Below are 72,089 nucleotides of genomic sequence, written 5' to 3'. Positions count from 1 at the left end.
ATCTTTCGTTTCAAAGATTGTAGTGATGAAGCTACTTTCTACACTAACGGGAAAGTCAACTGGCACAGTGTCCGTATATGGGGCACTGATAATCCGCGGGAAACAATCTAGCATGAACGTGACTCACTTAAGGTGAACGTTTTCTGTGCAATTCAGCCAATAAAGCTTTTGGTCCCTTTTTCTTCGAAGGTGCTACTATAACTGGACTACAGTATCTGGAGATGTTGGAGAATTGGCCTGTTCCCTCAGCTCGAACAAGAAGAATAACAATTCATATTTCAGCAGGATGGAGCGCCACCACATTGGTACTTCCGTGACTACCTAAACGTCAACTACCCGAGCCGATGGATCGGCCACCAGGCAGAACGCTACAGAGCACTTCATCACTGGCCTCCAAGAAGACATGACCTTACTCCCGTAAGTTGAGGCAGTTGGAAGATGTTGGTTTATCAAAACGTTTATTAAATATTGAAGCTACCCCAGTAGTTGAATGACGAGTGAGAGGAGAAGCTCATCTGCAAAATCCACTGTTTTGTCTTCCTGAAACTGATCTATTACATTGGACACTTATTACATTATTACACTAATGTTTCTATTTGCTAAAAATCAGTCCCGATTAGTTCTTTTCCTACAACTTCCTTATCGTTATTTAAAGCCTTTTTTTTAACGAAATCAGCGATTATTCCTTCTTATTAATGTTATTGATAGATTTTGATCATATATACAATACATAGGTATTATGTTATAAATACTGTTTATTTAAATTAAAATTATATGTCGGACTAGACTTTTATTTTAGTTCAATTACTTGTTTTCTGAACTATAATCAATTAATGTGTTAACTAAAATTATTTAAAAGACTGGGCTAATAACACAGGTGATATTTTAATTATGCTCAGGTGAAAGGATGTTATATCAATACAATTAATTTTTCAAGAAATGGATATGGCTGATAATACTGTACTAGTATTATAAATATTTGTTTTTATAGAGTATGTTTGGACTTCATCACGATAAAAGTTTTGAATTGATTGTGTTGAAAAGTGAAATAAATCTATTGGAATACCGTCTCATATTTGTTATAACAGATTTATAATAATCATGAACACGTTCATAAATCTGAATACATTTGTTAAAACAATTGTTGGGTGAGGAGTCTAGAATAGAATGATTATAATAGAGATTTTTTTTAGCATAGTTAGTTAGAGCAAGTTTACAAATTATGTCAGACAAATAATTATAGCTGAAGGGTTCTTTACTGAAGCATCTGAAATTCATTGATAATTCCAATGTTGATGTTATTAGATTAGACTAATAACAAGTATTTATGTGAAGTTGATAATGTCATATTGGATTTAAGGTTAATTTAAAACATATTTTGTTGTTTAATATGCACTTCTTTTACTTTTGATAAACCAATATCTGTCACAAGGATAAGTTTTTGGTTTTATAATAGATTTTATTTTTACTTACCATTAAAAAATAAACCAACAATGTTTACAAAAAGCACCAATTTAGCCTATACTTTACATTATCTGAAGTCTTTTATATACAGAATTGTGATGGTTTACTATATACTTTGTTTTTTACAGTGTCACTCGAGCTTTTGGCTTTAGCCTTAAAAGATTCGGTGCTGATTGAGTTCAGTTGTTAAAGCTTCAAAAGAGAATAATACAAAATAACAATTCAAAAGTAGCCTAATATTTAAGAGCTTGAGAAATTGACCACCCGCAGGAAGTAACTTACATCTTAACAATCATATTACACCTACAAACCAATATATTAACTTTGATTTATTCTGAAAATCACTATTATTTAATTACACATTTAACTTGCTATTTTGTATCAGTTATTTGATATACCACATATATAACATATACTATACAACATTGAAATGTGTTTTTATTTGTCTTTATGGATTTGGTGTGACAACTGATTTTGGTACATGTGCATGACATCCGGTTGCAAGTTTTAATCTTTCAGTTAACATTTGAAATTATGTATCCTATATTAATAACTTCAAAAGTACAAACCGACAAATCTAATCTGTATATATTTATAAGTATGCAGTGTTTAAATTTAAACAGATTTTTTTTGTTACTGATATGTATAGCTAATTTGCCTATTTATTTTTAATAAAAATCCATTGTCCAAGTATTTATGAAGCAGCTAACATAATATGCCAATCCCAGCCAACAGTAGGCTATATGGTTATTGTTTTTAAAATTGTTCTGATCTTTTTTGTCAAAATGGATTGGTGTAACATTTATCTTGTTCAGGATAAAATTTGAAACAATATGTGTATTTTGGAATTTTCATTACTAACTGCATTTTTAAAGACATGTATACCTCATCAATTAGAAGAATTGGTTTTGCTCTACTAGTCAGCAAGACCATTTCTACAAGCAAAGTATTTAGGCTTTTCTTTATCTTATAGAACATGCTTTTCTGAAAAAAATATGATATATGATGATGCATTTTATATTTAAAACTTATTTTAGAAAACCATATTAAATAAATGGAAATGGTCCAGCATGTTTAAGTGATACAATTAGCACTTGAATGGTCAAAACAACACTCCTTCTATCCGATAGCTCATCTGACAACCTAGCTATTAAATCGTATAAAGCAATGAATATGGCATATTAATACTGCCATGAAAATTAGTTAATTGTCAATAAGTTAAAAACAAACAAACTGGGTTTTGGGAGAAGGAAAAATGAAATTCCTAGTCTACTTGATGTTGGAATGAGACATGAAGTGCAACTTCTAGGAATAAGCTGATAATGACTTATTATGGACTGGACGTGTAGACTTGCTATGCAAAACACCAAACACCTGCCTCTTTCTACTAAAACACATTACTCATATTTCTGACATTACTACAGTAAAACTGATACATCACTCACTCTTTGAGTCACATCTAAGGTACGGAATTGCTACGTGGGGAAGCACCTCAGCAGGTAACATCCTAAGAATCTTGATTAAACGAAAAAAGGTATACAAATGTTTGGAAACCTTGGCCCGAGAGATAGCTGCAGGGAGACATTAAAAAACCAAGAATCCTGACAATAGTATACATCTTAGAAGTGGTGCTATATGCTGATAGTAAAGAATCGACCCGCCACCATGATCTGCACGGCTGACACCCGGCTTAGATTGCAGTACACCCTTCCTGCACCTTTCGCTATATGAAAAGAATCCACCCTACATTGGCCCAAAATTGTCAAACAGGTTACCAGCTGAAATAAGAAACCTCACAGAGAAGAGAAAGCTTGACAACTAGCTATCACAGAGACCTTAATACTCACTGCACGAGCATCTACATCATGAAGACAACTAAAATAATTGACTTAAATATAAATATTGTTAGTATTATGACACCATCTCTGGATGTTTTGTGAATAACGAATAAAGATCAATAAAGTTACTGTTTTTGTCTTCTTGTTTAGCAAACATTTGTTGAAAAAATGTCCCCTTACTAATGTACCTTTCATGATCTCTGATATCCTAAATAAATGAAATAACTAGCCCAACATCAACAAAAACAATTATCCTTTATAAATTATCTTTTACAGAACAAATTACGGAACTTGTGCGTTATACTAAACCTCACTTATTTGTTTTAATTTTTCTAAAAATAAATAAACTGGTATAAAAATAACTTTCCCACATCCGTATTAACCTACCCAACCTATATCTTAACTTTTATATTCGTATTTTAACCGATCCTACTTGGGGCATTATATTGGTCTCTTGGAGCGGTTGGCCTCAGGTGGAGTAAACTGAATAACATGCATTACAGTCAGATAAGGTAAGTTTTTTGTTGTTGTCTAGAATTGTATAAGAAACAGGTATGACACGCTAAAATGTGGATAGAATAGGTTAATACACATGCAGTGTATGATATAGTTGGCCTAAAATTGCTGCTAAGTAAATTGACATGAGATATCAACTTATATAAATTGAACCAACACCTCAAAAAAGCAACAAGGAAATGTTTATTCATGCTTAATGGGTGTTTCTCTAAAATTCATATTGAAAACATACTAAAACTAAGCATGGTTAGTATAATGTATAAGTACCCAAATTATTCTATTAAAGATTAACTTTTATATTAAATTCCAACTTATTCCTACTAAATGCCTAGCCACAACTAGAACGTCTTGGGTAGATTTCATTTTGTTATTGAATGCTGCTCAGATTTTACTGCTTTAATAAAAATTAAATATATCTCGCTTTATAGAAAAAATAAAACAGAAAGTAACGAATAGGCATACTATCCTTAGAGATTAAATTATTAACAATAAATGAACTGGAAATCTATGAAGAAAATGTTAAGAGAGAAATACTACACCAGCAGACTACACTATATGGCAGTTACTTATACTTTTAGTTTTGTTATACTACAAAAAAAGTAACAATCTGAGAACAATGTTTATTTGTTATTTCAAAGAATTTACAGATGAATGTTTTTATAAGACGTCATTAAAATTAACATGTATGTAAAACGATTTTACCTTGTAACAATACAACTAATTAAACTTATCAGTACTGTATTTTATATCTAAGGCAGTACATTAACTTTAAATTTTTAATCAATACTAACAGTACATGAAACAACAATATAACAAAATGAGAAACAATATATATTTTGTGATAAGCTTAGTCAAAGAATTTGGAAAAATAATGGTTTTGAACAACAAAATTAACAGTACAGCAACTTCAACTCACAACCTAAACTAATAAGATTAATTAGTATCAAAAGTTAAATAGTACTGTAAATGTTGAAAAAGCAAATTAATTTATTTAAAATGGCAGTGTATTAATTTAATATTATATAAAAAACCAATATAACAAACTGAGAACAATGATTATTTTCTTTAAAGAATTTGGAAATGAATGTTTCCGTGCTACGCCATAAAATGTACAAGTAAAGTAAATGTACTTCATAGCAACACAACTAAATAGACTAATTAATATTGAAAGTTTCCTGAAAAATTGCACAAAACAGGCACATGTCATAAAACAGTTAACAAGAGAAAGGTTTTTTAAAATTTAGCCTATTAGCTAGGGCAGTCTGAGCATTGAAGCAAAACAGCTCTTGTTATACAAAATGAACATAAATTATATTTAGTAGTTTACTAAAAATCCTTTTAAGTACAACACAATAAACACAGAAATAAAATATAAATCATTCAGTCTATCCCTCTTAAAACACTTCCTTATATTAAACTGTATCTACTGGTATATTTATCTTACAGACAGCAGAGGGATTTGAGAGGAATGTACGAATGTTATTCTCAAATTTTTCCCTAATAAAGCTAAATTCCATAATGTTTGGCTTTGACTGAAGCCAAAATCTGTCAAACTCATAGAACAAGTAACAATAAAATTGGTGAAAAATTCTAATACTAGGTAAGCTCTTTGTAGCATTGTACACATGTGTCTTGGCAGCACCATCTTTAAACAAATGATATGCCATGCTGGTCAAATTTATTCCAACAATAGCAAAGTCATAACCATACTTTGGATGTAAGGAATGTGAAAGAACATGACCAGCTGGTCCAGGATACTCTTCAGCAAAATAAATGAGATTGTCAAGACCTAGAATCCCCATCCCTCGAAAATCAGTCTTTGGATCATCACCTTGAAATCCTATTTCTCGCCACTGCTTCGAAGTTCTTGAAGTCAATGGTTCGTCTGGTTTCAGCTTATTCCACAGTTTCATGAGTTTTTCTTCATGGCTTTCATCTTCAGAATCAAACTGAGTCAATCTCAAGCTTTCAATTTCTTGCAGGAGTTGTCGATATCCCCATACATGTTCAACACACCTTCCAAAGGACTTTAAAAACTGGCGATGAATGGTTGGGTTTATTTTCTTTGCTAACACTACAACATGCACAGACTTCTCAAGTGCAGCCTTGTACATAGGACCACTTAGTTTCTTCTCATCACTCAATTTATTTAAGTACGTAATTAAGTCTTTTATGTACTCATTTCTTGACAGGTTTAAAGACTCTTCCACTCCGTGAGATCTAGGATAACCTACTGGCTCACCATAGCAGATTCTTTGTAACTCACAAAGTTTGGTGGTTTTCCTCAAAAACCATTTAATACAGGGCCGAAAAAACCAATACAAATAAGTATATATTGAGTGAAAAGTTATCATAATGAAATTCAACTGATTAAAAACATTAAAATAGTTCACTAATTTCACTTCTAGGTTATAAACAATACGTCAATTAGTTCCTGCCTTCAACACCTTAGAGATGCCCAGTAACCACAGCAGACGCCAAACAAAAAAATTGTGTAAACATTTTAAGTGATGCCAATCCAGTGTTGACAACAGTCGATTAAAATGTCTCTACGCGCAAAGAAATATTCATAACCGCGATTTCATTTTTCCTACTAGTTAAAGGACAAATAACCAAATTAGCTATGTTCTCAGAATATTTTAATGTCATTATATAGCTTGAGTATATGCCATCTCAATGAGAGGAAACCGAAATAGTTATCCGGAAACTTGACAAACCACCTCATCAGATTTCTTCATACACACTGATTAGCCTCATATTCTTTCTAAGTTTTTTAAACGTTTAAATTAATTGATTATTGAGCTTAATTTGTTTCCAAATCATCAATTTGAATCAAACGTCAACATTCAATAACTGGACATGTGCATACGGAAGTAAATGAAACTAAGCAATTGGAAGAAAGGTAAGTTCTGTTGTTTAGCGTTTTCTTTTTTATATAAGTCAGGCATTCGACAAAGTCTGGCATGATTGCATTTTGTTTAAGATAAAACCACGTCTTCCTCACACTTTTTATAATGTTATTAAATGTCTATCTGAAAGATACTTTGGAATTAAATTTCAAAACTATTTATTGTTCAGGCCTGAAAAAGACTGAATCTAGAGTTCCACAGGGAAGTGTAAGTATTGGTTTCTCTGTTGTATTCACTCTTTACAGCATATATAACAATGAATCAAATGACGTTGAACTGCAACCTTTGCAGATGACGCTGCAATTTAGCCCCTCATCAAAAGTCATTTATAGCTTCGCAGATGTATGAATGACAAGTTTAGCTCCAATTCACCTTCTGTGTTGCAAGATGTTTCGAATTCAATAATGAATTTGCTCAGTCACTAAAGAATAACAGTAAATAAAATAAATCTATGCTTTTGATATTTACTCTTCTTAAAGTGAGACATTTTTGACATGATTTTCTTAATATGTAACGTTTAACTAACTCAACAAAATTATGTCATATACTCGTATTTTGGAATCCACCTCTATAATTAACATAGCGTATTTAGAACAATCTACTTACTACACCTAAATACAAAGTTGTAGTAATATTTATTTATTTATTATTTTTTTTTTAACCAAATCACATCTCTCTCTTATAATAATTTGTTACTCTGCAAAGTTGTTTGAAACCCGTCTGACCACATGGGATTAAAACGGTTGGCCACTGTATCCTTGTCTAATCTGAATATAATTCAACGTTTCCAATCCAAAGTGTTAAGACCAATACTGCAAGCTCCATGGTTAATTACAAATGTGGTGATTCACAGAGATACTGGAATTGCATAAGTAGAAGAAGAGATATCAAAGTTTAGTTTATGCTTCCCAACTAAGATTGAAAGACCTCAAAACCATCTTGCTTTGAATTTATTGGAACATGCTCACTATAGTCCAGTGTTCCAGAGCGGTCGTCATAAGAAGACAGTGTTTTAGCTATTACGTAAAGCAAAATCCACCTACATGCAATACAAAAAGCTCACTTCATATCAAAACGAACTTTGCAGAAAGCTAAACAACATGCTGGGCATACAATGTGTGAAAGTCTTTATTACAATAATAATTTTCAAATATAGCATAAGATAAATTGAGCGAGACAAATTAATTATGTGTGTTTCAAAAGGTTATGGTAATAATTTATGTAATAATGAAATTTGCTATACATTTTTTCAAACAATCATCAAGGCTTCTTACGAATAAAATCCAAAATTGTAAAAAAATGATATCTTTGTATGTTTACAAGAGTTGTTACTCTGCACCCCATCAGCTATAGAATTGGAAGACACCATCTGGACTCCAGTCAACAGCCCCTGGATTAGATGTCATTCACTATCTGATAATACAAATTTTATCTTCCTGAGCAATGATGTTACTTCTGGAATAGGGGATAGTATCATTGAATCTTGAAATAATACTAAGCTATCGCGGATTTGAAAACCAAATAAAGACAAAGCAGATGAATGGTCTTACAGACCAATCTCTCTAATCTCCTGTGTAATAAACACGTTTAATTTAATGGTTAAGTATAGATTAAAATTGTTTATTAACAAATATAAATTAATTTCATTTAGTCAGTTTGAATTTAAAGTGAAGAGTATGTGCAACGATGGTTTATTGACAATGGCAGCCAAGATAAAGAACTTTACAATCGATAGAACAACAGTTGTAGCTTCCCTGGATTTGAGCAGTGCCTATGACTCTGTTTCTACCAACTCTTCTTAGTAAGGTGCGCACCCTAGGAATGCCTCCAAGATTATTTTAGCACATCTATGAATGTTTCAGTAATGGGATGTTGACCTATATTAGCAACCGGGGTAAAATTTCCCCGTCTGCTCATAGAACACTTCCTAAAGTTTGTATGTTTAACCCTATTATGTAATTACTAAAAGGAAACATTAACAAGCAACTTCCAATACAAGTCCAGCCTTGTTACACCCGGACGGTATAACTGTAGTCTGTAGCGATAAAGAGCTCAACGTTAGTGAAGTTTGAATGCAAGAGACATTGGTGGAACTTGTACAGCATCTGAACAGGTTTTGTCTAGATACAAGCGCAAGCAAATGCAAAATTATTACGTTCGTAAGAAAAAGATGGTGCAGACATTGTTTTGATAGTTGATAGCCAAAATATACCTATATCTAGCAACGATAAGAATATGGGTATAAACATTTCATCATAAAGTAAGCTTACAAGCACACTCAGTTACAGGTTAATAAATCCCATAAGGACATTGACATTCTGAGGTCTCTAGCCTACGGAAGGCAAGGATTCCACCCCATAAACAGTCATGCATTGCTTACAGACCTCAAAATAGATTTTGAACCTGAAATTTACAGAAAATCCATGAAAAACTACAACTCTCACCAAATGTCATAAGGTCACTTAACCATAAGTATGCAGACTATTTAAGGATTTATACCTATGGTTTTCAAAAAAAGGACGGTACAGGCTCTGTTATATACATGCAGAACCTAAAGGTTATGAATGTAAATTGCCATGCAAAGCAACCAGTTTTACAGCTAAACTATATTTCACTAAAAAGGCTGTGTGTTTGTAACATTTTGAAACATGGCAAAGATTTTACTTTACAGAGGGTTCCAAGTCACATTGAGACCTATCTCATGGGGTTCAAAGGCCTACCCCCCTGAGCCATTAGAAAGAGTAAGTTTCTAAAAAAAAACTGTAATGAAGCCCATATTAAAATATAATAAATTAACATTATTACTTATTTAAGTCATGTAATATGTGTCTAGAAACATACATGTTCCCATCCATGTGATCTAACAATCAATGTCTTTGTGTGACCAAGGTCCTGTTCCTTTATGGAGTAGTAAGTCGAAGTACTCCATATATATATATATATATATATATATACACACACATGCTGTTACATCTGATTAACGTTTGGGTTTTGAATTATAACACTTATCCCAAAGTAATTAAACTCAAAACAGTCGCTAGAAAATAAAACAATTATGGCAAAAATTGAACCACCGTATGAGAGAAATAGTTTGTAAAATCGAATTCAATAAACAGAGTGTTAACGATAAAATAGATAATATTTTGTTTGTTTTACCAAATTTTACTCATCTGGATTGTTTGTGTAAATGTTATCAAAGTTTCATGCACAAAGTAGGTTTAACCTGCTGAATCCAGCAATCAAGAAAGAAGATAGAATGCAGTGATCAAGCCAAAAGAGTATTAATTCTTCAATAGAAAGTAATTTGTAAAATTTGTAATGTTCCACCTAGAACACAATTCATGCAAGAATCTTTCTGTTTTTCTGACTATTGTCTTTGTCTTGTCTACATCTATTGTTCTTTGTTCTAAAACTGTATTATTATTCGTTAAATTAAATTTGTCATCTCTTTCAAGTTTCGCTGATGTGCAAGTAAATTTCAATAGAAATAGATAAAATAAAAATATTTAATAATAAATATTGTAAATTTGTAAATTTATTGTCAAATGTCAATTGGCAAGTAAAAATACTCTAGTAATGAACGCAATTTAAACATCAGGGTATTGAAATGTTCAATGTATGTCATATTGCAAGTGAGAATGTTGCTATTTGAGAGACTTCAAAGTATGTCTGATAATATTTCTAAACAAAGATTGTTCATACTTATTAAAGAAGTTGCTCAATGTTATCAATATATAGATCTTAAGTTAATCTTCGTATTTTTTAAATTTCATCTCATTAACAATTGTTCGTATTTATCTTTATGCCTTTTGACAATACAATATTCTTTAGTTTTTATTGTAAGCTTCTCTCTTATATTAAAACACTGGTTTACTACACTCATCTTTCCTGGAATGTCCTTTACAAGACAGAAAGATTGAAAAGTTGGAGCATTGCCCCTTAAACCAATCTTGCGTATAATTGATGGTAGCTTATGAACGACTATGCTCCGAATTCTTCAATAGCTCGAGTCGAATTTTTCTCCAGGTCTTATAAAATGTAGCAACGCTGATGGAATCTGCTTTAATTAAAATCCTCTATCAGTGCATCCTCTGAGATAGTTCCATTACTCAAACCGGAACGAAAACCACAACTTTAACTAACCGTATACAAACACAACAGTAAATAAGCGTTATAATGTATATAAATAGGCACGATATGTTTATGTACTTGAATATAAGGTCTACATAGTTAGTTTTACGCTATTTTGTGTAGCTAATTTTAATTGTCACCAATGCTGTAGCTGGCTTTTTTATATTTCTTGCAGTTGAAATTTGAAACCTTAATGTGGTTTATGTTGTATGTTGCTATTCTTTTTGCAAGCTTCCTCTATTGTTTATCTTTTTTTTAGTACTTTTCAAATTCTTAAATAATATACATAGTTTTAATTTTATAGAACATGTAGCAATTATAGATTCTCTCGATGCAAACACGTATAACTATACAGATAAAAAATGAAAATGTATTCAGCTGTTTTGTTGTTTCCATTGTTTCTAACCTGAAACCTCCTCGTCGTAGTCCTAGTCCTAATATTAATTTAGTGAAGTAAATAAAATGAAGCAATTCCTATGAAGCACTAGCCACGAGTTTAAGAATATTCTCAATTTGGTGTGAATAAACAAGTGCTTGACTCGTGAAGCAATTGCTCAATGAATGGAGAAGATTCCGGATAATTCTTGAGCAATTGCTTTACATACGTATTGCTTGCTTCTCAATTTTGAAGCAATTGCTTCAATCCGACACCGATGGAAGACCGATTCGGGACTTGTTGCGACCTGTCTTTCTCCCTCCCTCCCCCCTTCTACACCTCCACTTCAATTTTAGTCCAGCTCGTCTACTTTTCAGAGTTGCTCAATTTATCACAGTTTCTGATTTGTTATCGTTTGTTTTTTTAACATATATATGATGTCTTCAAGTGAGGATGAAGTGGAAGAAGAGCCTGTAGACAAGAAATTTGATAGGTCTCTTTTTGTAAGAATTTTGAAAGATTATCCAGAGGTGATGGAGAAGTCGAAAATACCCTCTTCAATTGCTAAAAAAGAGAAATCTTGGGAGTTTTTTTCGTCTTCTTTTAGGCTATGCCTTTTTATCCATGCAGCCTCGTAGTTCACTTTTGTGGTTGCTTCACCCTTAGATTGAATTGTTGATTGTGATGATCTAAAATTAGATACAAACAAACATAAGTTAGTGTTACATAATGGTTATTGACTTAGGATTTTTTTGTTAATCAGTGGTCAATAGGTTGACTTTTAACATACATGTATCACTCAACATAATTCCTAGTGTTTTTTTGTCTTTGTAGTTTTGTAAAAGATCAGGATATCTAAGATAAGAAGGGTTTTCAGTATGAAAAAGGTGGGTCACTTTTCTTTGGTAGGTGCCCATCAAGCTTTCATATCCCAGAAATAGGGAGGTAGGCCGCGGATGAAGAATCCCAGGAATGTATACCACATTTATGTGTTAGTGTTGGAGTGAGTTTGTGTGTAACTTTAAAATTACATTTTTCTTTTGATTTGTCTAAGGAAATTAGTTATTTCGTTATGTATTTCAATTTGGTTTGATATAAGAGCTTGGTTTAGATTGTGTTGGTATTTTTTTAATGTTTCTTTCAGATGCTGGTTTCTGAAAGTATAATAATGTGGGCATTCAAATATCAAATGTTCTAGCGTTTCGTCTTGATTTAGTGTGCATTGTAAACATAAAGGTGTAAAGTATTGATTTTTAGTATGTAATATTTTGTTAACTCTAGTCTTATTCTACAAATTGTAATTGTGTCCTGTCTGTTCAGAGTTATTTGTGAAAACCAGGGTTTTTGGGAATGTCAGGCTGTATTTTGTTGTGCCATCTGCCTTTTGGGGACTCTTTTATTTCCATATTATATTTTCTAGTTATGTCTTTCTTTCTCCCTCGCATGTAGTCTTCTATGGGGATTGTTATGTCCTTTACAATATCTCCACTAGTTGAGGCATCTTTGGCAAATCTGTCTACTGCTTCATTGTGTGTTATTTCAACGTGTGACGGTATTCAATAAAAAATTAATCGCTTTTTACTATTAATTGTCTCAATGAGAATTCTATTGAGCAAATCATTGTCTTGTTTTTTTTTTTATTTCCATAGTATTTTAGAGCATTTATCGCTGATTGTGAGTCTGTGAATATTACTATATCTTTGTTCTGTATTTCCCTACAATATAATGTACTTTTGTAAATGGCGTATAATTCAGCTGAATAATTTGATATAATGCTGGGTAATGTGTATTTGGCTATGAAATGTAGATGTGGTATATAGAAGGCAGCCCCTGTCCCTTCCTCTGACTTTTTGATCCATCAGTGTAAACAAACAAGTTATTTTTATAGGTTATGTTTACTGTCAGATTATGAATCTGTCTAAATCCTATATCGTTAATTTGGTTTTTCTTTTCTTGTACATTTTCATAGTTTGTTAGACATTCAAATTGATTTTTTTGCCATTATGATAGGGACATTTGTTTTCCATTCGTTGGTTCTTTCAGGGATATGGTTCTGTTTTAGGCCAAGGTATAAATTTGATATGTTACTCACTGATTCCAAATATAAAGGAGTCTTTTTCTTTTGCCAGTATTGAAAATTGCTTTTAGTAAAGTGAAGAAACAATAAGGCATTGTTTGCTGGGTGTTCCAAGTCTGTCATAACCTTATAAATTAATTTCTCGGTAAGTAGCAACCTCCTTTTATGTAAAGGAAGAATCACAGTTTCAGAATTTAGGGCTATGATTGGTGTAGTTTTATATCCTCCTTTGGCAGTTCTTAGTGATAGGTTTTGTACCATGTCTAGTTTAATTAAACTTCTTTTAGAAACGTGTCCAAATAAAAAACTCGCGTAGTCAAGTTTGGGTCTAATTAATCCTTTATAGATTCTAAGGATAAATTCTGGATGAGCCCCATTTTGCCCACTGGACATTATTTTTAAGATATTTATGTCCTTGAAACATTGTTTTTGAACAGAAATAATATGTTCATTGAAGTTGAGTTTGTTGTCTGTTACTACTAGATTTGCCATATGTACCGGTTTGGCCGGGACAGTCCCGGTTTTACAAGCTTGTCCCGGTGTCCCGCCCGTTGCCTGCTTGTCCCGATCACGTCAGAGGAGCCGAATGTTTAAAACAATTGAGCTAGGCCTAGTTGTAGTTTAGTCTAGAGGTTTACAACTACACAACACTCTATCGGTTCAGCGTGGTCCCGAAATAAGAGAGTTTTCAGTTCAGTTGAGAGAGTTTTCTCCATGATGAACATTGCCTGGAGTGATGATCGAGGATTAATGTACAAATCCACAGTTCGAAATTTAATGTTATGCAAAGTTAACTTTGCAGTTAGCTGCACTGATTTTATGAAAAAAATAAAAAGCAAAAAAGACTTATTTAGAAAGATTTGCTCTAGTGAAAAATACGAATGATATAAAAAATAAGCCTTGCTTTTACATTTTATAGCTGTCAATGTTTTTAAGGTATAACCTGAAGTAAGCTTGTATTGTTTAATGGTTTACATTTATTTAATGAAAGCCGTGTAAAAATATAACACAAACTGTATTTTTATTGTTATAAGATATAATCACTTTTATACTATTTAGAAATTAAATTAAATTCATACAATTATACACAAAGTTTTTTGGTTTTTATGTTTAATTTGACTTCATATTTATCCCCCCCCACGCATTTCGAACAGAGGCGTCCCGGTTGGCCGGTGAAAAATTATGGCAAGCCTAGTTATTACTCATAGTAGTTTAATTTTATCAACATTTGGGATGAGCAGTCCACCAAGAGAGAGGGTTATATTATTTAGATCAAATCTCTTTTTTCTGGTAAAGCAAATAGTCTTACTCTTTTTAGGGTTAAACTCCAGGCTATTTTTGTGTGAGTATGTTTCTAGGTTACTAAGAGTTTCTTGTATCTTTGTATGAACTATTTCGTAGTTTTTATGTGAACTATAAATTATTATGTCATCTGCGTATTGTAGTGAGTTAACCTGAATAGGGAGTTCCAGAACTATGTCAGAAATATATATAGAGAAAAGTAGGGGACTTAAGACACTGCCTTGAGGTAAGCCTCTGTGTTGGTTATTCTACTACAGTGCATGCTAGGGTGTTTCAGTGTTACTTGTCGTCCAGTTAGCCATTTATGGCAATGTTGAACAATGTATATCATATTTTAACATTTTTCTGAGAAGGGAAGTAATGTCTACCTTATCATATGCTTTGGTAAGGTCAAGTGATACAGCAAGTGAATATTCGTTGTATGTCATTGCAGTGTTGATTTCCGTAATGAGGTGAAGAAGATAATCACCGCATCCTTTATTCCTCCTAAATCCATATTGAGTGTTCGGTATTATGTTATTTTTTTCCACAAACCATTGAAGTAGTTTTTTAATTAAGGAATTGAAAATCTTCATTAGACATGAGATAAGTGATATCGGTCGGTAAGATTCTTCATTGTTTTTATCAGTGTTAGGTTTGAGGATAAATTTAAAATAGGTGTGTTTCCATTCCTTCGGCATAGGTATTCTATTGTTCCAAACTTCATTTATTATATTTAAAATGATCAATTTTCCATTGTGGGGAAGATTATTTATCATGTTATAAGTTATGTTGTCAAAGTCTGGGGCAGTATCCTTCTTTTTAGACGAAATTACTTCCTCTAATTCGGTTATTGTAAAGTTGTTTTCCAGTACGTGAGTAGGCCTATTTTCTGGTATTGATTTAGGAAAGTTGATCTCTGTAAGTGTTGCAACATAGTCTGGTATAATTTGTTTCATGACCTTGTCACACAAATCTGTATTATATATAAGAGGGTCTGAGTAGTCAGGGTTCTTGTTTTTAATTTTTTTAACGACTTCCATGCATATTGTGAACATTTTTTGTCACTTATTTCAGCACAAAAGTTTTCCCATGCTATTTTTTTTTGCATGTTTTATGATTTCTTTCGCTTTTAGTTGTGCTCTTTGATAATTATTGTAATTATAGGCTGTCATGTTAGTTTTAAATAATAATCTGTGGTGAGCAACTGCTTTAGAGCAGTTTGGAGTCCACCATTTTTCTGTCGTAATGTCGTTAGTGTGTTTAATTGTTCTTTTAAATGGTATATATTTTTCTGCTGCTTCATTAAGAATGTTGTATAAGTTTTCTGCATTACAATTTTTATTTTCCGAGAAAGGCCTATTATTGTCAAGACTTATTTCGTTGGATATTTTTTGTTCTATGAAATTTTTATAGTCTGTCCATTTAGCTTTAGTATAATTTCTATGCTTTTTGTTGTCTCCGTTCAGTATTTGGTCATCCACATTTTTATCCATGGTAAAGTTTAAGATAATTGGAAGATGATCACTTCCCATTGGGTCGCTATAGATTTTCCATTTTTGTAAGTTTAAGTACATGTTTGGTGTTATACATGTAAGGTCTATGGTCGTTGGTCTCCTATATAGAGTAGGAACTGTTTTATGTACATTGTCATTGGCTAATATGAATTGAGAATTATTGTATGCATCAAATATGTCCTTGCCTTTCCGGTCAGCATACGAACAATTCCAAAATGGATGGTGTCCGTTGAAATCACCGCTTAAGATTTTGTATCCTTGATCATCTTCAAAGAGCTTATTCCAAAATGTCGGAGCAATTTGTTTTTCGGGGCAGTATATGTTATATATGGTTATTGGTGCTTTATATTTTTTTATTTTAGTTATTGATATCTGTATAGGTTCCTGAGTAATAAAATCTATTTCTTGGTATGGAATGTCTTTATTGACCAAAAATGCAATTCCCCCATAACCGTCTTGCCTGTCTTGTCTGATGACATTGTAGTTTTGGTGTGTAATTTTAATTTCTTTATTGAGCCAGGTTTCTTGGAGAATTGCTACGTGGATTTTTTGTTCTTGTAAAAAATGGGTGAATTCAAGCCACTTTGGTTGAATTGATGTAGAGTTCCATTGAACTATATTTAGTTGCCCTATTTGGGATTGTTGAAAAATATTCATTTAGCGAGTGGAGGTAGTTGGGGATTGATTTAACAGGTTATTGTTTCCTGCGAGGTCTATATTATCACTAGTATCTAAGTTTTCCTTGGCTGAGAATACTGGGTCATTTAAATAGTAATCAAATAATTCATCTAATTCACTTTGGGTAGTGTTTTCCTGTATGCTGTTTCTAAGCTCTTCTATTTTTGCTTTTACCCATCTTACCAGCCATTCCCTATCGTTGGGTGGAATTATTATTGTGGAGGGTTTTTGATAGGGTTTCTGATTACTATTCTTTTGGCTATGGTAAGTGTGGTCTTATAGGTTCTTATTGGGTAGATTTTTATTTTGTCTGTTAGCCTGCCTAATGGGTCTTTGGTAGGAGAAAGTTGATTCTGTTTCAATGTGATTATTGTCTTTTTCAAGGCTATTAAGTGTTTCAAATTTATTTTTCAGTGGGATTCGGTTTTGCTCTGCTGGGGATTTTACTGCTTCGGAGTATTTTTTTGGTTGAACTGGGATGAAGTTAGGTTGATGAGTTTTTTTGTATTCAATAGGGAAGAACTGGCTCGCTGTAAAATAAGATTCTTTATGTAGGCTCATGCGGTTCTTAATGTTTTTTTGCCAGATGAATTCTGGGCAGTTTCTGGAATTACTGCTGTGTTCTCCGCTGCAGTAAACACATTTCAGTATTTTGTTACAATCTCCGTCATGGAACAGCTCTTCACAGTTTCGACATAATCTTTTGTTGTTACAAGGGGAATTTGCTACGTGCCCGTAGGAGAAGCATCGGTAGCATTGCCTACCGGTATTTGGTAAGGTTCTACCCTCATCAATACGTGATTAAGTTTTATTTCTTTTGGTAGTACGTCAGAGTCAAAGGTTATTTTCATGTAGTGTGTGTCTACTAGTAAGCTTTTTTTAGTGCCATTTTCGTTTACCTAGATTTTTTTTCTTAAGTCTATACGCATTTAGAATTAGGTTTTCACTAATTGCTTCATTAGTGACTTCGGACTCTGTTACCTCCGGATCTATGAAAACTACTCTTACAGATTGTACCCGCAAAGTGGATATAAATACTTTGTAACTCACCAAATCTTGTCTGCTTATTAAATTACTAGCGGATACATAGTCTGAGCATGTTATAGTTATGTTTTTTCCAGATCTCTTAATAAATTCAATACCGTTGCATTTTTTAAGTATTTTTCCAATTTGGAAGGGGCTTATTTTCTGTTTATCTTTGCTTTGAACAACTACTTCAAAGGGGCCTCGGTTATTAGGGCTATATTTAGGGAATAACTGATTTTTTTATTATCAGGTGATCTCATATCGTTATTACCTTTAGTCTCATTTGGATCGATAGAAAGTTGTCTTTTTAGGGATTGTGAATTGCTTTGTTCAATATTTGTAGAATTAATATTTTCATTTTCAGGAACTTCCATTACTGAATCATTTTTTACCATTATAGATTCAACAGCCTTTTCAGTTTCGCTTGGACCAGACATGGCTAAACCTGCCCTGACAGGTCCAGCCGACGAGCCTACTTAGTGGACTGTTTTGAGTTTGTGTTAATTTTATGCTAAAATCAAGTGTTTAATAAAGCTAAAAGGTTATTTTGATCTAATCTAGTGTATTAACATATAATTACATACTAACATGCAATTAATTACATTACTACACATAAATCGGGTTAGGACAGAGATCAGCAACCACGATAGGATATTTCACGTCCACACTGTAGTATAGCTAACTCAAGAATGGACTACCTACTCTCACGAGTGCCAAAGAAGTCTCTGATTGTCTGGAAGTCTTGGAAGTCTGTAGCAGAAAAATATATAGTTGGCAGGAGGGGCCCCTCCATCCCCACTCTTTCACTCCGCCAGTCTTGATCACCCCATTTCTCTGCTGCATGAGAAGCTCGTGAAAAATATGTAAGACATCAGCTGGTCACAAATTGACATATTGTGTTCAATTGAAAAAATGTTGTACAATTAAAGCATAAAATGATAGCATAAAACAAAATAAGTTGTCACACGCAGTGTTCATCAGTACGGTACAGCTAAGGTAAGAAACTATTCAGAAAAAGAAAATTAGAAAGTAAATACTGATAAGATATTAACCTAAAAAATACTAGCGAATATTTAAGTATGTATAGAACCTCTCATAATAATCTTCAGTCAGTTTCAGTTATTCCATTTGGTTGATTTAGTGAGATAAGAGTTAATAGCAATTCTGTAGGTGAGGGGGATATGGGGATAAAGCGCTTACATCGGAATTGGCAACCAAAAATTGCCAACTCCGATTGCCGACGCTAGTTGCCGAAGGAAGTTTACAATTTGTATCTGCAACCATGAACACATTTTGCTTAATTTTTACTGCAACTTGCAACCAAAACATTAGACAGTATATAGAATGTCGAGTGCGGAAGAGGTTGTACTTGTTGCGGCAGCGTGTGTTCTAGGTAAATTGAGAAGACGGAGAAGATTCTGGGTTCGACCTTCATTGCAGAGCAAGGTATAGTGGCAGCGATGTATTGAATGACTTTTTTTTTTTTTTTTTTTTTTTTTTTTTTTTTTTTTTTTTTTTTCCCCTTCTGAGGGAAGAGGACACTTTGTCCCCGCACTTAGTCCTAAAAGGACCTTTGCGCCTCCCTTACTTTTATTTGTGCCCTCAAAAACCGAGGCTTTTGCAAAAAACCAATCAAATTTAAGGGCTCCTGTTCTCTGATGTCCTTGGGGCTGAGGAGATATGCTCCCAAGTATCTTTTCCTAGTCTCTACGATGGCAGGACAATCCAACCAAATGTGCTCTGCTGACTCCTCCTCCTCTCCACAGAGTCTACATTCGCTGCTCCTACTAAGGCCTACCTTCACAAGGTGCTTCCTCAGAGGGCCATGTCCTGTCAACATTCCTAATATCAGTCTTATATCCTCCTTATTCTGGTCTAGGAGAGCTGTCCACCCTTTTGCATAAGGAGAGATAAACATTTTCGATATATTCTTAAACCCGAGGCTCTGCTCCAATTCTTGTATCTTGTCCTCTTTTCCCAATCTTTAACCAGAGCTTTAATGCTGGAGAAGGATATTCCACAACCTGGCTCAGGCCCCACCAATATGGATTCTGCTCCCTTTTTTGGCGAGGATGTCCGCTTTTTCGTTTCCATGAATTCCTTCATGACCGGCACCCATCCGAGTGTTACTCTGTTATTTGTTGCTAGCTCTGCTAGGGCCTTCCTGCATTCCCAGACCGCTTTCGAATTAATCGAACAGGTATCCAGTGCCTTCAGTGCAGCCTGACTATCAGAGAGTATAAGGTATGATAATCCTTTTGTCCCCAACTGTGTGAGTCTTCTAGAACATGAATCTATTGCCATGACCTCCGCCTGAAAAAACTGAGGCATGTCTTCCTAGGGGCACAGCCATGTCAACTCCAGGTCCATGTATTCCATATCCTGCCCTTGAGTCTAGGAGTGAAACCATCGGTGTAAAACTTCAGGACTCCTTTTTTAGGGTAGGCCTCCCTTTTAATCCATTCCTCCCTACTTCCGATAGAGACCGTGTATGGTTTTTCAAAGGAGTATTTCTTAACCATAGTATCAGATACTTTGGTTAGCATTTCAGCCTCAGGGAAATTTTCCAATATCTTCATGTGGCCTTCTAGGGAGGTAGCATTTATTACCTTTGTTCCTAGAAGCTTCATTGCGCTCATCGCAGCTGTTCTCATCACTTCCTGGCCAAGAGGAGTATAACCCAGAACCGCTTCCATTGCTAGTGTTGGGCAGGAGCTCATTGCTCCCGTGATGCTTAAGCAAGCTAACCTCTGAAGACTCTGTAGCCTTTTTGCAGCTGTTGTTTGTTCGACCTTCGGCCACCACACTAAAGCAGCATATGTGACCATTGGCCACTGAATGACTTAAATAGAGATGATACAGATCCTTTGACGGGAGAATTGAGATGCGATGGCAGTATAAAAAACTTTTTAAGAATGTCGAGCATCAATTTTGAATGTTTAATTGTTGGTATTGGACACATAATTAGCAAAAAGGATACTAACTACAGAAAAGGAGTTCCAGTGCATGAAAGGTAGCTATAACTTTGCGATTTTTGGCAACTGGCAACTTATACAAGCATCAGTTATTTGTTTAAAGTTTCAAAAAGTGCGATATCTCTCTTTGTGCCAGATGTTTGTGAGGCTTTGATGTTTCTTGAAGGATAACATACAGGTGAATAAATGTTAAATACCTATCGACCACTTGGAGCCGATAGGTGGGAGGGGTAGCGGGGTTAGTTGCAGACTCAAGTCGCCGCTCAATTTGGCACTGCAACCGACCGAGGTTGGCAACCGCCTTTGATCTTTACCGACTTCAGTCGGAAAAACCAAATTTTGGTTGCCGACTCGTAAAATCGGACTGCAACTACAGTTGGCAATGCGAGTTGCAGTTGTTTTAAGGCGTTAGACTAAAATTGCCGATAAAAGTCTGCAATCATTGGTTGCCAACTCCGGTGTAAACGCGGCTTTAAACTCTTACTGTAGGAGGAAGTAAACCATTTGTTCAATGAGATCCACCTCCGTTAACTGACCAACAGGAATATGTATAACGGAGAATAGTTTTGATGTAAGTGGTTCTGGTAGAGACTGATAAAGATCGGATGACCGTACTTAACGTCCGGAGTGGCAAATACAAGTTTCGCATTATTAATTTATTGCTATTGTCCTCCTGAATAAAATAATATAAGGTTTAAATGGGTGGAAATTATAAATAACGAGGTTATATAACATTAAAAGTGAAACTACTTTTCTCGTGCAGAGTAATATTTCATTGTTCTATAGGTGTCACGTTGTCTTGTTATAATCGTAAGTCAACCTCCTTTTGGTTGCTGCTGACATCAGCCGTTACGCCATCTTTAAATACGTAAAATAACAATAATGCTGAAATCAGCAAAATTCAACCCAAATATGACACTTTTGTTAATCTAGACCTTCTAAGAATAAAAGTTCATATGAGTCTGACACAAGTGCCTCCGGCCATAAGCATGGGCTGTGGTTGCTGCCCATGCTGATGGTGACATGTAAAACATCCCTTGAGGTAGTACTTGATAGATAAGTACAAAATAACATTTTAAAGGTTTGATCATGAATTCCTCCCAACTATTACTGCTTTAATAGGAAACACAACTTGAAAAAACAAACAAATATTATAAATTCATCTTCTATAATTTCTTCTACAATTTTGCAAGAAAAGTAGTTTCACTATTTATGTTCATTATTTGTCATTTTCATACCATAAAACCTTACATTGCTATGTTCAGTAAGATGGTAGCAATTGGTTGATAACACGAATCTCATTTCTGGTGTGGATAAAAATAAATTTGAAAATAATGCATGCAAATTGAATAAAACTTTCAACAAACCAATAAATAGTGTACCAAACAAATATAAGTTAATAAATAAGTAAAACTAAGTGACCACTTCATATTTACATATGGACCATGTGGTAACTTCCGTTCACATAAAAGTAATTTTCTTGATTTAAAAATAACACACAATCACACATCGAACATATACTTTTACTATGAAAAATCATAACCAATTAGAAAAGAATAAATTAATTTCCTAATATTTTAACTGCTCATGTAATCTACAATAAAACACGTTAATAACTTTCAAAACTAATTAACTAGCCTATATTAGTGTTAACACACCGCGATTGAGTAATAGATGCCATTGTTGTTGAAGAGACTGCACGAGACGATTTATGGTCCCTAACTTAGCTGTTCTGACCACAGAACACTCAGATAAGCTATCTGGAACAGATAACGCTGAAAATCAGATAACAAGTAGCACAGTACACAAATATAACCACAAATGTACATTCCCATTTAAATTATTAAAAAACAAAGTTATTTGTGATTTTCATCCCCTTAAACCATATACATATATTTGTTCTAGAAAATTAACAAAATATGTTAATAACATTGAAATTTTGATTGGCTACTCCGGCCGTTAACCACACTAATTAATATATGAATGGACAGTTATAGAAAACACTTATCATTACTGTATTGACGGGTAGAGTTTAGCACCAGCAACAAAAAAAAAGTGGTGGAGCCTTTTATTTGGGTGGTGGTATTTAACTTTGAAAAGGAATTCTGCCAAGTGCCAGACGAAATGCACACTATAACAAGGTATACTTGCCTTCACTTAGAGTAAGTGTCTCTCAATAGTGTTGGTATAGGCACCGGTATCTGGATCAACGAAAATTATGGCATGGTTGACGGATAGGTGTCTAAATCCCTCCTCACCGAGACAGTTGTGCCCTACTATTGTTGAACCTGGCAGAACCTATTCCCTTGTAATCTGTAGCAGGGTGTCCCTAAAAGGTTTTTTTTACAGGGACAAGAAATGATTCCCTACTCTGCCTTTTGATACCCCCGAAAACCCACTGTTCCTAGATTCTCCTGCCATGATTGTATTTCCCTCTCCCAAATTTGGTCTTATCAATTTCAACAACTGTGAGAGGACCACCAATTTTCTTAAACAATGTTAAAATATGGTGGAAATAAAGTTAGCGGCAGAAAGAATTCCAGTCCACCACTGAATGTCCTGACTCTTCGAACTCCAACGAAATATACCTTTGTCGCTTTGGTTTCAAATGTAATAAAGTGGTCACCAAACCAAAATATGTCTCAATGTCCAGTCGTGTCCTTTAAAAAAAAATGATCCTTCACAGGCAGATTTTATAAATTGCACCATTTAAAACTCTTGTTTCTACTACTTTTATGAAATTTCCTATCAAAACTGAACATCAAAATATTCCGGTTTACAAACAACACACACCCACACTGTGAACAAACACATTTGTTAAAAAAAAATACCATGTTCAATTAAAAATTCAGTTGTTTTGTTTCAGTTACTTGCTTACCCAAAGGGAGTGATGTTGGCAAGAAGGAGACCATTCTGTCCTTATCTACTATTTTTTATAAATGCTATTATAAGGAGGTAAATAAATACATACGTACATATTATAAATATAAAAAGTTAACAAGCGCTTATGTGATTTGACCTTGAATTTGGGGACTATCTCAAATGATTTTTCTTTTTTCACCAGAAGTGTAAGAAGTTTTTCTTCTTTCACACTGATGACCAGAGGCATTTCCGATCAGTACTTTTCTGATATCAGATCGGCGACCAAGTCGGACAATATCAACGTACCAATAATAATCGCATTGTAGGGGATATTAGTATTGTTAGCTGTAAATCTTCATGATTGAGACTAATTCACTTTTGGCTTTCATTAATTAATCAAACTTTAAAAGGCTGCCATTTCAAATGAATTAGTGGCATTGTGTTTCCCCTGAGAAAGACATTTAAAATGAGGTATACAACCTGACAATGTAACTTCAAAATCAAACTAACTCACTCAGTGTAGTATGATTAAGGAAATATTTATTCATATTAACTACCTCAAGCAAATAGTGTGGAATCGAAATTGGAATTTTGTACTTTCTTAGGGTCTCCCCTATGTTGAGTAGTGTCCAGTGATGAAATTTGGAAATTTAAAACTTTCAAAACAGGTTTTTTATGATGATGGACTACCTGAAATAACTTTATATATAGGCTGCATTTGCTTTGTAGGCTTATTTGTTAATTAATTCACAGTAATTTGCAACATTCATATGATATAAGAGGTAAGTCTTTTTTTGTATTATGGAAGTAGTTTGTTTATATTTACAACAGAGTTAAAAAGATTATTTTTTACAATAGTTTACTTTTTACCTTTGTATAGCGGGAGACCAGTTTAGTGTATTGACATAAAACAAAGTGCTTTCAGAATAAATTGCCCATGGGGAGTCAATTGAAATTATGTTTAGGATCAATCTATTTCAAATCACCCAATAAAAATAAAATTTGTTGCTCAACATTTTTAATTTGCCTAATTTTTTTATTATGAGTTCCCTATGGGTAGACAATCACAAAACACTATTTGAAAAAATTTTACAAGCCATAGTTTTTTCCTGGCGGCCATTTTTTAAATGGCGGTTTTGCAGATTTTAGTAAAATACGCGGTTCGCGAAAAGTTTAATTGCCAAGCTATTTTTAAAGATATCAGAATAATCCAAAAACCAGTGTGTTCAGCATAAAATGAACTTCAATTTGACATTATAATAATGTTTCTTTTGTGCAAGAAAGTCAGTCAAACTTGTTCTGCAAAATCTCGGAAGAAAATCATCAATTGTTACTTTTTAAGACCATAAAAGTTTAAGAAGGAAAAGAGACTCACTACTAATATTTTATTTCTTTGTTGAAAACTTATATAACTACCTACTGAAAAAGTTTTAGCCCTGAGAATGCTCTCCTTTTTTTTCTAGAGCTTTTCAAAAATGGCCGAAAGCCTAATAATGTCAATTTTCTAGGGTTAATAACTAAAAAGGGACTGAATGAAAATAAATGAAAATTTTACAGAATGTTCTTTATACAAATAGGAATATCTCATAAAAAAATTATGACTGATACTTAACTGCATTTAGAGATATACAGCATTGAATTTCAGTTAAAAGCGCTACCCTTTTTCTCGCTTGTGCAATACCAAGTTAGCAAACAAGGGCTTGTTTAAATCATTATGTTAACAATAAACTTATATTTAATGCTCAAAACATTATATTTCTTATTTAAACAAACCTATAAATAAACAATACTCATAACCACAAAATAGCACTTGCGCACTTTAGGAAAAATAATTTGCTTAGATCTATTATACTGTCAAAATGTATATCATAATCTATGTACAGGGTGTTCAAAATTAAGAATCGAGTGTTCGAATCTAAAATTTTTTAACTATAAACATAGGGCAAATCATACATAATTTTAAAGGTTTTGTTACTAGGAACTCATTGGGGAAAACAGAATTCACTTATCTAAATCTGTTTCAAAAATGGCCACTGTTTTTTTTTTTTTTTTTTTTTTTTTTCAAAAAATGTTGAAATTTATGGTACATCCTTTATTTTTAACCCGTTTGAGTTTTATTTATTTTGATTCCGATTTCTTGATCACAAGAAACTCGGATTCATTCTGGTATGCTACATGAGTACTTTTAAAAGTAGTCACCCAGTATATTGGAACAGCTAGTGATCATGCTAGAAACAGATTGATGGCATTTTTCAAATTAGCCTCAAGAATCCATAAATATGTTTATTTCTAATAATAATCAATTTATTGATAATGACATTAATTAACAGTATAAAGAATTATATGTGTACACTCGTGATACCTCTAACAAATGAGAGAGTTATAATGAGCTGTGTGAAGCTGGCGGCAACCATTAACCAAAATATGCCAAAAACTAGTGGTTAAAAAACAAATGATTCGACTAGTGTTTGGTTAATGGGTGTCGCTAGCGATCTAGTGTCGCCCACTTTGTTTTTGGAATATTTCACATAAGAATGCCAAACAAACACCGAAAATAGCTAAACAAACGATTCCAGTATTTTTTGGCATATTTTCGTTAATGGGTGCAGCTATAGATCTGCCTTTGTATTTTGAATATTTCGCATATTAATGCCAAACAAATGCTAAAAAGCGCTAAACAAACGATTCAACTAGTTTTTGGCGTATTTTGGTTAATGGGTGCCGCCAGCTTCACACAGCTGTCACAATGGCCAGTGGCATAAGGGTCATCGTCCCCCAAGTGTGTTGTTGTAATGAAACATTGGTTTCTGGCATTTCTGTGTAAGTATATATTTCAAATATAGCTACAAAATTGATTTTTGTAGGGCAGCATTTCATGTTTTATAACCTATCTGTGTTTATTTAAAAATGTTAGCTATAACAATATAAATTTTAAATTTACTACATTTTTATAACAAATAATCTGTTATAGTAATTATTTTGAGTTATAGACAATAGACAATATTCTTTATTCAAAAAACGTTGAGTTTAGAATTTTTGTTAATACAATAAAGAACATACAGAACATAAAGTTTAAAATATCAGTTCATGATGCAATTGATTTCCAGTTCATAAACTCTTGAATAGTGTAGAAGGGTCGCTGGAGAAACCAACTTTTGAGTGAGTTCTTCAGGTGTTTGATTGGTGTTTTCTTCAGAGAGTCCGGTAAAATGTTGAAATAGATTGCTCCTTTGTATGATGGTTTTCTCTTATATAAACTTAGGTGGTGTGTTTCAAGAGCAAAGTGGTGTCTATTTCTTGTGTTTTAGCAGTGATGGTCTCCAGTTCTAGTCTGTTCAGTTGTTACGGAGTGCAAAATAGTATCAATTATGTAAATAGCTACTACTGTTAAAACCTCAGTTCTCTGAAGGCTTCCCTGTAGCTGTCTCGTGGTCTTAGTCCAGTAAGAACTCTGATGGTTCTCTTTTGTATTACTAATACTCTTTGTAAATTTGTTGCTGTTGTACTTCCCCATACAATTAATCCATATCTAAGATGGGACTCAAAGGGAGAATGGTAGGCTGATTTACACATATCTATATTGCTAATTTGTTTAATTCATCGTACTACATAAAGGCATTAGCTAAGTTTTTTGCAGAGTTTATCCACATGAGGCTCCCAGGATAGTTTGTTGTCTAGAGTCAGACCTAGGTATTTTGTTGATGTTTTAACCTCTAGCTCTGGGAGACCCCTGTGATGGTTTCGGGAGGCAGTGAAAATCAGCTGCTGTGTTTTCTTCTCATTTAGTACCAGATCATTGATATGGCAGTATTGCTTTGCCATATCAAAAGCTATATACGAATTGATGTCAAGTTGTTCTTTGTCTTTCTCAGTAAGGCAGTGTCATCACAACCTTACAGTATTTCTCCAGATATTGTGGGAAGCCATTTGTCAAAAGAGTGTAAAGCACTGATCCCTGAAGTACACCTCTTGTTACTGGTAACAGTTCCGACTTTATTTTGTGAATTATTCCGTTGCTTGATGATGTAAGCTCTACCAGTTGTTACCTGTTGCTCAAGTAGCTTTTGAACCAGTTTGCCTCTTTGTCTTCAATTCCTAATGATCTGAGTTTTTTTAATTACTAAGCCATGCTCTAGGCAGTCAAAGGCCTTACTGAAGCCTAGGAAGATACTTGTGGCTATACATCATTCTTCTAGTTTGTCGATGATAGATTCAACTAGCTGAATTATTGCTGTGGTTGTTGATTTATTCTTCTTGAAGTCCTGCTGTCTTGGAGTAAGAAGTTCATTTTGATTCAGGTGGCCTAGAAGTCTTTTCAGGATGACACGTTCTAGAATCTTTGAGAAGGTGGATATTAGTGAAATGGGGAGGTAGTTGCATGGTTCATTCGTTTGGCCGTCTATATATTTAGGGTATATTTTTGAAGTTTTTAAACAATTTGGAAATATTCCTTGGGAGATAGATTTATTAATTCAATTTGTTAGTGGGATGAGAATTTCATTTTTGCAATATTTAACCAGTTTTCATGAAAAATCATCTTCTGCTGAAGACTTTTGTTTTAGTCCATTGATAATTTTGCCAATTTCATCACAGTTTGTTTTATAGAAGTACAAATTGGATTTTGAGGTGTCTTGGGTTATTGTTTTCATGTGCTTGTTACTCTGCGTACTGTTCATGAGTGTTCTTTCAGCTGTGGTTGCAAAAAATTCATTGAGATGGTTTGCTATTTCTGTTGGTGAAGAGATGGTTTGAGGTACAAGACTTTCTTTTAATTATATTCCATAAAACTTTGGTCTTGTTGTCTGCTTCCTCAAATCTGTTTGCGATCTCTTCTTTCCTAAGTGTTTCAGATCATAGGCTTTCTTCTTTTGTGCTGCTTCCATCTTATCCCCTGGTTTCCCTGTGAGAATTGCTCGGTTTATGGCTTCTAGGTAATTGTCCTTGAGCTCATTGCTTTCTGCATCCCATATTTTTTTGAGGTTGTTCTTTTTTAGTTTCATAGTAGAGAGAGGACAGGAGATGTCTAATGCTTGTTGAAGTGTTTTGTGGAACATTTCAAGTGCGTCATCAACATTGCTTGTTTGTAATACCTTACTCCAGTCCTTTACTTCCAGTAAAAGTCTTAAGTCCTCCATTGTATGTTTGTTTATTTTTCTTGTCAGTGTCTGTGCTGGGATGGGTCTTTTGTCTGTATTGATGTTACAAAACTGGGCACAGTGGTCGGATATGCCTGTGTCGAGGACTTGGATAGATATGTCAGCTTCACTCATGTTTGTACATATAAAGTCGATGGAGGTTTGGCTACTATGTGTTATTCTTGTGGGGGGCAATTTAAGTCTTCTCAAGTCATATCCTAGGAGTGCTTCTTCCAGTTTCAGTGTGTTTTCATTCACTGTCATAGCATCTACATTTATATCACCCATTACAATCGTAGGGGTATTTGTTGTAAGAGCGTTGTCTAGTTGAGCCATGAGTACTTCATTGGCTTGGTCAAGATTACTGCTAGGTTTAACAATTACTCTAATTTAGGACAGTTGTAACATTTCTTACATGACCCTTGTTTAAAATATATTAACCCGAGATCTATTGCATAACATTTGACACAAAATCATTGTATTTTATTGTCGATGTATTTTTTTCACAATATTATTCATTTTTTTAATTGAACGTTTTCTTATTTCAATACTAATTAATCAGAGAGGTTACATAGATTAACACAATAAGAATTTACAAACCTGGAGATTATGTAATGTTTTTGAGGTAACTGAATAAAATAAAAGAAGAAAAGTTTTTATGTTAAAATTTTTTTTTACAGTAAGTTCAAGACTTGACATAGGCAAACTATGTAATGTGACAACAAAGCCGAGAACAAGGACGAGGTGGGGTAGTACATCGAGGACTCGATGCCCAACTTGTGTTCTTCGAAGGCAAGGCAGAGGAAGAGGAAGAACATAGTCATATTGCTCCTTCAACAGAGCAATATCTCTTCCTGCCTCTCCTGTTCCTGCTCTTCCTGCTTCACCTGCTCATCCTCCCTTCTAGTCCCTCCTGCTCTTCTCTCCTGCACCTCCCTCCTGCACGGGTAACGTTTCTAACCATGCACAATTTTTTTTTTTAATAAAAGGAGAAGCCGATCCCCTTTTTAAGCCTTATTCTGCCCGTCCTCATGGGCCACTGGCCTGTGCGAGGATCTTATCAAACAGAATAAAGGGGAAAGTCGATACAGTGCAAGGTCAATGGTATTGATAAAAAGTGCAAGGGTCACAGACAGGATTCGAACCTGCGCTATCTCTAACTCAGACTCAAAGTTCGACGTCTTAGACCGCTCTGCCATCGGCACTCCCAACAACAAAACACAATGTCAACAAACAATGAGCGACAATGTCCTGGTCGCTCGCTTCTACATTATACACCCACAGTACAGTAGAACCCCTCATATCCGGCCACCACGGGACCGAGCCCCTGGCCGGATAACGATTCGGCCGGATAAACCAACCTACAGTACACAGCACTTGACGAAACAAAACAATTGTACTGTACTGTACTAACCGCACTGGAAATAATCAACGAACTGTTTACAGGTTAAACCTATTAGCTCAACTGAGGACAACACAGGAAAATGTAAACAAATAGATACACCAAAATAATGCAAGAGTCGTGGGAGACTAGTGCGTGCAACTGCGCGTCTGCAAGCCGTGGTAAATAAATTTAGATTTTGGGAAGGGGCCGGATAAACCGAGGTGCGGTAAAACCGAGGCCGGATATGAGGGGTTCTACTGTAGCAAGGGATAAAGAGACACCGCACTTTTCCTGCCCCCCTCCCCTTATACTACTTCCTCCATAACGCATCCCTTTCCACAACATTGCCCGCCATGTCCTAACAATATAAACCCCACATACACATTCCTCCCTCCCTCCAGCACCATGTCCATCCTCATCTTTTTCGGGGTGGGAATCCCTTCCCCCAATAAAATATTGTAATATTTTTAGTATGGGTTAGTATTCTTAATTCAAGATTTTTACTATTATTATTTTTAGTGTTAATTCTTTAGTGTACCTTATATGTATATATTTCAAACCTGTCCTTGAAGGAGACAGTCATGCCACATTACTTGACTCAGCATTATAGGGAACTAAAAGTTAACAAGTGACTTGAAGAACAAGTTATTGATGGTGGGCTAAAAATTGTTCCTTTTATTAAATAAAATATTGTATTTGTTTAGTACTTTTTTAAGAATATCTAATATTATTAATTTTAATAGTTTTAGTGCTAAATTTGTAGTATTACCTTGTATGTAATTTTGTAATAAATTTGATTGTTCTTAAATTGCCTATTATTTCACATCATAAAAATCAGAGCAAATAAAAGTGGGTATAAAAATTAAATTAATTTTTGGTGTATGTAATCTACTAACAAGTACTACATGTGTGCAATTTTGAAGCCATTATTATTTTAAAGAACAAAGAACGTTATTTGCATTGACAAAATAAATTTTAAATGGCTAATTCATCGGTAATATAAAAAATTTTCTTTGTGCATAAAACCGGAATTTATGTGTATAAATATATAGTGTAACTTACATTGTATACTTTCATGTCAGATATATGTCTCGCTGGATCCATTTTATATTTTTGAGAAAAAAAGTAATGTTCTTACAGTCAACTTGCAAATCTAAGTACTCATTGGTAACCTAATAAAAAAAAAACTATTTTGTACTGGCTTGAGATTTTGTACTGTGAGACTGTACTGCTGACCTCTAAGTTTCACTGTTACTTTTCTTTCATAAAGAACTTTGAAAACAATATGTAACATGATGGGGGTTTGTATTTAAAATTTTTAAGTTGGGTCCAATATTTGGTATTCAGGGCAAATTTTGTGATACTAATCGAAAAGTACAGTTTTGTACCCTACACGGGTATACTGAGCTTGGTTCTTCTAGGTGCAATTGTTACAAAGTTAATATGGGGTATGTATACTCCATCTCTAGTTATCTCTAAAAATAAAAATTTAGCCATAAAAAAAGCTTACAACTGGCCATATTGATTGTAGATTTTTGTCACTGTTACTGTTTGATCACCTCTGTCTATGCGGTATACAGGGTATTTCAGACCACCCATTTCAAATGTCTGGTGGTGAAAATGGATAATTGCAGAAATTAGTTTAGTTTAAACGGATTCCCACTAAATTAACCCTAAAGAACTTCAGAGGATGTCATTTTTGAATCTTAAAACTTACAAACACATGTCATTTTTGACATAATTTTATATATCATTGCATCCTAAACATGGTGAAGAAGCAATGTAATTATCTCTATTATTTCAAAATGGTGGTCTAAAGTGTATAGAAAACATACTTCTTTTGTTTTTTATTGTCACCCCTTGTAATACGAACCACAACAAATTTATGAAATTTCAAATAATACCATGCATGGCTGTATTTTCCAAAATTGTTACTATTATATAATTTACTTTTTTGAAAATGTAAAAATGCTCATAACCGAAAAATTGTAAATGATAAGTAAGCTAACCATTACAAAACTGTGACAAATATACTGTATTTATGGGTACCAATTGGAAGTTTACATTGTCTCTTTATAAGTAGTTAGATAATTATGAGGCCAAAAAATAAAATATTTAAAAAGCTGTATTCACTACTGTAATAAATATCACTTCAGCTATGTGCTCAAGCCTAGCTGCATTCTTAGCTACATAAAAGTGTTATTAGTTGTTATTAGTCTAGATTATCAGATATAATTGTCTACCATGACCCAAAGCACTTTATGCATGTTCTTAGAACGTCTGGTTAACAGGATTTTGGCTGTGTAAGGGTTAATTTATTTATGTTAGTTATGGGATAAGTCAATAAAAGTAATTTATTTTTATTTTGTTGTTTATTTGGGTTTAAATAATTAAAAATGAACCATAATCTCATGCATGTACCAACAATCTAACAACCAGTACCTTCATATATACAAATGTGTTGCTGGTGTGGTTACGTAAATTTTATTTAATCCCCTAACCACCACACTTGGTCTATATCATGCAGTACTAAACACACATGTTTGAGTTGCCTCATTTCCAAGATACCACTTCTTTTGATTTTGTAATAACAGTGTGTATATTATGTTATTTACTTCGTTATTTGGGTGGCCCTATTAGATCGGGTACAAGTAGGATATTGCTGTCTGTTTGGTGTTGCAATCTTGTGGACATTAAGCAAACTACTTGGTGCCTTGTGTATTAAACTGTGTTGTATGCGTGTTCAGGAGGCTATGTGTTGTTTTACCTAATGTTTCATAGTGTTTTTTTAATGTTTATTTGGTGACAGTTGTGCAAATAAATTCACTATTGAATTATACATTTATATTTTCAACCCCTAATTGGAATGTAATATAATTAAATATTTTTGCCTTATTGTTTGCTCTAAGCAATATAATAAGTAAGTTGTTCAACAGTATGTCAAAAACCATTAAAAACAAAAAGTACAATTGGGACTCAGGTGTTGCCGAGAACTGGTCTTGCGGAGGTTAAAGGGTTGAGTCCTGATAAACGATTACTGTTTATTTGGGTTTAAAAATGAAAACTGAACCTAACCAAAACCATCATACACATTTCCCAATGTAATCTATTAGTAGCATTATATACACATGTGGTACAGGTATAGTTAGGTAAATTGTATTAGTATAAAATAGTTTTTTTAGTGTTCAGCTCTTTTAATGCCAATGCATTAGTGGTACCGAGTATGGTCATAGTTTGGGGGCATCATCATATAGTACAGTAGGTTATAAGGTCTTCATAACATCATCAAAAATGAGAAAAACACACAAAGAGCATAGAACACAACAATAAAGGCTACAAAACAAAACACTTTGCCGACCTACTTAAACCGATTGGAGGCATGTTTTAGATTGTGTGGCGACCTATACGCACTGTTGATGCAGCGGTTGACATGCAAGGATAGGCATTCTTGGTATAATAGAAAACAATTATAATTTTACTCCAATAACTAGTTTATTTCAAGAACTTTATTATTGTTACTCATCATCTAAATATTGTAAGGATGTGCATTTTGTTTTTCTACAAAGACTTAGGGAAGATCGTTAACACAGCAAGTTGTAAATAATAAGGTGATGTATGTTCATCTCACCTGAAGTTGTAAATAATTGTGTATTTCTGCAATCTGTCCTTTTAGGGAACAGTCATGTCATATTAAACATAGCTCAGCAGTAGAGGGAACTGAAAGTAAATAAGTGACTTGAAAAGAACAAGCTGTTTATTAAGGACTAAAAGTTGTTACTTTTTTGGTGCATTAATTTAGAGCAATATCGTTTTACAAGTGCAGTCCTTTTTTAGTGGACAATCCCAAGCTCCTCAGTACGAATATCAGTAGCTATATCAGTATGAAGTACTTTTTACTGTTATTATAAGAATATAGCTAAGAAGGATTAATCAACAGTTTTTTCATTCTGGAAGCATAAAAAGACATAACAAAATGATATTTGCCCATAATACATTGTCTTAAAAAGTGGCAAGCTAACCTTTTGTAAATAGAAATGTCTTTTAATAAACTAAATGACTAATGGTGATTTACATTTACTCCTATTGAAAAGTTCCTACTAATACTTTTAAAAAGAACATTTATATTTCGGGAAATAATCATCATGTTTTTATTGCAGTAATGTACAAAATATTTAAAATTTTTCTTGTTTTACACCTATGTAGCAACATAATGGGAAAACTATTCAGGGAACAAAGACAACATTACTGCAAATAGATTGTTTTGTGAGAAGTTCAGAAAAGTGCTGCATGATAGCAGCATAAAGTAGAGAGGTGATGATAAAGCAGATCAAAATGTTTGCCCGGGAGAGGTTAACACGTTAAACGCACTGTGGCAAATTACCATTAAGACAAATTTGTGTTAATATTTACTTTGTTTGGGGAAAGTATGGTGGGAGCATCCATGTTATCTTCATTTATAAACTATACTTCTGACTTTGGGTGAAACCAGTCTGCAGTAGTTTTCGGTAATTAATTGATAATTAAGTTCATGTGAGAACATTTCAATAACGGGTATGGGAGGGCAGACTGTGGTTTTTTTACTGATATGAGTAATTTGCTAAGTGGCATTTATTTACTTATTTATTTGTTTACTTGCAATTCTTTTTATCAACAATATGTGTACTTAGCTAGTGTTATAGTGGCAGAAGAATAAGTCATTGGCAAATTGCTAATGTTGCTTGTAGTAGCGGTATTTTCAATGTTGAAGGAAACATATATTTCTTTTTATTCTGGAAAATGATTTCCATCTTAAAATTTGTATGCGATAAAGGTAGTGAAATTACAGAGAAACTTGCTCTCGTTATGGAAGATTTACTCAATTTTTATTGTTTGTATAGCTGTTTATACAAGATGTGAACAAACTACTGCAGTGGGTGTACTCGAAGGCAAACAGAGAGGCTTGTAATGACATGTTAATAGTGTGCAATGATTGAATACGATTTTACAATAAAGTGAATGATGTATTCAGTGATTTACATTCTTATTTAAACGCTATAATAAAAAAATCAGTAGTTTAAAATTTTTTTTGAAGAATAACAGATTCTGTCAAGAATTAATTTTTATATGAGGTAGATCTATATCAGTAATAAATTTAATAGAGGAACAATATAAGGCAATTTTGTTATAGTTTGTTGTTGAAAATTCGTATAGATCAACTACTTCTATGTCAGACAATATGAGGCTCTTAAACATAATATTTTAAATGAAAGTAAGCACAGAGCAGACAAGATTTATCTAGTGCATAAGCTGAACAAGGAGGACTTTTGACGTAGAATAGATTTTTGTGATGGAATTATGATTAAATTGGTGGTTTGAAGAAATTACTATATGATTGTTGTTTCAGTGATAAAGCAACTTTGTTTCTGAACAGGGAAATTAATATTATATAATATTTATATATTTAGATAATATTTTCCAAAATACTGTATAAGTAGACATGGTTATGTTGAATCATCTGTTAGATCATACAGTTTTTTACTACTAGACTACTTACTTTATATGAGTTTATGTTTAAAGAGAGAGTTTACAAAACAAAATCACTTTTTGTAACATGTAACAATGACATGTCCACAATCCTGTTATCCTATCAAACCTTCCATCGTCAATAACAAACTTTAAACAAAGAAGTACAGAATACAGAAATCTTTATTCGTATACATGGAGTACAGAATTGTGTCAATATAATTTAGTTGTACAATCAGGTATTTAAAAATTCTTCTAGGGTGTAATATGGTTTCTGCAGCAGCCAGGCCTTAAGTGCTGTCTTGAAGTACTTCTCATCTCTGCGTCTCTTGAGGTCCTCTGGAAGTTGATTGAAAAGTTTTCTCCCCATGTATGTAGGTTTTCTTTTCAAATAGGGTCAGGTGGTGTGTGGGGAGGGCATAGTCATAGGCGTTTCTGGTGTCATAGCTGTGTGTGTCACCTAGCTGGTCAGGTTTCTGAGCTATTGTGAAGCAGATGGTCTCGCAGATGTAGAGTGAGACAGCTGTCAAGATCGCTAGTTCTCCAAATGCCTGACGGCATGAGTCTTGAGGAGTCAGTCCCGCAAGAATTCGAATTGCTTTCTTTTGTAGAACCAGAACCCGCTCCCTGTTTCTTACTGAGGAGTTGCCCCACACGAGTAGAGTCCGTACCTCAGATGAGGTTCAAAAAGAGAGAAGTATGCTGTCCTGGTAGTATCATTGTTACAAGTACTTTTTATTCTTTTAAGGGCATAGATACTAGAGTTGAGCTTGCTGCAAAGACCATCAATGTGTGAGTTCCAAGAGAGATTGTCATCTATTGTTATGCCGAGATACTTGGCTTCATTATCTTGGATTATTTCAGGTAAGCCATAGTAGTCATTGGTTCTTCGGCCTTTCCATATTAATTGTTGTGTTTTGCTCTCATTAAGAACTAGGTCATTATGTTGGCAGTATTGCTTTGTCATATTCAGGGCTATAAATGAATTTATTTCAAGAGATTCTGTCTTTTTTTGCAATAAGAAGAGCGGTGTCATCTGCATATAACATAGCTTGGGCCCAGTCAAGAAGATAGCTTGGTAGGTCATTTGTCAGCAATATGAAGAGCACTGGTCCAAGTATAGATCCCTGAGGTACACCTCTAGTGATTGGGAGTAAGGTTGATCTTGCTTTATGGGATGTGTTGTTTCTGGTATAATTTACTTCCACTAGTTGCTGTCGATCTTTCAGGTAGCTAGCAAGCCAGTCATGTGATGCTCCCCTAATTCCCATATTCCCTACTTTTTGGAGCAGTAGAGAGTGGTTTAGGCAATCAAAAGCCTTGCTGAAGTCTAGTAGCATGGCGGTTACTGTTGTACCTTCTTCCAGGATTACAAAACATGGCTGCCAAGTAAATATCAGGAGCTAGTGAGTTCAGTGAAAAGTGAGTTTTTAGCTAGGAAAAAGATTATTAGAAATAACAAAATGCTCACCTCAAGTTAACATGGAGACCGTGAGTTCAACTAGCAATAAGACTTTATAATATACTCACTCAATCTTTAAAGAACTCAAATTAAAAAATTAAGCACTGTCACTCACTAAGCTGGCATTCCAACTGCCCTATTAAACATATTTTACTCTTTAAAAAAAAACTTCATTTTTGAGTTACTTGCAACTTAATAAATGAAGTATGACAACATTAAAGATAAAATAATAAAAGCACTTGCAAGTAATCATACACACGTATGCCACTGCCATACTGTAGAAATAGCTGACACTTCGGCAGTAAGGTCATTGGCATTACACCTCTGTAGCTGAGCTGTTCGTCCGTAGTCGTCACTCAGTGAAACAACACAACGTATTCATTGCCCCTGCATTTTCACATATGCAATATTGATACAGCTGTGCAAGTAGCACATTCTCAAGGCAGTATTGTATACATGCGTAGAAAAAACTGTGACAATTTGATCTTTCTTTGCACTTTGTATTGTCTATTGTTATCTGTCTTGGCATTTCTGACAAGAAACTATGTATGCACTAAAAGATACAGTCTTTGTCAAATTAAGAGGTCATCCAGCCTGGCCTGCATTTATAGACAAAATAGAAAAACTAAAAACTCGATTGAGATTTCACATAGTTTTCTATGGCACTCATCAAACAGCTGTCTGTAGTGAAAAAGAAATTTATCCATTTTATGACTTTCTTAAAAATGAAATTCCAAACATTCAAATTTTAAAACCTGACCTCCAAAAGGCACTAGACGAAGCAAATAGGGCATTGCTAACAGACCAAAAATCTGGTTCATCCTCCAAACATTCTAAAGTAATTTATGAATGCAGTGAACAAGAACTCGAGGAAAAAATTCTAAACCTAACTTCAAATGAAATCCAGGAACTGGAAACATCCCTTACTCTTGCTGCAGAAGCAGGAAATTTATTGCTTTTTTAGAATAATAAATTGAAACAACAGATTTTTGACCTTAGCCATAAGAATTCAGGTTTAGAAGATAAACTAAAAGCTGCAGAAGACCAAGTAGAAACCCTTACTCAGCTACTTTGTAGTGAAAAAATGACCATAGTATAGAAAAAGCCTATCTTCTTAGGAAAATTAATGATAAAGAACAAATGCTAAAAGATGTTGAGGAACAATCAGAAAAAGACCAAAACATGCTTGAAAGGAAGATAAAAGACCTTCAAGATGCCATTAACAAAAGTAAGCTTGACCATTCCTCTTTTAAGAAAACTGAAGAGGATTACCATAAGGCAACAAAAACCAATGAAATAATGATAAAAATGCAAACAGACATTACTGAAAAATTAAAGAAAGAAATAGATACCCTAAGAGATACAGTAAAATCGTTAAGGGAAGAAAAGGAGTTTAATATCAACCAATTTCAGCTTGTAAAAGATAACCTGGAAACTTGTAATACTGAACTGGAGGCAAGAATTCCACACCAAGCCAAACAAGAATGAAGCTAGCAATAATGAAAACCACATTAACATACTTAATAGTGTACCTTCCACCTACCATTCATGTTGCTTTCCTCCAGATGAAGATGTTTCATGTACAAGCCAAGGACTTTTAAAAGAAATACCTGGTGAGAAGTTTGATAAAACTCTACAAAAACCTGATAACCAACCTAAAACCTTATCTCCACTTTTAGCTGACAATGAGGACATCAACAGTGTGTCATTGAAAGAAATTGAAGACCGAATTAACTCTCAGACCTCTGTCTCCGAGAAGATTATTATAGTTGAGCCCATGATACACCGCTACTTTGATGGATCCTACCCAGTGCTCAGGGACAAGAAACAGGGGGGAAACTTCTTAGAAGATAACCATAAAGCAATAACCGCGGACATATACGAAATTGAGGAAACTCGGGCTGAAGAAGTAATGGAACTCCGCAAAATAAAAACCTACCATCCAAAAACCATAAATGCAGAACAAAATCTTAAACCCCATAGAGAAGGACAAAAAATGCAGAAATCAAGAATCTTTTTAAACTCTGCATACCACAAACGTAATAAGCAAACACCACAGGAATTGGACCAGCATTGCACACCCACAGCAGAGAAATATGTTATTGAACCAACACTAAATTGTGCATTCAACTCCTTCGGTACATCTCAGCTCCAGCCCCCTTGCACAGCCTACAAATTGGACAAAGATGAAACTTTCATCGACTTCTTTAATAATAACATAAAAGACTACTTAAAAAACTTAAGTAAGGCTTCTTTTTCCAACAGTTATTATGGAAATGATATAGGGAGAGTCAGCCAAACTCCCTTTAACAAAAAACTGAACCACGATATTTTACCTCAAGATGGACAAATACCCAACCAAGACATAGGGAGAGTCAGCCAAACTCCCTTTAGCAAAAAACTGAACTACAACATTTTATTACAAAATGGACAAATACCCGACCAAGACATAGGGAGAGTCAACCAAACTCCCTTTACCAAAAAACTGAACCACAACTCTCTATCCTACGCAACAGAAAATGAGCTACAAGAGCCCATTAACATAATACGTGGTAATGGTGCAAATCAAAGTTTTTTAGACCTCTGCCAAAAGATAAAAGTAAAACTAAAAACAAAATAGTCTCTGTGCACAGAAACACAGGGGAGAAATTTAATGACACAAGTAAACTGACTATATTACATCAGAACATCAACTCCATGTCAAATAAAGTGAACAGACTAAACCACTTGTTAGACGAATTCCTCCCTAGCTAACGGAGCACAGACTAAAACATGATGCTCTTGAAAATACCAAAATTCCTAACTATGAACTGGTAGGAAGTTTCTCTAGGATGCATCATCAAAAAGGAGGTGTAGCCATATATAAACACTTAAATCTGGGAAATAAAGTGGACAGGATTGATACAATTCCAGCACTAGAGATGATATGTGACCCAACTTATCAAAATCAAAGAAGGTCAAAAGAGCATCTATGTGTTGGGTGTTTATAGACCACCATCTGGCAATCGATCACTTAACAGAGATCTTGAACACAATCCCCTTTCAACAAAGCATTATAATTGGCGACATCAACATGGACAACCTAGTTCAAGACAGTCCCTGTTTGAAACTTAATGACGCTCTTGCACAATATGGTGTTAGGAGATTATCACTGCCACCTACCAGAATAAACAGCATTACATCAACATCAATTGACTGTGTCTGCTCCAACATCCCTTTACCAGAAGTCACAGTAGATGTCTTGACCACAGGGCTTTCGGATCACAACGCACAGCTGTGTTCAACAAATCTGAAGAAATCACCTGTTCCCACAACTTATTCAATTAGAAGACATCTTAATAAAAATAACCTTGACAGCCTGAGTGACTACTTAAAGGGACTTAACTGGGGATTAGTGCTTAATGCACCAGCTGTGGACACTGCTTTTAGAAATTTTAGCCAAATACTTAACTCTGCAATGAACCTAACATGTCCTTATAAAAAAACCAAAGCAAAGCGTAATGCAAGAGCTTGTCACTTTAATGATCCAGAAGCTCAAAGACTGAAGACCGAGTTTTTAGAAGCCTTAAATAGAGAAGAAACCACAGGTTGCGTAGCTGCTAAAACCCAAACAGCAGAAAAGAAAAAAGCCTATGATATGAGACTGAAATATCTAAAAAAGCAAGCAATAGTAGACCGCATAAGCAACTCAGAAAACAGGTCAAAAGCAGTCTGGGACACAATTAATAATGAACGCCATAAGAAGAAACAGGACACTCCACTTGAATTGACAGTCAATGGCAACAAATTAAACAATCCATTCGAAATAGCTGAGCACCTAAATACTTATTTTACAACTATAGCTGAGATAACACTAAAAGAAGCAGGTCAAACTTCAGATATCTCAAGGAAGCCTCAATGCACCACCAATGCACCTGAATTTGTTATTCATAGCACTACACAGGCAGAAGTTAAGAAAACCATCATGGCAATGAAATCAAAGCCATCAGCAGGCATAGATGATGTCTCATCTATCTTACTTAAGCACTGTGTTGATGAAATTACACTGCCTCTGACTGATATTATGAACAAGTCCTTAGCTCAGTGTATTTTTCCAGCTGACCTCAAGATTGCCAAAATAATCCCTATTAAGAAACAACCACAAAGCACAGAAGCTGGCCACTTTAGACCAATATCTCTTGTATCAACCATCTCCAAGATATTTGAAAAAATCGTTTTAAACAAGATTAATAACCCACCTCATGGACAATAATTTGCTCAGTAAACATCAGCACGGATTTTTATCCTCTAAATCTACAACCACAGCTATCACTGACTTCTTTGAGAATGTAATTGACCAAATTGAAACTGGAAAAATAGCATCTGCTATTTTCTTGGATCTAAGTAAAGCTTTCGACACACTGGGACATAATTTACTTCTTACTAAGCTGATGACTTTAGGAATCCAAGGCAATGCAATAAACTGGTTTAATAGTTATTTGAAGAACAGGACTCAACTAGTAGAGCTGAAATATACAGCTAATAACACAGTTTACCATGCTAGGTCAAAACCCCTCAATATAACAAGAGGGGTCCCCCAAGGCTCAGTACTGGGTCCAGTATTGTATGTATTGGTAACAAATGACCTCCCAGATTACCTAAAGGAGCAAGCCCACACCACAATGTACGCTGATGACACAGCTCTTATACTTGCTGAAAAAGGCCCTAATGATTTAGATTGTCAGGCCTTCATTGCTTTCAATATGGCAAAACAATATTGTCAAGAGAACGATCTTGCACTAAATGACAGCAAAACTAAACAAATCCTGTTTACAAGAGCTGCAAACTTAACCGAGGGGTTGCCAATGGTGGAAGTAGAGGACGAGACCAAATACCTAGGAGTGATCATTGACCAACATCTGTCCTGGACCCCTCATGTGGACATGGTGTGCAGGAAACTGAGTACTGCCCTGTATGTTGTAAAAAGAATAAGGTCTGTTGCAGATCTGTCAACGGCCAGGGTTGCTTATTTTGCCCTATTTGAGTCTGTTGTGAGGTATGGTTTGATAATATGGGGAGGGTCAAGTATAGGAAATATGACTAAAGTTCTAAAACTTCGAAAGAAAGCGGTAAGAATATTGGCAGGTCTAAATCATCTTGACTCGTGCAGAAGTGCTTTCAAAAACCTTGGAATTCAGACAGTGGTGGCTCTTTACATACAACAAACCATTCTACATGTATTTAACACTGATTACAATAGACTGGGTGAAATTCATTCATATGGAACCCGCAATGTGACAGACTTCGTCTTACAACCTCATCGACTCACCATGACTACCAAGAAGCCATCTTATGCAGTGCATGGCTTGCTGACAGGACGTTTTACTCCATCGAGGAATTTTTAAACTGGACATGACATTTTTATCTTGATCTATGTTTTAAACTAGATAAAATTTTTACATATCAGAATCAGAATCATTTATTCCATTGATCTGTTTACAGAAATAGGACAAGTCATTTTAAAATTACATACATTGTTTAGAGCTAAAAATTACATTAACACAAAAGTGTTGTAAAAAGTTCACATGAAATTTAAGTAATGTAGCAATAAATAAAAGTAATTATAGTTAGTTATAAACTAAAACCTAACATTAATATGGCAATTCATGAATTCCTCAATGCTGTAAAAAGGATTTTTCACTAGCCAATCATATAACTTTTTTTTAAATATTTTAAAGGAAACAAGTCTCGCATCATCAGGCAGCTTATTAAAAAAATTTATAAAATTCAATTTAAACGAGCTTTTAGTTTTAGCTAGTCTGTGAGGCAATATATCAATCTTATTCCTTTCCCTAGTGTTGTATTGATGGATCTCCTGTCTTGTATGAAAAAGATTCAAATTAGATTTTGTATACAATAAAACTTGAAAAATATAAAGATTTACTATTGTGGGAATTTGAAATTGTACAAAAAGAGGTTTGCAGTGTTCAAGTGGGTTGGCTCCTCCAATATTACGAACAGCCTTTTTCTGTAGCACAAGAATGTCAATGACATGTGAAGAATGACCCCATACAAGTAGACCATACAATATGTGCGACTGAAAAAGCCCAAAATATGCCAATCTCAAATACTCTGGACTAACAAAACTTTTGAGTTTCCAAAGTAAGTAATTTACTCTAGAGATTTTGTTACAGACAGTATCTATATGAGTTGACCAGTTTAATTTTGAGTCTACATTAATTCCTAGGAGCTTGACCGATACCAAATTGATTTCCTGTTTGAGGCTTAAAGTAATACACTGTGTTTTATCCAAATTGCATGCTAGCTTATTTGCTGCAAACCATTCATAAGCCCTTTTCTCAGATTGTTGAGTAATTTGTGCCAAACAGTCTAAATTATGATGACTAGAAAGTATGGTGGTATCATCAGCGTAAATCACTGAATGAGTATTGAGGTTTTTAGGAAGATCATTAATATAAACGATAAAGAAAAAAGGCCCAAGAATAGAACCCTGTGGAACACCAGTTTCCACGGTTTTCATTTGAGAGCATTTATTTCTGACACGTACATATTGCAATTTATTGGAAAGATATGACTTAATAAGTCTTAAAGCACAATCACTAACACCGTAAAATGCAAGCTTATCAAGAAGAACATCAACAAGGACACTGTCAAATGCTTTACTGAGGTCACATAAAACTAATGAAGAGGAATCCTTTTTTTCAAAAGCCTCTAGGGTATGATCAATTATGTTTAATACAGCCGAAGTTGTAGATCTTCCCTGGCGGAAGCCATATTGACTATTTGAAATTAAATTATGAAACTCAAAATAGCCATTCAGCTGGTTGTACATAATTGATTCAAAAATTTTAGAAAATATAGGGACAATTGAGATTGGACGATAGTTATGTACACAATTTTTGTCACCTTTCTTAAACACTGGAGTAACTTTTGACACCTTTAGTAAAGGTGAAAAAAATCCCTCATTCATGCAGTTATTTAAAATTATCGCTAGGGGTTCACTTATAAATTCAATAGTACTTTTAATAATGAAATTCGACAACCAATAATAGTCCATAGCTTTTGAGTTTGAGAATTTTGACACAACCTTTATAACATCCTCGGCTGTAACTGTTAGCCAAACAAATGAATTTTGATCAATCATTCGTTCTCCCAAAAAGTAATCAGGACTATGGTGGCTGGGGGGAATTCCTTCACTAAGCTCTTTAATTGAGTTTATGAAATATTGGTTGAATTCCTCAGGATCAAAATTTACATCTTGACTGTGTGTAGGTGAGTGTTCATTACTAATCCTTCCAAGCAGCCCTGCATTGGTTAGGAGCTTTACTAATATACTGCTCAACTGCAACTTTTTTTGCTAGTGTTAATTCATTCCTATACCTTTTTTATGTTGAATATATACATTATAAGCTGCCTGAGTTTGCTCTGACCCCCTTAAATTCAAACTTTTATAAATTGTGAATAATGCAAGCATTTCATTTCTTGTTTTGGCTAAATACATATTGACACATATTCTGTACTCGATGTATATGAATAAAGTTCTCTTTGATTGATTGATTGATTGAAGTTTGTCGACAATAAACTCTGTCAGTTGAACTATAGCCGTGGTGGTGGATCTTCCTCGTAAGAAGCCATGCTGTTGAGGCGTCAAGATGTTTTGAGTAGTCAGATGTGCTGTCAATTGATTCAGAAAGATTTTTTCAATTACTTTTGATATCGTTGGAAGAATCGATATAGGTCTATAGTTTTCCACTGATGTTGTATTGCCTTTCTTGTGTTTAGGAAATACTTTTGCAAGTTTCAGTTTCATAGGAAAGACACCTTGTGAAAACGACAGGTTAATTATGTGACATAAGGGATTTGCTATTTCATCCTTACAGTGTTTTAGGATTGTGGAAGAGACTTCATCGACACCTGCAGCTGGTTTTGATTTAAGGGATGTGAGTATATGAAGGACTTCTTCCGGTGTGGTTGAGAGTGGGATGAAGTCAGGTACATCGCCATAGTCTTTCCATGTTGTTAGCTGATTATTTATGGCCTGGTTAGCGTTACAGAGAGTGATGTCAGCTATTTTTGTAAAGTAATGGTTGAAGTGTTCAGTTATTTCCAAAGGGTCCTGGATCAGTTTTTCATTGATTATAAGTTTAAGTGGTTCGTCCTTTTTACTGTTATTGCATTTTTCGTAGTTAATAACCTCCCAAATAGCCCTTTGTTTGTTATGTGAGTTATTAATGAAGTCTGAGGTTGACTGTTTCCTCAGTTTTTTCAAGTAGAGGTCATAGTTCTTTTTTCTGATAGCTGTTTCTATTTTATCACCCTCACTGCCAGTTGTTAATTCCATTTCCAGGGATCTTAGAAAATGTTTTCTCAACCTCTCAGATTATTCATTGGTTACTTTGAATTTTGATTTTATTTTCGGGCGGGATTTTTTGTGTGGACATGTTGCATTAAGAGTTTGAATGAGTCATCATCATCATCATCATCATCGTTAGACGTTTCCGTTCTCACGGGTACACAGCCTCCTCCACTTTAGTCTATCGTTCCATGTCTCCTCTTCATCCACCTGTATTTTCTGTAGTCCCCTTCTCTCTATGTCTTTCCACACTTGGTCCTCCCATCTTCCTCTCGGTCTTCCTCTTGGTCTTCTTCCTCCTTCCTCCTTCTCCAGTGCTATTCTAGGCATTCTATTATCTCCCATCCTCTTCACATGCCCTATCCACTGTATTCTTCTTCCTTCCATTGTCTCTTGCAGTGAAACTACCTTCAATCTTTCTCTGGTTATTTCGTTCCTTATTCTATCTCTTCTTGTAGTCTTCTCTATCCCTCTTAAAAATCTCATTTCTGCAGCTTGCAATCTGCTTAAATCATTTTTAGTCCACGTCCACGTCTCTGCTCCATATAATAAAATTGGTTGGAAATAAGATTTATACATCAATACTTTTGATTCTTTCCCAATGTTCCAACTCCACACAATCTTCTTTACCATATTGAAAAACTTTCCACTCTTCCATATTCTGTTTCCTATCTCTTCTCTTATTGTGCCCCTATCTGTTATGATACTTCCTAAATAACAGAATTCCTTCACCTTTTCAAGTCTTTTTCCTTCAACTAACACGTCTTTGTTATTTCCATCCCTTCTCTTTACTTTCATTACTTTACATTTTTGTATGTTCATCTCTAAACCATATTTCTTCGCCACTTTTGCCCATTTGTTTAACTCTCGTTCTAACTCTTCTTCCCTATTTTCCCATATCATTATGTCATCCGCATATGCTATTGTCTTAAGTTCTTCTGCTCCTCTGTTTCCTTGTACTTCTAGAATAATTTCATCCATTATAATATTGAAAAGGAAAGGTGACAATATGCTTCCCTGCCTTGTGGTTTTAGGAAAGGTAGGTCAACGGTGGATGCTATTTTTGTGATGAGACAAGTGTTAGAAAAGAGGTGGGAATACGGAAAAGATACAATGGTAGCGTTTATAGACCTACAGAAGGCATATGATAAGGTACTGAGAGAAAGGATATGGGAGAGTATGAGAAAGAGAGGATTGCGTGAGGGAATAGTAGAAAGAATAAAGAACCTGTACGGCATATGTAAAAACAGGGTAAGAATTGAAGAAAAATATACAGATACTTTTAAAACAGAGAGAGGAGTTTGAATGAGTATTTCATGAAAATATTCATTGGATTCTTCCACAGAAGGGGAGTTATATACATTTTGCCATGTCTCTAAATGAAGCAGGTTTTTGAAGTAATCTAGGTTTTTCTGTGAGAAATGTCTATTGGTTAAAATGGGCAAAGGTAATTTTTTGTTCGGAATACTAAACTGAGCAGAGCTGAGCTTTGTGGTCTGATAGGCCAGTGATAATTAAATCAGTGTCAATTTTACCTATGTCAAGGTTAGAGCAGACAAAGTCAATTGATGATTTAGAATTCAGAGTTACTCTAGTGGGTGGGAGATCTATCCTGGTGATGTTATGACTGGCCAACATGTCTTAAGTTTTTGGTTTTTATAGTCATGATTCAGCCCATCTACATTAATGTCACCCATGATTATAGTAGGACATTTCCATGTTAGAATAAGGTCCAGAGTACTAGATAAAATGTCAAGGGCATTGTCAAGGCTTCCACTTGGTGGTCTGTAGACTCCAATTACATAGATTGTGGTTTTGCCAATAGTCACATGTACTACGTGAGTTTCACCTGTAAGTTCACAGGCAAGCTCAGTTGTTAAATTGTGTACTTGGTTTCCTAGTGTTTCACTGGAAAAAATTGCTACACCTCCTTTTCTGTAGGTATGCCGAGAGAAGCCTCCTACTAAGTTGTAGCCTGGCAGTCTAGTACTTGAGAGCTGATACTCTTTAAGACCATGCTCTGACAAGATCACCAGGTCAGGTGAATGAATGAAGTTCTAGAATGTGTGTCAATCTGTTAATTTTCCCACCTAAGCAGTCTATGTTTTGATGAAATATCCTTAGTTGATTTCCTTGGTCAATAAGGTTGTGATTAGTTTTTGTCTGCTTTTTTTGGGAGTGAGGGTTTCTAAAAAATTATTTTCAAGAGTGTTTGCAGGGTCAGCTTCTGAGTGGGAGGGGGAGATTTGTACAGGAGCGGAGTGTGGTCTGGTGAGAGCATAGAAGTAGTTGTTATTTATGTTTTTGTAAAACTCTATGTGTCTATTAAAAAAAATGCTTCTATGTCTTCATCATTGGGGCGGATTTTTGCAGTTGATGGTGGGTATTGTATCTGTTTTAAATGAAGAATGCAGTTCATTTTTTTCTGAGTGGTTTGTCTGGCTCCAACTATGTCAATTTCCGTAGAACAGTTAGGTTGTTCTGGAAGGGGTGTTATATCATTTAGTTTTTTATAAGTGGTTTGTCTGGCTCCAACTATGTCAATTTCCGTAGAACAGTTAGGTTGTTCTGGAAGGGGTGTTATATCATTTAGTTTTTTATAAGTGGTTTGTCTGGCTCCAACTATGTCAATTTCCGTAGAACAGTTAGGTTGTTCTGGAAGGGGTGTTATCATTCAGTTTTTTATAAGTGGTTTGTCTGGCTCCAACTGTGTCAATTTCCGTAGAACATTTAGGTTGTTCTGGAAGGGGTGTTATCATTCAGTTTTTTTATAAGTGGTTTGTCTGGCTCCAACTATGTCAATTTCCGTAGAACAGTTAGGTTGTTCTGGAAGGGGTGTTATATCAATGTACAATTGTACAAGGTAGATTGTAATGATAAAAGTGCAATGATCATAGACAGGATTTGAAACTACGCTTTTTAGCTCAGATCCAAAGTCTGGCGTCTTATACCATTCGGCCAAGGGCACTCCCAACACAAAAAAAAAGCACAAGAATAAGCCCATGTTAATAATTTAATGTATGCCATAAAGAGGGTTACATGAAATCGTTATATGTACAGTGTGTCATAACAAGTTGACTGCGGCAGACGCATTATGGCACAGAACCACAATGAGAGTAACCAAGATTACTCAGTGTAGAGCTGCATTGGAGGTGTTAATACATATAACAGTCTTCTAGGATGTATTTTTGAGCTCAACAATACTGGTTTATTCTACAACTCTATAAAAAGATGCTTTCGAGCTATAACCATTTCAAACCTTTTTTTTTTAATAGTAACTATACTATTTATTCAAATGGTAGTTTAAATATAGTGATTCTTACATGCATCTTATTTGAAGATGCATTGCTGGAGCAGTATGATACTTGTACAACTGTTCTTTTTCTTCCCACTCTCTAGTAATTAAGAACTGTGGAAGTTACATATAGAGAGGGGCCCGCTCCTTCTTATCCAGTTCTCGAAAATAAGTACCTATATATTGTACAATTTCAGATAACATTCCTTCAATTGGAGGCTTGTTGCATAGGGTTAATGTTCACTGGAAGACACTAAATTATTAAACATACCACACATTATCACTGACAAATAATTGAGAGGTTTAGATTCAGGTGATCCGTCCAGCATCAAAAATAAACTTCAAACAAAGAATAGATTCAGATATCTAGATTTAGGCTATGCATGTCTAAAACTAGCTGATAATCTATGTTAGTTGTTGGTGGGTAGTGGTTAGGATCAGATGCAATAGGCCTTTTATACAGCATTTTCAGTGTTTTAATACAGCAAAGTTAAAAAGCTTTTTGGGAAAAAGGTAAACACTTTTGTAGTACTCTTTGAACCCCATTTTGTTGAACAACTTTGTTGACACAATGTTTTCAGTCATGATGTTTCCAAATGGAATTCGTCCTTGACGACGAATTTCTTTTGCCATTTCTCTGATGATAACTTCTCCATAACCTCTTGATCGAAAGTTAGGGTTGGAATATAAAATAAAAATTCCACCAGAATGGAAGCTGACTGAAGAACTCAACATCTTGTTATCACTTTTTCTGAACAAGCCTGAAAATTGATCATACAACTTTATTAGAGTGACAGTAGTTGAGGAAACCTTTATTGAAATAAAACTATTAGGAAAAAGTTGTGATGTAAAATTACAGTAGATATATTTAAATTCACTAATTACGTTCATCTTATGGAATTCAAGACCTAAATAATTAATAATATCAAAACCACTTAACATTTTCTGTCAATAAAATAATTCAGTAATTAATAGAGTCTATTTTCTCTTTGGTATTATCATTTGCAGTGATTCATACTATTTATTTTCATAATCAGTAATAAATTTCAAATTTATTTTTATTGTTATCATTTCGATGTTATTTCATATATTTATAGAAGTTGGATGCATCCTGTATTTTTTCATACAATTTAATTGTAAGCTACTAAAAATAAAAACAAATAATCTTTTCAGTTTAAAAGATTCACAATTATTGAAGGTGGGGCTTGAGGATCAACCAAGGAACATAGTCAAATTCGTCCAGCACCGTCCTTTGCTTAAGATTAATAACCCCAGCTAATGTGAAGTCCTTATAAAGTATTGGAACATTTACCAGTTTGTAATGTGGGAGAATTAACTGCTTTTGCCTTTGAGTTCAAGCTTTAAGATGGAAATTTCTATTCTCAAAAATATGGATTTTCAAGAAACTAGCCAAAAATACATATTATTCATAGGTGGTTTCTTACTAGGTCAGTCTCAGTGTGTATGGTTAGTAACAAATTGTAAAGCAGAATTACCAAGTCCAAAGTTATTTTGTATTTGCAGAGCAACAAACTTCTCAGATCCTGGATACTTAAAAGGCCAGTTTTCATTAACTTCTGCAACATGATGTTCATCCAAAGATCCTAAATATACGTCTTCTGGAAGCAACCTGCAAGACATAATTTATTAACTTCTGCAGCATGAGTTTTATCCAAAGATTCCTAGTATACGTCTACTGGGAGCAACCTGCAAAACGTTATTTATAAGAGAACAATTCATGTATCTACAGTGGGAAGGGTTGATTCAATGTGAATGTTGAGTTTAGCTCCAGTTCACCTTGTTAGTGCAATGTCTGAAATCTGATGCTGCCTCATACTTGACTCTTGAATCTGGAGTCATAATCATCTGAGGAGATTTTTTTAAAAGTCGGCTAAGAGGAAGCTCAAAACAAACTCTTTGTATTGTTTTGACATCAAAGACACCTAGATTACTTCTATATTTTGTAGTCTAGATGTCTCTGATGTCTAAACAAAGGAAAGAGTTTATTTGAGCTTCTTCGTCATCAAATTTTTTTTGGATCCCTTCAGATGAACATGACTCCAGATTCCATGAATCAAGTGTGACACCGTCTGATTTCAGATGCTGCACTAAGAGGAAGGTGAACTGGAGCTAACTCAACATTCATAGAACAATTAAATATTAACTTCTGCACACAGGACATTATTTATAATATAAAAACTTACCAGAACATGATACAATAACAGAACAATTATATATATAGTATTTGTCCATTCAAAAAGTATCCCAATTAGTGTCATATCTCTTAGCTGTCACAGGACAATGAAAACAAACGTGAACTGTGTTGGTTAGTTCCGTAACAGTATCAGTTTATTTCTAAGCGTGTTGAGTTCTTCATCACATTTTAATGTTTGATATAAAAATGAAAAAGTGAAGGAATTATTGACAGAAGATAACCGATTAACTGTAAAATTATTCAATGAGAATTTAGGAATCAGTTTTGATTCAGTTAAGTTGCTTTTGGCCGATGATTTGGGTTTGAAATATGTTTTTACAAAGTCTGTACTGAAATTGCTTTCACCTTGAAGTAACCTTTCTTAAAAATATCATTACTGGTGATGAAATATGGTTTTACAGGTACAAGCAATTTCAAGATGTAGTGGAGTTACAACAAAATACTACGAAGCAACTTTTAAAAACGTGGTTTGAGCAGTGTAAACAGTGCAAGGAGCAAAGTGTGTGGCATCAGAAGGGAACTACTTTGAGGGATTGTAAGACATCAAATCCTTCTTTCTTAATAATGCCAATCCAGATACTGTTTTTGATGGATCTTGTATACTTCAACAGCATAAATTCATCCAGTAAACATCATCTTGGAGCGACCTGCAGGACATAATAATTCCTACAACAGAACAGTTCAACATTAACTTTTGCAGCATGAGTTTATTCAAAGATCACAAATATACATCTAGGAGAAATCTGCAGGACATCATTTATAATAACCTCTATAACAGAAAAATCCAAAGTATTTATTTACTGAATTACTTGAACTGATTTCTAAACTCATGTTGAATTTGTATTTTAGTAAACTACAACTACAAAAAACAACAATTTCATACATTTACATTTTTATTGTTAAATTATTTAATATTCAATTTTAAATCCACATTTAAAATCTCAAATAAAATAAAACACTACTTTAACTTGCTATTTCATGTTTGTAAACTATGACTAAATTAAATCTTAAATGCATTCTAAAAACAATAAAATGAAACAGAGTTGGTAAACCAAACCAAGAAATGAGGTAAGGTCAATAACCGAAATTGTTGTTTTATATATGTCTAAGCTCATGTTCCAAGATTTAGTAAGACTAATGTAGGACCACTTACTTGTTCTCAATGTCACTTTCAGGCGGGAGGAACAAAGTAGCGCCTTCTTCCGTTCCAAGATCACATCCTTTGGCAGCAGAAACTTGCTGTATCGTTGGCATTAGTCGTCTTGCCGTAACCTCAAACATAAATTTCTCTGTCCAGGGAATTCTGGTTGTTTCACTCAATACTTTTGAAAATTCCGTGTAGTCTGCAGCAGTTGTATATGGATATATTAAACTCACTGATTCTGCCTGCAATGATTCATACTCGTACAAAAATGGTTATAGTGGTTTACACAACTCTTGAGAGAAAGGTGAATCCCTTCTCTTGTAATTTAAAAATGGTACTATTTTTAAAAACAATAAGTTTGCATCTCAAGATACAACTGTAGTTTTAACTTTCATTTTAGCGCACTATAATTTGCTCTTTTAATAATGAAAATTAAGTATATATCCTATACATTAACTCTGTGCCAGCTGCGTAAAGAGTGTTAAGTCAAAAAACATAGTTTTGAGATATTCACGTTTGAAGTTTTCAGTAAATCTGAAACCTACACTTTTTAATAGTATGTGGACATTTTACTCCTACAGACCTCCTATTTTCCTTAAAATATTAGTTTGTGTATTACCTTAAAAGGTACTATACTTCAAAATAACGTAACAATATTTTCTTTTATTAGAAAAAAATGTAAAACTTTTTTTGACTTGGACTTAACACGGTTTACACTAATTGCATGGACTTAACTTATTTTATACTAGAAGAAAGCTGCGATTTGAAACAGTAAACTTTTATTACACTGTCTTTAAATATTTAAATTGTTTGTAGGGTTAAAAAAACAAACTTTAAGTAGTTTATTGTTTAATTAAGTCAAAGGCTAGATTAAATATTTATACAAACACAAAAGTTTTACTCTGGCAAACATATTGGTAAATTGACAAAATTTAATTTTTTGTGTTTCGGAATAGCTGTAAAAAAGTTAACAATTCTCTAAATCTTACAGAGCAGTGAATTATTAATATTCAAAAAATTATTTATTTTTTGAAAATGTCTATTAAACCCTTTCCTTTGGCGGATTGTTTTTATATTTATTTCTTTTCGTTTTATTACATGTTTTCTTCTTTTTTGGATTTTGTGCGTTCCTCCTTTTTACAACTAATGGTACTGCCTCTTCAGTTTCTTCATTTGGAATGTCATCTGGATAGGTATCCTTTGCTTCCTGTGAAGTCTTCAGGTCTTTATAAAATTGGTGAAACACAGGTAAAATAAAAGGTAATAGGTCAAGGAGGTCTTTCTTTTTGTTTTCAGGGATAGGGTTTTGGCCCTTGTAACGTAGACTAGGGGTCATTGCAAAAGTGGTTTCATTACATCTACTTTTAAAACTTATACATTGAAATGATTGATTGGGGTCCAATGAAGTTTTGTAGAAAAATGATTCCCAGGTTCACTTTTTAGGTACTTCAACCACTGCTCATTTCCTCCAATTGAAACTGTTTCCTACAACATCTTGCTTGCGCTGCTGGAGATCACTTTTGAAAAGCTTAGCAAAGTCAAAAAAGTCTTCAAGTTCTTCATTACAATAAAAGGATGCTTTGATCCGGTACTTCGTATAAGCTGGCTCCAATCGTGGGGGTGGTTAATGTTTCTGTGAAAGGTTTTTTTACGTTTTTCAATTAGAGCGTGAGATGTATCACACTCCTTGTGCGTATGCCCAGGTATCAAACATTTATGGTTGATTTCATTTAGTCCTGGCGAATTCTGTAGGGTCACCATACACATAGCAGCTATGTGTGTGTTTTTGTTCTGGCTCCCACATGTATCTGTGTACATTGTCAAACATGTCGCATCAGGTTTTGTAGCTTCCGAAATGAACGAATATATAAATGAACCCACTTCATTGGCACCTCTACCAGCTATACCTTCATGCCAAAGGTAGCAGTAAGTTAAGCCTTCAGTGCAGTCGTAGACTGTTAGGTTGAAAGTCCAAAGTTGGCGTTTATATAGAAAGCCACAGAATTGTGAACTAGAGGAGTTGGCAGGCATTGCTGCAAATCGAATGTCACTGTTTTTAATGGTATGGTCAACATTTGATTTTTCTTTATCTAACTTTTTAGATTCATATGCAAACTCTGCATCTTCAAGATGACAATTTTTTTTTTAAATACGCCCCTTTTTCATCTTCCGAAGAAAAATCTGTGCTTTTACCTGCACCACACATTTCCAAAATCCGCTTAGATCTTGATGACATGATGGTAAACTAACTTGTACACTACACTTTACATTAACCAACAAACTATCAGGTTATGATGATTATTATGTGCTTGTTTTCCAGAGTATGGTCAAATACAACTACTGAAAACTAAAGTAGTCAAATCAGGCTTTAAACAGTGTAAAGTGTGTTAACTTAATAAATAAATTAGTGAATAGTGCGTTAAGTCACAAATTGCTTGGACTTAACACACTAAACACAAATAGACCTTAAGCAGTATAGTTTGAGTAAAATGTGACCATGGACTAAACACACTTTACACACAATCAATATTGTTCACTTTTTACTTATACCATTGGCGCACAAGTGAATAACTTGTTTATTATGTGAAATTGGACTTATCACCCTATACACAAACGTAGATATCATTGTTCTGCATGCGGGGTGTAGCAATAACTCATTTTGACCAATTTTGGACTTAACACTCTTTACGCAGCTGGCACAGAACTAGTATCCTGTTTTTATATATATACAGGGTTTGTCCGGAAAATAATAGGACTGATTTTCTTTTGCCGAGATTGTACTTCGGAGCGAGCGCGCACCGACTGGATTCGGTAGAGGGCGTTCCTAGCTAAAGAACAAACGGCTGGTCAGTTGTCTCCGAGCACCTGAAACAGACATTTTTGCGTGACGTGTTTATGTGAGTGGTGCAAGCCGAAAATGCAGCGTTCGTTAGAGCAGAGGTTCGCGTTTACATCCAGTGTGAAACTCGGTAAATCTGCGACAAAGACATTTGATATAATCAAGCAGGCTTACCCAGATGTTGCTTTAGCAAGAAGTGGTGTGTTTCGGTGGCACCAGGCCTTTTTGGAGGGCCGGGAAGAGGTCGCTGATGAAGACCCGTGCAGGAAGACCTTTGACTTCGACAAACACCAACAATGTGACTCGTGTTTCGCAAAGTTTTTGAACTCAGACCGTCGACTAAGTATTCGTTTAATTGCCCAGATGTTAAATTTACCGAAATCTGTGGATCCTGACATTGTGACGGAGCATTTGAACATGCGCATTGTGTGTGTGAAGATGGTCCCAAAAGTGGTCACTGACGACCAGAAATTGCGGCTCACACCGCCTTTCTTGTGAACAGCTACCTGACCAAGGCCGGCATCCCAACTCTTCCACAGCCGCCCTACAGCCCATATGTGGCCCCCCGGACTTTTTTTTGTTTCCTCGCCTGAAAAGGCCATTGAAAGGCAAGCATTTTGAGACAACAGAGGGGATCCAAGCAGCATGCACCGCGGGTCTCAAGGCTATTCCGGAGAATGCCTTCTGTGACGCCTTCAATGCTTGGAAATCGCGCTGGCACCGCTGCATCGACGCAGAAGGAACCTATTTTGAACGTTTTCAAAGAATTGTAAAGATTTGTTCAATACATTTTTTTAAATCGACTCAGTCCTATTACTTTCCGGACAAACCCTGTATACAGAGGTAACTACCTGCAAACTCAAATTTCGGCCATGGCCTGACACAACAGCCGCAGTTGTGTGTTATAATACCGTTAACACATGAAGTTGAAAGTAATTACTTCAATGGGGAGTGCTTTAACATACAGGGTCTACAAAAAGTCCGGAAACAGCATTTTATTTTATGAACTATTGCAGATAAAGCAGCGAAACTTTACACATAAGTACTATTCCCAACAATTTACTTTTTAAGCAAATATAAATTTTTCGATCATACTGGGGATGGTCCACAAGAAGTCAGAAGAAAATCTTAAATAAGAGCATAGGTTGAGTTGTAAATTGAATTAAAGGTCTCTATTAGGAGAACACAAACCCATGAAGAAGAAACAATGAAAACCTAAAAACCTCACAGCATACGAAAACCAACTTTTCCTAATTGTGAATGACTTTACACCACCACATTCGGAAATGGTCCTAGTTGGCAGCATTGCGTTCTCCTTATAGAGACTAAAGAAACAAGTGTGCATGCACTGAGTGCTGATAGTAGCACTGCAGAGTCATTATGGTGAAATACTACTCACTACCTTTTTGCAGCTCATTTAAACCTTGTTATTCTCCCAAACAATACACTAGAATACATCATAAAATTTAAATACACAATTCCAACTTACACCAATCGCAAATGTTGACTTAACAATGTATACACCATCTTCAAAATCCCCATACTTGTAAAGAACTTGTTTTGGATTTTGTATATTTTCTTTGTGATATTCTTCTAGTATTGACACAAACTGATGAAGCTGAAACAATAAAATTCAACTATTAAAAGTATATTTTAGTTTAAAATCAATAATTTTAGTTTTATAATTCTCTCTTTGTGCATTTTCTATTATTTGTTGTACTATTATAAAGATAATTCTTACATTTTTTTAGTGCGTACATACAAAATATTTAAAATAAATATGACAGTTTGTATAAATATATACTTATTTATACAAAAAATATATATATGTATGGTGGGTTTGTTTTAGAGAAAAAACAGCACAGTGCCAGTAAATCAGACTAGACAAGACTGAATATGACTGGTGCAAAGAAAATTTGAATTCATTAACTCATTGGATACAACATTTATTGTGCCAATTTATTTATGTATTTATTGTACATATGTATATATAGCAAATAACAATTTTTAAGAAGATTATAGTATTGAACTACTACTTCTATTACTTTATTGCTGTTTCTCTAATAATAATATTCTGTATTTTGTATTATAAAAACAATTTATTATGATTAAGTTTGTGTAGAATGCAATTAGAAAATTGTCAAACAGACTGTAAGTATAGACATTTTAGTTTTCCTTAACTGTAAAAGTATCCAGTACAAGTTTACTGTTAAATTTTACCATAAATATCAGAATACAAACTTTCCGAAACTGTTCCGAAAGTAACATCCTTCCGGTTCATTGTAAATAAAACTGAAAAGTTTTAAATTAATATTTTATTACATACATCTGAATACCACAACTGTCCTTTATTTTTCTACATTATTTCAATGTCAATTTAAACGCTTTCGCACTAACTTAGAAATTCTTTCTACATAAAATCTGCCACCTGTGCCACGAGTCAATTGGGCACTGCATCTTTGAGTTCTTCATTGACTTCAAACCACTACGAGTCCAGCCATCTCTTCAAGTGCATGAATAGGCCACTTGGAGCCAAATCTGGGGTTTATAGCGGATGAATAAAATATCCCATTTGAATGATCTAAGAAGGTCTTTGGTTTTTTGTTTTTGAGCATTGTGGGGATGGACGTTATTATGCACAAAAATTACAAGAGACCATGGTGATATTTCTAAACAGCTCTTCGTAGGGTTTTTACAACTCCAACATATGAGTCCACAATAATTGTTTCTCTCCATGTTCCATAAATTTTATAATCCCTTCTGAGTCCCAAAACACAATTGCCATCAACTTTCAGCCAGAAAAATCCTGCCGTAGTTTTGTTGGTTTGTGTGATGTTAATCCACACCTTTGATTATTCTTAGTTTTCCGGATTCATGTACCTAACAGATGTTTCATTGCCTGTTACAATTCTATTGCAGAATTATTGTTCTTCTTGCTCGTAATCCATAAGAAAGTTACGAGCAGATGCCTTGCACTGTTTTGTGATTTTTAGGCAGAATGTTTGGGGCCCATGGAATACAGAACTTTGGCAGCCTAATCTTCTGTCAATATCTCGTACAAAATGGTCATCAAAGTTTGTGGGAAATCAGCACCAAGCTTTGAGACAATGAACTGTTGATTGTCACGAATCTTTCTGTCGATTTTCCTGATGAGTTCATCGGTGACCACAGAGGGCCTGCCACTTCTCTCTTCATCATAGATGTTTATTCAGCCATAATGAAAAATCAAAGCCATTCCTGAATAACTCCTTTACTTATTAGTTTTGGTCCATAAGAGTGCAAAGTTCTCTGTGAATTATTATCTCTGAATTATACTTGGCTGTTAAAATGTTGGCTAAGACGCTCATGTAGGACCTTCACTTTACCATAGCTGGATGCTGCATTACTGGAGATGTGCGTTAAAACAACAATGGTTGTGCTACTCTCTTTACTCCCCATGCAGTGAGCAAACCAAGGTTACTTTTTGACATTAGATGTTATCTGATATAAGCAAAATTCTTAAATTTAAATAGTTAAAATTTAGTATGCTTATTAGTTATTTTAGAGTATTCATGAATATACAATATTATTAAGACATTATAATATTGGCGTTTTAGTTGGTAAAAACTATATTTTGAGTCAATTTTGTTTTATTCTCTGAAGGAGAATAGCTCCTCTTTCAAAATTGACTGAATACACTGCTTAAGTGTGTGCAATCACATAATAGCTGAAGCCATAAAAATCTGTAATAATAATAATAATAGATTTATTGCTATAAACAATGCATGCAATTGTCATAAGCAATAGTCAACAGAATATTGAAAAATTTCCTTCAATGTTACTCAACTAAGCACTTGCAAACACACTTTTAAAAAGTCACACTCAACACATGACACCAGATACAGCTTACATATCAAATTTTAATTTTGAAAGATTCAAATTTCCCAATGGCTCATCGTGATCTCATCATCAAAGTAGAAGGCGTTTGACACCAAAATTATCTTTTAAATTATTTAAAGTGTTTGGTACTATCAGGAAAACCATTGAGTAATCCTGTAGCAACAAATACAGGTAAATGTTTGGAGGATGTAAGTCTATGTTCCTATTCCTTGTCTCATAGTCTCATAGTGGTGAGCACTTCTGCCTCATACAAGATCGCACTTTGTTTGACAGTACATGATCACGTCCAAGATATAAAGGCAGGACAATGTCAGGAACCCAAGCTTCCTGAAAGCATCTCTGCATTAACCTCCGTAATTCAATTTTGTGATTAATTCTGATTTTTCTTGGAGTCTGAAGACCTGTTCCATCTTTTGTTTTCTTCAGTCCTCCTAGAGTCTTATTTCGCATGACAATTGCGGATAAATAAGACTGTAAAAAGCCATCTTCAAAATTCTTGTAGGTTACGTAAGACAACCACCATTGCTCTGTTTCAAAATTGGAATCACTTTAGATGTTATAAGAAGAGATGGAAAAAATTACCTGTTTCCAATGACAGATTGATTAATTTGGTGAGTGGCATCAATATATGCCTGAAGCAACATTTGAGCAACCACACTGATATTCCATTGATGTCACAAGTTTTCTTTGATTTCGGTCTCTGTATGACGCGAGCCACCTCCTCCTCAGACAGGAGTCAGACCCATAGACGACATGGGAAATACATTATACAGAACTAGAGGGCAACAACGTGAAAATAATGTGGCATATGATAAGTACTTATTAAATTAATTCGCCACTCTTTGAGGATTTTTAATAATGTTTCCTTCAACTTTAATCTCAACCAGCTTGGTGTGACTTTTAGTAATCCATGTTCTTGAAGAATAACCAATAATTCTCCATGAAGCTTTTTTACAAGTTTTTTACAGTTTTTTAACGTTTTGTTGATTTTATACGCTTTTTGCAGCTTGAACGACTTTCCGGTAAGTTTGTTGATATTTTCTGAAAAAAATGATTCTTTTGAGTCTTAATCAAAATTGTGTGGTAAAAACCTCAGTTTTCTCATGAGACATACCTGTAGCCACTGAAGACTTTTGTCAAGACTTTTCTAATTGGTTAATTTTTTTTACGTGCAAGAAATATTCAGAAAGTAATTGGAACAGTTATTAATTGCATTAAGCATTTGATCGGTGTCTGCAAAGTCAATAAAAAATGCCATGTTTCATCATTCATTGAGATGGCAGATATTCTGAGGCTTGACAGTTCTTGACATTCTGAAAGTTGGTTTTTTTCTCTTCTGGCGTACATTCAAAGACGACAGACTCCTGCATGAAATAGTCAGAGGGTTCTACATTAAAAACAAAGAAGGTTGAATTAGGAATATTTTGTGAATACGTTGTTGACGGCAGTACTTGTTGCAGTAACTTGAGTTTGTGTGTTCATGGACAATTTATTCCAAATGTGTCTAAGACCTCTCAAAACCATGGTTTAAGGGGGTGTATGGGTTCCATTATGTTGATAGTCAAGTCCCCAATGATAATGAAATTTCATTGAGTTTGAGGAAGTGAGACTCAATAAATTCTTCAAGTTTTCGGAAGAAAAGAGTCACAAAAATTTCTGTGACTGATCTATATAATTCAGTCATCGTTATTTTACCGCCCTCAATAACAAGTTTACATTAAGTGTTTGGATAGCACGGGTCATTCAAGCTTAACACTTTGAGTGCCGCATCTGGGAATAGATTTATCGTTTAAAGAATACTGCCTGGTATTTGAAAAAAACTATTGTTTAAAACATATTTATAAAAAAGAATAAAGTATTTTACATGGTTGGATTCCCCTTACTTTTTTTCATTCTTTTTACGCAAAGGTAAGTTAATTTTTATTTAATTTAAGTAACAGATGAAACATTCAGAAAACTTTTTGTTGAAAAAAGCTTTTTGAACAGGTTGAGTTTACAAAAAGTATTTTTGAACATATATTGAGCCATTCAAAACGTGTTTGATGTGTTCAGAAGAGCTGACAAAACTTTTTTGCAAATATTATTTATAACTTGTTATTGATACATCTGTCAGTTAAAGTGGACGACTGAGTGTAAAAAATAATGATGCAAGCTAGTTAGATTTTGCTCCGTAAAACACCCAAACTTAAACAGTGTGCACATTCTAGTATTGAATTGTATTACTAAGATCCTTATAGACATCATAGAGTACAAAACCTCTACAACAAAGAGGCCTACCAGTTTAATTACACGTAAAATTTTGATTCCGTCAAGTAATAAAACCTCCAATCAAGGTATTAAAATAATTCCAGAAGAAATAATGGAAATTTACTTACAAGGAAAATGTTGTGGCCAGTCTTTTTTCATGGCTTCCAACACTCTTGGGATTTCATCCACAGTCACCTCTTGAAGAATATCAGACGCCATTATTTAAAAATCTTGCAATCATACATCATAGTCAGTTACGAGAGTCACATGAAGTTTAAAATACAAAACAGTTTATATATAAAGCACATTCCTTTTTTGTCATAAACAGAGCTTTTTGGCTAATAAAACACACAAAAATAGATTAATATTTTTTATAAAAAAATATAAATAGAATGACAGAGAATAAAACTAATAAATATAAGCTAAAAGACTCAGGGTATCAAGTCCATATTTGTCAGAAAAAATGTAGCAAGCCAACCCCTAATAGTAATAAGCCTACTGAAAGTGGTAGAGGTACTTTTTCAGTCTAAGTGTATATTGTGATTTTGTTTGAGAACTATCATTTGACCTTTTAAGATAACTTTAAATACAACAAGTTTTTGTTTTAAGAAGAATTTTAATTGGATACTCCATTCATTATACATTGCTATTTAAAAATAATGAGTTTTAGTCTTCTTAGTATTCTTCATGTTTTAACTTTTGTAAATTTTAAAAACTGAATTAATTAAAACTGCCCCTCCACACATTTCTTGAAAGAATACCTCAGTAATAAGCTCGGTGAAAGATTCGGTACCCTTTTATATCATACTAAGAACAACAAAAGACAATTAAAAAAAAATCTTTTAAAGTTTTGGCACACTCTGTCAATACGGTTTAATATATTTAACTTCAATTTTCACCAAAACGATTAGTGTAATGAGATATTTAACATTATTTATTATGAGTTTATTGTATAATATATTATTTCTCATTACTATCAATATAAAATTTCAATATTTTTTAAATTTGTCTAAGTTATTCATCATGTCAATGTATTAATAAAAATTGATTGCATATCTTTTAATGTAAATATTTCCATATGACTCCTGATAGGCAAACAATAAATTTTTAAATGTTGATATATAAATTTATTGAATAAGAATAATTTCTTATTATAACAGTATAAAATATCTATTTTACAGTACATTTTTTTCTCAATTGAGGTGAATAATTAATTACATATTCAAATGCTTAATAAATGTTTATTGAATAAGATAACATTATTTTTCATTACTAGCAATATGAAATATACATTTTTGTTAATAACTGTGTTTATTTTAAATAATTTCCTGTCAGTTTCATTGAATATAAGCCCTAATATGTACTCATTCAATAGTAATTGATAAGCATGGGAATGAGCTGTGATTAGACTCCAGGACATTTTATTCAATAGTTTAAATTTATTTTTATAAATATTTATAAATCTCATTTAATTAGTGAGATTTATTCGAACGTATAAATATTTTTGTAAGAAATTGATATCAGTGGAAAACAGATTTAATGTACTTTGAAAATAAAAGGTTAAAGAAGAAATTTATTAGATTGTTATTTATTCCACAGACATTCTTAACATATGATAATAAAGATTTTACTATTAAGTCAACACTGTTGAAGACATAAGAGATTGGAAAAAATCCAGTACTATTGTTAATGTTTAGATTACAATTTTAACTTACATTGTGATTGTTAAATACACTCACTAGTAAAATAATATAGTCAGTTAGTATACCATTCAATATATGCTACTCATGAAGCTACTTTCAAATCACTTACCAAACTGCCACAATAGAAAAAGGTGATTTCTCATAAGTTAAACACAATTTAAAATACTACTAACCTAAACATTTTACAGAAGTAAACATAATATTTAACCAAAAAATATATATCTACATGCATGTATAAGTCATAGGCATGAATTGAAAGTAAACAAAACTTGTTATGAAACAGATAGAGATTTTTTAGACAGTTCAGTTTCTTACCTAGAGATGCATACAAACTGTAAATCTACTTAATTTAGTAAGCCAATTTTAAGTGGGTATTCAGATAATGGACTCAGTGATAAGATACACTTAATTATATAACATTGTCTGATACAATACCCTTGCTTATTTCGCAATTTTAAAACAGTAACACATAACTATGAAAGTATATAATTTATTATATCAGTATGCATTCTTTTACCTTCTGTTACAATTTTATTGAAATATTATTCTTGTATGCTGAGTGTCCAAGAAGTCAACGTTCCATCTCAACTTTAGAATGCTCATGAGAGAACTATATTAATATAATGTGTTAAAATAGTTTGGAAGTTAGTCTTATGGGTTTTAGGATGACTGTCCCCTGAAACTGGAAAGGATGACGAACTCAAAAAAATTTTAATTGGGATGTTTAGCTTTTGATTTTATTAGTAGGTATTGTTGATTTCTAATTATTATTGACTTTCTTCTCAGTAATGCAATATTTCCTCCTTTCTTCCTTTCTTATTTTTTAAAATTTGGTTACACTGATCAGTTAAGGGAATGTAATACTGAAACATCTAAACAACAATAAATGTTTTATTGTTAATATTATATCAAACAATTAAAGTGTTGGTAACAACTGAAAACTGTTTCTAATGTATCATATATATGATACTTGTAATGAGTACTTGTGATAAATAACAATTGTACTCTGTGTACATAAGTATTTTTTTTCAGAATTAAGTTATCATTTTGTTAGAGTGGTGGAATAGTGTTTTTTAGTGTTGTTGGTTTTATCTCATTAACTTTCATCGATGTGTAAGATTAGAGATTCATTAAACAGCTATTTATCTCACCCAAATGCCTATTTTCTTCCCTATACATAAAATACTGTGTAGAAAAAAGAATTTCAATGGTAAATATACTTTAAAAAACAAGGTTGTTTTGTTCACCAGGTAACATTAGCGCTAAGAAGCCCTCTCTAGCACTTAACTTGGGAGCCATAAGTTTAAAAGTGACTTCCAAGCCATCACCAATGGCTGAGTAGCAGGCAGACTACATGGAAGAACAAGATCGCTCAGAAATCACCATTCCAAACAGCAGCTACGCTCGACATTGCTTGAGTTGGTACCACCAAATGTTTGAATTTCTGCCCAAGGTTTACATGTTTTCATTCAGTTTATCTTGCTATAAACCGCCATAACCGCTAGACTGTGTCATTGGTAGCATAGCAGGTACGTGTGCATTGGTTGATTTTGACCATATTCATATTGTGGGTGGAGTTGAAGAATATTTGGACACATAATATTCATTTATTTTTAAAGTTTTTTTATTCTTAGGAAACTCTAACCTAGAAACTATAACTTCAATGAAAACAAAATTTTCTGAAAACTACAAACTACACGCACACATGCACACCAAAAACAACACCTATTATTATGTCTTGCTATCATGTATATGCGGGATACTGTGCCTATTAATTTGCATTTTTATTGGCATTGAGTAGCCATATAGTTGCTTATTTAATGTTCTATGTGTGGTAAGACATGTTTTATTAAGTGTTTAATTTAAAAACAATAATGCTTTTTCTATTATTATTATTAATTATTTTAAATAAAAAGTCACAACATTCATTAAATTAGAACACTGAATTATTGTAAACTATACACATTTTTCAAAAACCCTGAACACATTTGGATGTACATAAGCTTTAACTTTAATATGATGCACCCATCAAGTCTGGGACCAATAACAATGGAGAAAAATAATGAAACGTTTAACATTGTTCTTATAATACAAATCCAAGGTCATATAAGAACACCTTTTCCATTTAAGATAAGTAAAAGTAAAGATTACTGAAAAATGAAAATTGTAATAAAAACTGTGATAGGGATATTAAATATTAAAATGATCTGACTTAAATGAAATACAGGCCTAACTTTTGAATATTTTATTTCCAGAAAACATTTTAAGATTTGTTAAACCCAATAAAAAAATAAAAAAACTTAGAAATTAACTAAATTTTATTTGTATGATAGTTATTAAGACAATAATTTTTGTTTTATGAAGTTATTTTGAAATTAATAATAAAAAACTAAAAATGTCTTACAATTAATATTTAAGAATTACTAAATATACGAGTAGCTTAAAATTTAAAGATACAGTGTTTACTAATCTACATCTTACATTATCTGCCAATATAGTAGGAAACTATGTACCTATACTGACTGTACACTGAAATGCACTGCAATAAATACCATCTGGTGACAGGTGTGGGGATTAATGTTTCTAAAATCACTTAATGAAGATCAATACAAAGCCCCGCCTGTCATCAGTGAATCACGCAATGATCCCTCTATATTACTTGTCAGTTACTGGGAGAGCATCAGAGAAATACTCTAAAACTTGCCAGAGTACTCCGAAAGGGCCTGACATGTATACTAGGGGGGCAGAGTGATTGAGTGATAGTATGGCTGGCAAACTGCAATTTTAGATTAAGAAGGTTTCTGAAGTATTAAAAAGAAGAAACAAGAAGAATATACACTCCAAATGATTAACCACTTTGGTCTTAAAAAGTTTACAGGGAGCATATATGATTGCTATGCCTTCAGACTTAGGTCCGTCCCTCTTGGAGTAGAACAGTGTTGTCTACGAATTTGGTATTCTTCATTCAATTTTCATAAAAAATATAAATCTTATTCTTGGTCTTTCAGAATAGTGATTGATTAGTAATATATGTATATACTATATATTACATATATTACTAATCAATCACTATTCTGAAAGACCAAGAATAAGATTTCTATTTTTTATACAGTATATATATATATATATATATATATATATATATATATATATATATATATATATATATATATATATATATAAAACGTCCTTACCTGACGACGTCTTATTGTGTACTGTTGATGTAGAATCTTTGTATACAAATATTCCTACAGATGATGGTCTCAGCGCTGCCCAAAATTACCTTGATTCATGCCCAAACAATTCCAAACCTAGTACTAATTTCATTCTCAAACTTATGACCATGATTTTAACCTTAAATAATTTTAAATTTCATGATCAAAATTACCTTCTAACTAAAGGAACTGCTATGGGCACACGGATGGCTTCTTCTTACGCCAATATTTTTATGGGACTATTGGAAAAGAATTTTTTAACTAGTCAAAATTATAAACCTCTAATTTGGTTCAGGTACATAGATGATATTTTTATAAAATGGCAGCATGGTATCAAAGAACTTAACGACTTTCTTTTTAATCTCAATAAATTTAGCATTTTAAAATTTACATGGTCTATTTCACCAGATTCTGTAACATTCTTGGATACTGATGTATTTATTGAAAATCATAATTTGAAAACAAAAATTCATGTCAAAGACAGTAACAAAATGCAATATTTGCATTTCACCAGCTGCCATCCAGTTCACATTAAAATATCTATCCCCAATAGTTTAGCAATAAGGGCAAACAATCTTTGCAGCAATCAATCTGACTTCCATAACTACATAAACAGACTGTCCCATATACTTTTTGAAAGGGGGTATCCAAAAAAATTTTGTTGGTAGACAAATCAGAGCACCTAAAAACATTTCCAGTGCTATTAATCCTAATGGTCCTAAATTTATCACGCAATATTTTCCTGGCCTTCATAAAATCAACAAAATTCTAAAGGTTTCTTTTCCTATTTTGGAATCTTCCCCTGAAACTAGAAATTTATTTTCTAAGCCTCCCAAAGTAATTTTTAAAAAACCTCCAAATTTACAAAACATTCTCTCTAGACCGAAATTAAAGTATGAGGGCAATCCAAAAATTAATAACATCAAATGTAACGTGTGCAATCCTTGTAACAAGCCAAGGTGCGGCATTTGTAAGTTGTTAATAAATTCTAAATCGTTTTAAAGTAGCACAACTGTAAAAGAATATCCTATTAAAGGTAACATTGATTGCACTACAAAAAACATAATTTATCAACTAACCTGTTAATTCTGTCCCAAAGACTATATTGGAAAAACCATCACTCCTTTAAGAGTGAGAATGGCCAATCATCGATTTGATGTTGTTCATAAAAATTATGAGATACCATTATCTGCTCATGCGATTCAATACAATCAAAATAAATTAGAAAATTGCTTCAGCCTAAAAGGAATTCACCATTTAGAGCCAAATCCCAATCAAAATACTAATCTGATAAATTTAAGAAATGTTGAAATCGCACATCAATTAATTTTAAAATCAAGGCAACCAGATGGGTTAAACCTAAGATGATTCTCTTTTCCTTCTTATAACAAAAAAGTTTTAGTTCTATGTAAACATTTACTAATATTCTACACACAGCTGATTGGAATCTTGTTGTTTATGGTATTTATTTGTTAAAATTTTATTTTGGTTATGTCTTTTGTTCTTGGTTCGAGTTCTGTTTGTATGTTTTAATTCAGTGTGGTTCTGATGAAGGGTTCTGTGAACTTGAAAATTAAACATGAGCACTGAATTTTTGTTTCTGTTTTTGTATAAACTTTAAAGTTAGAAGAGTATATATATATATATATATATCGTTTGGGCGTGAATCAAGGTAATTTTGGGCAGCGCTGAGACCATCATCTGTAGGAATATTTGTATACAAAGATTCTACATCGACAGTACACAATAAGACGTCGTCAGGTAAGGATGTTGTATATATATATATATATACAGGGTGTATATTATGTCTGGAAACACCCAAATATATCCTTTAATAATTTAAATATAAATTTGAAACCTCTTACAATCGTGATAGAGATTGGGCATCTACTTTTTGGAACAATGTTTTGTTATGTCACACCAACGGGGGACGTCCTGCCGAGGGTATCGTGAATATTCTTAATGGAAGCCTATACCTTGTGATACATAATTTTAAAGGTAATAGCTTACTGAATTGAATGCCACAAACCGCATCTCAAGGGAATTATTCTATCAGAAAATAGAGCATTTTTAGTATTGAAAATTTACTGATGTTCAACAATGTAATTTTTAACATGGTTCTTGCCACAAAATGTGTTACACTAATTTTTTAGCATTTTTTTAAATGTTCAATTAAATAAAACAAAAATTTCATTTTAAGCTGGTTCTATTAGCACAAATTTGCCAGTTTTTTATTACAGTACAATTATGGAAATACTTATGTTATTGATTTCTTATTACAAATAAAAAATAATGTATGCTGTTAGAAAAGTCTTACAACAAACGTTTTACCTGCATTTGGTGTCAAAGCAATTGTTCGAACTGTGTTCCTTCTACGGTTTGACAATGAGCCAATCTTGTGTAAAATGATTCGACAGAGTTGCCTAACATTTCTTCAGTTATCAAAGCAATCTCCTCTATAATCCTGTTTCTTAGGTCTTCCAAATTATGAGGCTTTCTTCTATAAACATTGGATTTTAAATGACCCCATAGGAAATAAATCGATTGGTGACAAATCCGGAGATCTTGGAGGCCATTCGATTTCTCCTCTTCGGCCAATCCATTTATGAGGAAACCTTAAATCCAAATACTCTCTTACCTGTCTCCCATAATGGGGTGGAGCACCATCCTGCTGAAACCATACATTATCAAAGTATTCCTCCTGATGCAATTTGAATAGCTGGGATTATTTCATTTTGGAGCATATTGTAGTAAAGTTCGGCATTTAAATTTCCATTGATGAAAAAGGGTCCAACAATTTTGTTACCTAAAATTCCACACCATACGTTCAGTTTTTGTGGTTGCTGTGAATGGGACTCAGTAATCCAATGTGGGGTTTTCACTAGCCCAGTAACGGCAATTGTGCCTGTTAACATTGCCATTTAGGAAAAAAGTTGCCTCATCAGAAAATAGTATGTTGGTCAGAAAATCTCTATTGTCATCACATTTGCGCATCACAAGTTCACAAAACTCATCAACTCTTCTGTCGTAATCATCCTCACTTAACTGTTGGAATAAATGAACTTTAAATGGTTTGTATTTATTAATTTTCAAAATCTTACTCACAGACATAGGGTGCATATCATGTTGCTGTGCAGCTTTTCTGAGCGATGTATGTGGGTCTTCAATAAATGTTTGCAAAACATCTAGTGCATGTTCTTCATCTGTTGCAGATTGTATCCTACCCGACTTTGGCCGATTACGTACACTCCCTGTCATTTCAAAACGCTCAATAGTTTTTGATATTGTTGAAACACTTATGGGATTCCTTTCTGGGAAAGTGTCATTAAACAAATTACAAACTTCCCGATAAGATCTTTGACGATCGCCATATCCTCGCATCATCAACAAAGTAATTCGTTCTCTTTCAGACAATTCCATTAAAATGCCAAATAAAAACTGAACTACTGTAATTAGATAACTTGTTGACAGCAATGCTTCAGAGACACTGATTAACTCGACAGGAATGATATGACCTTTGTCCATTTGTAATTCCCAAGCTTAGACCTGTCTAGTGAAAGCTCCATGCTCAACAAACTGAAACCTGTAGACCAGATGATTAATAACACAATAATGTTTCTCATAGGCTAGTGACCTTTGTCTCTTTAAACCTTCCTGCTGACTGGAAAACACCAAGTACAGATTCATAAGTAATCAGAGAAAGTGACTCATAAGTTTTCTTCATTGTAATAAAAACTAGTAAATTTGTACTAATGAAACCACCTTAAAATGAAATTTTTGTTTTATTTAATTGAACATTTAAAAAAATGCTAAAAAATTAGTGTAACACATTTTGTGGCAAGAACCATGTTAAAATTACATTGTTGAACATCAGTAAATTTTCAATACTAAAAATGCTCTATTTTCTGATAGAATAATTCCCTTGAGATGCGGTTTGTGGCATTCAATTCAGTAAGCTATTACCTTTAAAATTATGTATCACAAGGTATAGGCTTCCATTAAGAATATTCACGATACCCTCGGCAGGACGTCCCCCGTTGGTGTGACATAACAAAACATTGTTCCAAAAAGTAGATGCCCAATCTCTATCACGATTGTAAGAGGTTTGAAATTTATATTTAAATTATTAAAGGATATATTTGGGTGTTTCCAGACATAATATACACCCTGTATATATATATATATATATATATATATATACTGTATAAAAAATATAAATCTTATTCTTGGTCTTTCAGAATAGTGACTGATTAGTAATATATGTATATATATATATATATATATATATATATATATTTATATAGGCCAGTCTCCAAAACCACCAAATGAAGTGTTGAAGATATGTATTATTTAGTACAATTTAAAAGATAGGATAGTTTTTATCTCGATTAATAAACATCAATTTTTTGTATTGTGAATTTTAGATTTCAATTTTCTAATTTCTTCATTATACAACTGTTCTGTGTAAACATCACGTAAACGTTGAATCAAGCAATGTCAAGTGTGGCTGCTGCTTGGATGGGTGACCGCTGAGCGATCCTGTCCTTGCAAGCAGCCCGCCTGCTCAGCCATTGGTGGTGGTACAGAAATCACCTTTAAGCAGTTGGTCCCTAGGTTAAGTATTCGAGAGGGCTTCTTAGCCCTAACTTTGCCTGGTAAAATAAGACATCTTTACTGTACTTTAAACATAGTTTTATAACAGTGCAACTTTATGTTTAATTAATTCAACCACTATTTTCAATTTGTTTGTATTTGTCATGAAAGCATAGAGTAAGCTTGATAGTAACATCACTTTCGAAGTATAATTGCGTCAATTATTATAAACGAAAGTGTCTTCATGAATCTTGCTTTACATTATTTTGATTGTTCATAGAATTCCCTCATTGTGTACATGGGTCGTTCTAGAAGCCAATCTTGAAGTCTATTTTTGAGATTCTTCTCACTTAGTAGTGAGTCTTCGTAGTGTAGTATGCTGGTAGAATGTTGTCTGTTGCTCTACTGGTGTTATATAAATGTATATCCTCACTCATTTGGTGTATAATTTCATCTGCATGTGTTCTTTTTATATCAACATTTTTGTATAACCGCTGTTTAGCGTAAAAAAAGAAAATATTCAGATAAGAAAATTAAAAGTAAATCTCAAGGCCAGGCAATATCCGTTTGCAGCTTAGATTTTAAAAATCCATGTTTCTCTCATGTGCAATTATATGTTGCATGCTTACGTGTTAGCAAACCATCTAATTTATTTTTATAAGCAAAAGACAGATTATCTAAAAATATTTTACATCAAATAACGCTTAATTAAATTTTAATTAGTAGTTTATTACTTAGAATAACATAATTTTTTTAGTAAGAATCAACTTTTTCATACTTTATTGATAAAATTTGGTGGTATATATGTTATGGATAAACAACTTTGACAATTTTGTAGAAGCTGTGTTGGCACATTAATAAAAGCCATAATCTGGGAAGGGCAATTTGGAAAGTGGTAAATAATGAGCTTGGCAGCTCAAATTCTTGAACAATTCTATTGTCCTTACTCATGATAATGAAGGTATTCAAACCCCAATTTATATAGAAAGAAGGTTTAATGAATATTTTGTTTCAGTTGGAAACCAACTATCACAACTGGCTTAATTTGATACAGCTCTTGAGTATCTTGAGAGTATCCTAGCTCTTTAACAACAAAATAAACCTCTTCTTTATTTGTTTGAGCTGACTACAATAACTGAGGTTCTAAACTCAATTTTAAAACTAAAAAAACTCAGTCAAGTGGATGGGATGGTGTTACATCAGAATTTCTTAAAAAATGTGCAAATCTCATAGCTTTTTCCATGGCACAAACAATAAATTAACCCTATTTTTGAGGGTATTTTCTCAGAAAATATAAAGTTATCTATCATACCGCTAATTCATAAGAAGGCTAAAAAACTGAGATTTCCAACTACATACCATTTAGTCTACTTTCTTCCTTTGTTAAAGTGTTTGAAATTATCATTCTGGTAAGCTTTCAACAATACTTTGACTCTAAATACACTCTTATCTGCATTTTAGTTTGGTTTCCGA

The 72,089-nt window shown here is 33.7% G+C and overlaps 2 protein-coding genes and 1 long non-coding RNA gene across 3 annotated transcripts; 1 reads left to right on the top strand and 2 right to left on the bottom strand.

Moving 5' to 3' along the window:
- Positions 1-4,424: 4,424 nt before the first annotated feature.
- Positions 4,425-6,284, bottom strand: LOC124368890 (ELMO domain-containing protein 2-like). The gene has a single exon (XM_046826389.1). The coding sequence runs from the start codon at positions 6,170-6,172 to the stop codon at positions 5,231-5,233; it is 942 nt and encodes a 313-aa protein (XP_046682345.1). The 5' UTR covers positions 6,173-6,284; the 3' UTR covers positions 4,425-5,230.
- Positions 6,285-18,453: 12,169 nt separating this feature from the next.
- LOC124368889 lies at positions 18,454-29,868 on the top strand. The gene is made up of 3 exons (XR_006923018.1): positions 18,454-18,809; positions 23,655-23,743; positions 29,466-29,868. It is a non-coding gene; the product is annotated as an uncharacterized LOC124368889 (long non-coding RNA).
- Positions 29,869-49,234: 19,366 nt separating this feature from the next.
- On the bottom strand, positions 49,235-56,610 carry LOC124368888. The gene is made up of 4 exons (XM_046826388.1): positions 56,469-56,610; positions 52,150-52,382; positions 50,278-50,411; positions 49,235-49,542 (listed from the first exon to the last, which is right to left on the bottom strand). The coding sequence occupies exons 2-4, from the start codon at positions 52,275-52,277 to the stop codon at positions 49,250-49,252; spliced, it is 555 nt and encodes a 184-aa protein (XP_046682344.1). The 5' UTR covers positions 52,278-52,382; positions 56,469-56,610; the 3' UTR covers positions 49,235-49,249.
- Positions 56,611-72,089: the final 15,479 nt, after the last annotated feature.

The sequence above is a fragment of the Homalodisca vitripennis genome, chromosome X (genome assembly GCF_021130785.1).
Source record: "Homalodisca vitripennis isolate AUS2020 chromosome X, UT_GWSS_2.1, whole genome shotgun sequence".
NCBI classification, from domain to species: Eukaryota; Metazoa; Arthropoda; class Insecta; order Hemiptera; family Cicadellidae; genus Homalodisca; species Homalodisca vitripennis.
This window is presented reverse-complemented; position numbering and strand designations above follow the sequence as displayed.

Excerpts from the sequence above, each read along its gene's own strand:
- LOC124368890 (XM_046826389.1), bottom strand. The coding sequence starts at position 6,172 with ATGATAACTTTTCACTCAATATATACTTATTTGTATTGGTTTTTTCGG.
- LOC124368888 (XM_046826388.1), bottom strand. The coding sequence starts at position 52,277 with ATGTTTGAGGTTACGGCAAGACGACTAATGCCAACGATACAGCAAGTT. Across the intron at positions 50,412-52,149 it reads GAAAGTGACATTGAGAACAA|GTTGCTTCCAGAAGACGTAT; the intron begins GTAAGTGGTCCT and ends TATGTCTTGCAG. Across the intron at positions 49,543-50,277 it reads ACAAAATAACTTTGGACTTG|GCTTGTTCAGAAAAAGTGAT; the intron begins GTAATTCTGCTT and ends ATCAATTTTCAG.